Genomic DNA, 60,596 nt, shown 5'->3' on the forward strand with positions numbered 1-60,596 from the left:
TGAAAAAATCTCATAGTATAGTACGTCGTCAAAAACGATTACAAAAAACGTCATAGTATAGCACGTCGTCAGAAATCATATAAAATAGTCATAGTATAATACGTCATCAAGTACAGTATGTCATTCAAAGTCATGGAAAAATGTTAGTGTAGGATGTCATAAAAAGTGTTCAAGAAAGTCAGTATAGCACATCTCAAAAATTTCATCAAAATGGTCATAGCTAAGTAAATCATAAATGTCTTCAAAAAACACAGCATGTCATTTAAAAAACAAAGACAACTTAAACACAAAGAAACAGCCACACAAGATTTCACATTTTAATGATTCTATTATACAGACAAGCTTTTCATAAAAACAAAACCATTCTGCTTGCAAGGCATGCATGAAGATATATACATGTACTTTTCAGCTCATATCGAACTCCAACGGTGTCTCATACCAGCTTTATAGAGCAGTTCACAGTTCATACAGAGCTGCTCTGACCTTCATGTTTAAGTGCTGCACATTTATGGCTCATTGTTTTAAAGTAAAATAATACTTCACTCTGTAGAGGCAGACAGGATTCTTAAAGTCTCCATACTGTAATATTGTTCCAATGTTCTGTGCGAGTTGTTTCACCGCTTTATAAGACCGTTACAGTAAATGGTAAATATTCCGCCTCTATTTGCTACAAACATAGTCCATAAGATCAATACTGGCCGAAAAATTCCTTTTCTTTATGCAGTCTATGGAGCAAGCTTATTTTCCTTTACAGTGACTTCAAATCCAAGCATGTGAAAATGATTAACAAATTAAAAGTAAACATGACGTTGAAAAAAATAACGTTGACATTAATATCTTAGAAAAGAAACAAACTTGTGTATTTTGGTCAAACATGTTAAAACACTTTGAATCCAGGTCTGGTACTGAAACTGATCTAAAATGTTATTGATTTGATTTTTATTCAATCGAATTCTTCTCATGCATTTGGGACACAAAGTGCAATTTTGTGCATAAATATCCATTAATATGAATTCTCCTCTACGCTCCAGAGCAAACGTGATGAAAAAGAAAATTCTGGATCAACAGAAACAGCTCTTGAAGCGGCACTTTTCCAGTCCCAGGTGTGCATGCAGAAGGCTCACATCAGAAACAGAGGTGCATTCATGGGTACGGATATACAAAGACTTCTTTGAAGCGAATAAAACTAAACAGGCAGAATGTGTAAGGCAGAATTTTCCCTCGGTAGCACAAACAGGAGCAGGAGAAATCTTCACCTTCAGAAGCGGAGACCCTGAGAACACAAAATGGAAATGGTCAAATCGTTAAAACAAAAAATGAGGTTGAAAACATTTGGTCTCATTCATGAAATGTTCGTAAATCTGTGAACAGATCTGCACATAAAAAACCTTGAGTGCCGATCAATCGTACATTGACAGTGCTCTCCTGCTAGTCAGCAATTAGCATACATCCACATCCATGACTAGCCCGTGACCACCATATATGGAGGTGATAATTACTATGGACATCTGAGGTCTCTGTCCAGAAGAGTGCAGTCCTAGGAACAACTAAGATACTGCACAGAACCCTCAAAAGGGGGGTGAGGGGGGATGAGAGGGAGATTTTTAAATATATATTAGGTAACTGGTGCTGTTAACTCTGGACGCATTCACACTGGCGCTATTTGGTCCACTTTAAACGAACCCTGGTCTGCTTCCACGGATAGTTCGGTTTGTTTGGAGTGGTGTGAATGCTCATACGAACTCAGGTGCGGACCAAACAAGTGAACCCTGGTCCACTTGAAAACGGGGGTCTCGGTTCATTTGCAAGTGAACCTTGGTGCGGTTCGCTTACAGTGGGAAGTGCAAACAGACTATCCAGCGAACCAAAGAGAGGAAGTGACTCAGTGCATTTTGGGTAGAAAAAAACAAACGCCAACAGCGTGAACCGCTCGCTGCCTCGTCTGCTGCTCATACTGGGCAGCTTCTTGTGACAAAACAATTAGGTTTGAACACCAGAGTAAAAACAGAAACCCCAATTTTTGTGGTGACCAAGCCGGCTGAAGGGGATGGATTTCCGTTTTTGTTCCTGGCCAATCGATGAGCCAGGTTTTCTTCTTCCTCATGCTTTTTTTCTTCCTGGTCAGTGGTTGTTTCGGGCAATACCGCCCCCAAACAAGCAGCTGTTGTAACTGTGTGACGCTGTCCAGGCGGTTTGGTACACTTTAAAAACTGCAGTGTGAAAGTGAACCGAACCAAATGAAGGTGTGAAATTTTTCAGCATTCCCTGACCAATCGAACCGAGACCCCCGGACTATCCTGGTGTGAATGCGCCCTCTGTCGAAAGAACCATCCAACAAGTTAAACGAAAATGGTTCGATATGAAACTTGATGCAAAAAACAAACCCGCACACAAAAACACAACGGCTGTAGGAGGCTCCTCCCAGTCACAGCTCTAGACAAGTGCATTGCTTGCATCACCGGAGAGACCTCTCTGTCAGGGGAGACAGCGACATGTGTCCACTGGAGCAGTCAACAGTAAACTCAGAAGGTACGGTGATGTACGTGTTATATTAAGTGTTACATCACTGTACATTCTGACAGCCATCACTGATAGCTCAGTCTAAATTAAAACTGTAATTTCTAACAATGACAAGCAACATTCACGTCCATTCCTAATTTACACACAAACACTACGAGCAGTCAGAAGCAGGTATAGATTTTGTTGGTATCTCGAAAAGATTGGAGCTACTAACATACTGACGAATGCCGAAATACACGTAAATTTCCCTCTGCAAACAGTTTCCACACAAATTTGTTCTGCTCATGTTTCATGAATGAGAGTACACATGACACGCCACTTCATTGTGTTTACCTGTTAAGTTACCTGCTGTATGAGCCCTTTTTCTGGATCATGTTTATCATCCAGGTCCTCGTCAGAGTCTGAGCACGAGACAGGAACAAATCAGTGTGAAGAGAAAACAACTAATAATAACAACAGTTGAAAATGGAGTCTTAAAGGAACAGTTGCAACTCTTACAGCCTAGAGTTACAGCTACAGTTGGTAACTTTTATGGCAGTAACTTTTTGTCATATTTGCTGAAACTGTCACTATATTCTGAGAGAAGCACATGAGACAGTCTACGGAAATAAATCATGTCCCTCGTCTTCTAATGCTTCTCATGGCTAGAATCTACACACCAGGGGCAAATAAACAGCACGGAAAATGTGAAATATTCACTCGCATCAAAACTATTCGTACAGGCAATGATGCTAATTTGGGGAATTTAATTTGAAAGGACAGACACAGGAAGAGGCCACGCTCAGCAGTCAGACAGGAGTCACGTTACAAACCAATCACAGCTGACAGATATCTTTCCCTTCTTCTGTAAATATTCAGTCTGATAAATACGGAAAAGTTGATCATGTTTGTGCAGGTCTACCCAGAGCTTTACATCTGTCCCACGGACGATAGGCCTACACACTTATTCAGCACCTGGAAGAAGATCAGCTCTGCACTCATGGCATGTGTACGGCCCCTAATTTACAGGGCTGGTACCTGCGGTTATTCCACAGGCTAGTTAATAACATGTCGGGCAGGAAATCCAAAGTGTGGGATCATTTTGAGAAGGTGAAGGATGAACCCAAGGTGATATGTAAACTCATCTTCATTGGTCGACTACAAACATGACGTATCATCTGAAACATGGAAGTAGCTACATGCCCATTAGCCACTTAGCACAATCATTACTGCTTTGCCGACAGCGTCATTAACAGGCGGCTCGCTCAGTGTGTGACGTGCACTTGTAGATAAAATATAGGCCTATATTAATGAAGGTTCATTAGTACGGTTTTGTATTTCTCTGTAATGTAGCACAGTGTTAACAATGTTACTGATACTATTCTTCCTCACACCTTCAACTCAAACCATTGTGTTGCCCCGCCCAAATAAATAATTTAATAATTACATTAATATCGTAAACATGCAGGCAGCTAGTCGACTAATGGCCCTAAATGACGACTATTGGTCAACTAGGAAAATTCTTAGTCAGGCAGCCCTACTTACCATCTCCCTCTCTCAGATTATTCTTTCCGTCCCTCCTCCTCCTCCTCCTCCTTCTACCTCTTCCTCCCTTTCTCTACCTAATTCTCTGGACATCTGTAAGTTAGTTACATTCTCTACTAAAGAACCAACAACATCACACCTGGAACCTGTGTACATTTGGCAGCAAATACCTGAAGCATTAAGTATGAATTAGTTCATTTGTTACATTTGTCAGACCGTTACGTTACATTCAGCCTGTAGTCCATGACGAGAAATGACATACTTCATCCTAGTTGTTGTGGATGAAATTTACACTGAGGTGGGGACAGAAATCTTAAGACACATATCACAGAACCTTGAGAAATAAACCATCAGTCTGCATGACTTCATACCACCAGAGGTCACTGAGGACATTTAGCTGAGTCAAAACGATGCAGAAGTATTAATGTGTTTAAACAGGATCACACTCTCTACCATCACACTGTCTGAGGTAAAGGCTGAGGTCAGTGTGAGATATTCGGGGGGTTAACGTCAGTGCGGTCAACAGACCTGCCACAGACTCTGGTGGGGAGTAGAATTGTCCGTCAGATAAAGGACCCGGACCCATGAGAGGAGCTCGCTCTGCGGCATCCACGAAGGACTGATATCCTGAAACACACAGAGGAGGACACGTGACAGGAGCAGCAACTGTCACAGCAGCAGAAAGACTACATACTGTCGTGTTAACAGAGGTACCTATAGTAATAACGTCAGCAGGACTGTAGCAATACTAGTCACATAAACAGCAGTAACTGTTGTCATAATATTTATAATGATGGAACGTGCTGGTGGCCTAGAAGAGGTGGATGATGTAACAGCCATGATGCTAGTGGTCGTGGTGGTGGTAGCCCTGGTATTATCAATAGTAAAAGCCACAGTGTTATAGTAGTAGCAGTAATAGAAGTAGCCATGATTCTATATATACAGCAGTGCTGCAGTAGCATTAGCGACGTCATCAACAGCATTAACTCACTGTTTTCGTCTTCGGCCTCCTGAGGCAGGACCTTGAAGTCGAGCAGCCATGTTTCTATCCAGGCCAACACGAAGGAGATGATGGGCAGCAGGTACCCAAAGGCCCCCTGAGACAGCAGCTGCACGCACGCACGCACACACACACACACACACACACACACACACACACAGATAAAGAATACCTTTAGTTTTCAGTACACTTAAAAAAACCTCGGATCTGGCAACATTGAGATTGCGTTTTTGATGTTGTAATTTTGAATGCAACTGGACACCAAGAGGTTTGAATTATGCTGCAAAATAAGCTGGGATTTCACATTTGAGAGAACAGCGTGTAAAATTTATGGAGATTTAGTGGCATATAGTGGTGAGGACTGCAGAATGCAACCAGCTGAAACTTCCCCTAGTTAGAATTCCTTCAGTGTTCATTGTTCAGGAGGTCTTTCACCACTGCTGTTTGGCATGTCAGTGACTGATGGCTCACCCAGCACCTGCTAATCTGTGCTCAATTTTTTTCTTTGATAACTTAAGATCGGTTTATACATTATAGGATTAGTGCTTCAACAAATATGTATTCTTTTGGTTTATCAATGAGTCATACACAGAAAAAAAAAACTGTAATCACAAAAAAAATCCTTAGATTTATCTGTGATTTGGGAGGGGCGGTACCGTCAACACCAATCACAGATATCACTTAATAAAAATAATAGACCAAATATGTTTACATAAAAATGAATGAAAAGAACGTATACATATAACTGTGACATTTATAATAAAATAAGGATGAGATCAGTAAATTAAGACATTATAAAAATGAGCTATGAATTTGTTTAAAAAAAAAAAAGGAGGACATGGCATTAAAACACTTTAGGAGAAAGTCGTGTTAATGTTATATCACAATGTTTTACTGCTGAGGAAACAAAGAGAACTAATGCATCATTTTCTGTGACACATTTCAGAAACGTGCCCTCAGTTTAAAATGTTGATAATCAGTGAGAATAAATGTTTAAAAACCATAAAAGCGGATAAGTGTTTTTGTTGGTGTATCTGTTTTACTGTGTTACGTCAGTGTTGAGATGTTGTTCAGTGGTTACGGTAGTTCTGCTCGTGAGCAGCAGGTGGAGTAATGAGTAAGCACATTTTTCCTCACCATACTGATGCCATTGTTCTAAAACTAAACAGAAACATCTCTTTTTAATCATAACTAACCATGTGACTCTTACCTTTGATAAAATGACTTTAACAATCAGGAACGCACAGCTGACTGCAGTGGTGATCTGTGCAAACAGAGGAAACACTGATTAGAGGCACTCACACAGCAGAGGTGGTACATTAAAAGTGTTATTGTCAAAGGATTTCATGTGATGATAATTATTAGCCTTTGTTTAGCAGCAGTAGTTTCCCACCTTTTAACTTAAGGGACACCTTCTTATCACTGAGTAAACTAAAGACCCATGACTGACTGACTTTTTTGCATTGTTATGCATCTCATGTTTCTGCGCTCTAGGGCACCTGCTGTTTTTGCCAGAGCGATCGGAACTCCTCGGCTGTGTTTGAAACCACTGATTTACTACTCCATACTCACTATACAGTGACACTATACACTATACAGTGAGTAGTGAGTGGTGAATCATTTTAGACACAGCGGAATTTCGAATTGAAAAAACTTTAACTGAGAGCAGAAAGGCACCCCATGTCATCTCCGCTTCTCACCCCATTGTCCAATCAGATGATTTGAGAGGCGGGTGTTCTGTGGTGGTCAGGAAAACAAGTTTACAGTTTGTAAACAATGGAGGAGAAACTGGTGTTAGCGACTGCTGGATACCCAGAGCTATACGACTTTACAAACCACAGTTACCACCATCTCAAAAGAAAACAGCAGGCGAGGAAGCACATCAGTGCTCTACTTTATACGGCCATCATCGAGGAGAAGCTCCTGGACCAACTGGTGGTACTCCCCCTGATCCGCCCCTTTTTTAGGGTCTCGTGCCCACACAAATCTCTGTTTCCCTGTGCCCAACAAAGTGAGTGCTGACAGCCTCTCACCCTAAACCACAGCTAGAGGAAGTACCCTCTGCCTGAACATTTTAGGAACTAGATACTAAACACAGTCAAATAACTAAAAAACAATTAACCGGACGACTGATAATATGGGAAGGTTGGGATAAGGAGGTGATGGGGTAGTTGCCTGGCAACAATAAAAAGGTGCAGCAATCTATTTTTTACTAGTGGCATTCAATTAAAAAAAAAAAAAAGGCAGTGTGGTGCACCATGTGATTTGGGCCTACGTGATGTATTCTAGGGATATTTCATATCATATTCAATGCAGAAAAATAACAGTGCAGAACAACTGATGAACTGCACAATTAACCCAAACAGTGAGCGCGAAATGTGCAGGAGATTTGTGTAGAACAGGTGATTTGGATGAATTCTGAGCAGATTACTGCATCAGAGAGGAGTTTTCTTGTTATTTTAGGAACTTTTTATACAGTTATCCGTCTGTATCAGGGCATTTTTAGAAGAAATTTCAACAGTCATACATATTCAAAAGGATTTTTTTTACATTTACAAATTCAGCATCTTCTCCCTGAGGCTTGGTTTTTGTTTTATTAGCTCTTTGGTTGTTTTAGCAGAGACTGAAAGCTATGTGAATTTAGCTTGTGTCGATGTCTTCCCCCAACATGCTCTCATCCTACGAGATTTTTTAAAGATTATATCTTGAATAATATCTGAACTTTAAAAATAACAGTTTAGTTATCCTCACAGAAATGAATGAAATCCTAAGACAGAGGCCTACTGTATATTTTTTAACAAGTTTTCTTGCACCTTTTAAAATCAAGAGGGCATTTGACCCCCTACTGTGGGTCAGGACCCCACAGATTGGGAACCAGTGTTGTAAAACATAACAAAGATGATGTAATAATAATATGAATGATTTAATCTGATATCACCTGACTGAAAACTTGAAGAAAAAGGACAGATAGATAAACATTACAATAAAAACACACAGCAGTGAAATGAATCCCAGGACGACTACACAGAGAGACAGAAATTCCCTATTTCTCTATCATTGGTTTTTGGAGACAGGTTAAAACACAGGTGTGCAGCTATCATGTGTGATTATTATTATGTCTGAACATAGACTTTTTTAAATAAATTATTTAAGTATAGATGATTGTAAGGCCCGTGAAACATTTCTCAATGGAGACAGTACGTTTATCTTATTTTAATGGTAAGTGGTAGATGTACATGCGACCGACACAAACACCAACACAGAGAAATACACCTTGAGCACTCATTTACATGCTGGTAAATAACAACAAAAACAACACTGCTTGTTTATTCCATATAAACAATTACCTGCCCCTCTTAATAAATAAAGTCAAACTTAATTCATCAGACAAATGAGACAAATTTCAACCAGAGCTCATAACAAGTATGAGTTTGTTTAACTGGACAGCGCCCTCTGCTGGCACACATAAAGACATGCTGTCATTACAGTGTTGGGGAAAAAAAAAAGGAACTTACTGCGATGGCCCACCAGTGACGAAGCTTACAGACGGCGTATGCCAGGATGAGAGTGGCAAACCTGAAAACAGCCAGGAGCTGAGAGGAGGGAAGGAGAGGAGGAAGGATGAAGGACACATTTAGGAATGAAGAGAGACGGATTAAAAGGAAACAATGACAGAGACAAGACAAAATAAACGGAGAATGGTAGAAAGAAAAGAAGGAATAGAAAAAAGAGAGGGTAACAAATATAAGAAGAAAAATAAAAGACAATAAATCAATTAAATGTCATTTTGTTCTAGTAGGGACCCCCAAGTACAAGCACATTACCACATTTTCTTCTTTTTAATCTATGTATTTATTTACTTAGCAATATCATTATTATTTATTGACTTATTTAACAAAGGTTCCCACACATTTTCATGAACAAAATTTTCTTCAACGACCCATCCGTCTTTTTTTTTTTTTTTTGCCCCATTTGCCTGGTGTTTTTCAAACATATCAAATTCAAACTTTATTTACACATAATTTCAGCTACCTGGCGTACATGAAGGGAGAGACAAAACGTGTGGACAAAGTAAATAAATGTATGTGATGGTAGATAAAACGTCACACATAACGCATATTAGGGCTACGTTATGTGGACAGCTTCAGAAAATAAATTTGCCGTTATGTTACATTACAGGGACTTGTTTGACTTTTTCAAAACTTTTAATTATTTTTACTAATTCCATGACTTTTCCTGGTTTTCCATGACCGTGGAAACTGTTTCATTCTCTCCCCTCCTCCTCACATGTACCTGCACATTCCTCTGGTCACTGTTACGTATCTATTAATACATGACACTTTTATACATGCACATAAACACAAACGATCCCGTCTGGACCACATTCAAATCAAAACCTTTGTTTGATATGTCCTGTGTTAATGTCTGTTAACACCTTTGTCTGTCTAAATCTGTCACCTCTTTGTACGATGTCACTTTGAGAAAATAGAAAAGTAAAATACAATTGTCGAACTTACAAAAATGTCGAAGAAGGAGGCTCGGTAGTCGTAGTGCAGGACTTCTTTGTCCAGTTGCGTCGGAATGCCGCCCTTCGCCTGTCGGACACAAACGACTCATGTAAGCCTCCATTTAACATATCATTTCAGTCACTAAAAATAAGAAATGACAGTTTGCAAGTGTGCAGAAATTATTTGTAGTTGTAGAGAAAATAGTCTAAATGAAATTTTTATACAACCTGTCACCTTGGTTATGATTTCTGATACATGAATTAGCCTCATTGGATCAGTTCAAAGATTAAAAACATAGAAAACACAATGACTAAAAGTTGACTAAAATGTCATGAATGTTCGTCGACCAAAACTATTAAGGATAAAAATGACTAAAATGTGAATAAGCTGATAAGCATTTTTGTTTTAAGACTACGACTAAATCTAAAACGACTGTCAGAATTAACACTGGTTTTATGTTCTGTGATGCTTTGCTAGCGACTTTGAGAAACCCAGTCTACTGATCTCACTGCAGGCTGCTGTTGGAGTAACATTAACTGTTACACACAGATCTGGTACTAAAAGGTGGAGCTGTGAACACTGCAGTCTGCTGATTGGTCAATAGAGGACGGTCACTCTGCTCAGGGCTGAGCTGTGGCTGGTTTTGAGGCTCATGTAACCACTGTTTATAACTTGGAAAGTTTTACACATTAGTAAACTGTAACTTTAAAATGTAAGGATGTTTTGTTGCCTCTCGCAGCAGCTGGAGTTGGAGAAAAAATTATTTAATTCACTGTACTGACTGCCGGCAACTTTTAAAGGTGGAATGTTACCTTGTTGTTACTCACTGCATGAGGTGACAACGTGAATCCATCAGCACACATTAAATTCCAATATGACACTTTTGTGGATTTTGTGAACTGTGGCACGGTGGTGCAGTGTTTAGCATTGTCTCCTCACAGCAAGAGAGTTCCTGGTTTGAACCCAGGGTGGGGGAGCCCATTTGAGTTTGCATGTTCTCCCCATGTCAGCGTGGGTTTTCTCTAGGTACTCCGGCTTCCTCCCACAGTCCAAAGACATGCAGGTTAACTGGTGACTCTAAATTGCCCGTAGGTGTGAATGTGAGTGTGAATGGTTGTCTGTCTCTATGTGTCAGCCCTGTGATAGTCTGGGGTCCTGCCCACCTCTCGCCCGATGTCAGCTTGGATAGGCTCCAGCCCCAATCCACGCTTGGAGAAAAAAAAAGCATTGCAGAGCATGTGGGCTACAGCCACACTAAACCCCTGAGCTTGCCTGAGAAGGACTAAATGCACAAACCTGCTATTTTTAAATATCCCATGGAGAGAGACTCTCACTGCAGCCTATTGTATTTTGTTCTGTAAATGTCGGCGTGCAGCCTCGTTCTGAGGACGATAAACGAGGTGCAGACTTCCCTCTGTGTCACCGGTAATGAGGAAATACAGTGAGTGCTGGACGGAGCAGTGAGTGACAACAACCCCGCCCACATTTAAGAGGACTGTTTGCAGTGGAAATGCAAGAGTCTAGGTACCATGTTTGAGGGCTTATTGTTGGTTCCAAAGGTACCAAACCAAAAGTGTTTGGAGGAAACGGGGCTTTAAATATCTGAAACCTTCTCCAGATACACAGACGGATACAAAAAGGAACTTGGGATTGAAAATATAAGACACTACAAAGTACAGGCCTTTAGCTGCTCCATCAGCTCCACTGGTATCATCACTATGAGTGGAATGAAGTGTTTGGCAGGAAGTGCCACTTGTTGTTGAAACTGTTTTGGTGACTAAATTTGGCTCTGGAATGTCCCCGCCCAGCAATGACCTTATCTTAATTTTTAGTTAAATTCTTATCCAGATTCATTCTTATTCTCGGGCAAAAGTCAGACCAAAAGTATTTTCAATCACAGGCTTGGATCTGTTAGCACGAAGCTAATACTGGGTAAATCCTGGTAAATCCTTACATCTTTAAGAAGCCAAAATTAGCAAATGTTTGACAATGAAAAATTAGCTTTCTGTCAATAATCACCAGGTGCAGACATTTACGATTCCTGGAGGATGACTCCAGTTTTACAGTTCCAGTTAGATGGTAAACTGCATTTGTTCAGTGCCCGTACACTGCATAATAACAATAAAGTTTAATCTAATCTAATCATTTACTGTCGTCTTATACCAGATTTGAATTTATTGCATGCTTTCAAAGCCTGATCCTGCCCGGAACAAAGTAACATAACCAAAGTGCTCACATGTAGCGTTACAGCTAAAAGAGGAAGGTAGGCAAATTCACAAACTCTTGATCACACATCAGTTCCAGTCCAACAGGTTTGTGGTCACAAGTAAAACAAAAGTGTTATGAATGTGAGAAGAGTTACTGTTCACAGTGAGTCACTGGAATGTCCTTCAAGAAAAGTGTGTGCACACACATCTCTATCGGTACCCGAGGCTCACTTTGCTGAAACTGGAGCATTCTGGGAATGTGTGCCGCAGTAAAATCACTTCCTCATTGAGGGTACAAAGTTTTATAAGTCAGTGACCTGGATTTACTCCTACCGTATCACCTGACCCGTTTGTCTTCGGCTTTGACACAATTCAAACAAAAACATTCCACCATAAGGTCATTACGGTGTGTACAGTTGTAGATATGCTGGAGGGTAGTATGTGATTAAGTGTTGCATAAATACAATAACTCGTGATGGACAAGGAGAGCTGAAATTTTGTGATAGTACGTGAAAATGTGAGTCAGTGTTTGGTTAAATCACACTTTATGTCAAAGACAATCAAATACATTAAAGTCTCTAAATGAAAGGGTTACTATTTTCAGAACCCAAATGTTATTATGTTGTGCACACAAGATTTAAAATATCCCCTTCTGAGACTTCGGAGATGCCACAAATTTAAGTTCTTTCCACACGTACAGATTCTGTAATCATGAACCCAAACATCACCGTCTGTAAGAATGAAAAAAAATGGTACATCTCAACATGAAACATCCCATTCACTTCTGAACCAGGCATTTAGCGTCTGACACACAAACAAACATGTCTTACATTGAGCTCTATGATCCAGAGCAAGGTGATGAACAAGAGGTCAAAGGTGACGAAGAGGCAAAAGGTCCTCCTCACGTCCGAGATGCACTTCTTCTCCCCGGTTTCATACGGCTCCACCCTTGCAGAGATGGGCGTGGTGGTGATTGAGCCCACTCCCCTGCCGGTCAGCCGTGAATCGGCGCTGCTGCTGCACCGGCTGTCCATCCCAGGTCACGCCCCCTCCTCCGCCCTGAGCAGGGCCAGCCCCGCCTGCTGGTCAACAGAAGGTGGACTCAGGCAGAGTCAGGTCATTGGAAGTCAGGCTGCGTTAGTGGATGTGGACTCACTCTGTTGAGGTCGACTTCATCACTGCATCTGCAGAAAGGATGAAGCACAAGGTTTAAAAATTCAATTTCAGATTGAGATTTATTTTAAAGCTGCACTAATTATTTATTTTACGGATATTATCTGATACTAAATATCTGACCCACAGTACACTATCTATCCACCATCAATCTGCAGACTGGACAAAGTTGGGGACAAGCTGTTAGACAGTTGTGTGAAATTTTATCATCATTATCGTATGAATTTTGTCACAGTGACCTTGACCTTTGACCACCAAATTATAATCAGTTCATTTTTGAGTCCAAGTGGACGTCTGTACCAAATTTGTGGAAACTCCTTTGAGGCCTTCTTGAGATATTGTGTTCATGAGAATTAGATGGATGCAAGCTCACAGTGACCTTGACCTTTGCCCACTAAAATTGAATCAGTTCTTCGTTAAGCCCAAGTGAACGTTTGTGCCAAATTTGAATTTGGCATTGGGATGGACAGACAACTGAAAAACATAACGCCTCCGGCCACAGCTGTAATAATAGTGTGAAAATGTGTCAATACTGGGTTTACAATTTGCTTGTAATGATAAAAATGAAAATATATTTTCCTCACTGTTGTTAGCTTTTAAACAAAGTAGTTTAAAGACTGAATCTACAGAGAAATGTGTGGATTATTCATAGTAAAGGTGGCAGTTTCTGGTGAGACAAGAAGCTGTGTCTTTTTGTCACCTTGTGAGTACCACAAACAAAATGATTTTCTTCTGTGCTGGGTGCAGGCCGAAATCTGATATCTCAGAACTGAGACAAAGAAAAACCAAATCTATCTGCATAAATGGAAACCACCGGCAGCACCAGACAGCTACAAAGATGTTAGTAATCTGTGAAATGGCAAAAGTATGTTGACACCAGAACATTACACCCATTGGCATTTATCTGCTGCTATAACAGCCTCCACCCTTCTGCTTTCAATCTCTCCACCTCCTGAACCTCCATTGCTACATAATAATAATAATAATAATAATAATAATAATAATAAGGTCCAGATTTCACTTTAGTCAGTAGTTCAAGGTCAACACATTCTAATAAATTCAGCGCTATACTTGCATTTGGTCATGTCGTCGAGCTAGTTTGCCATCTCTGTCAAGCACCCGTCCGATAGTCACTCACTCAATAGCAGGAAACGGCACTTCAAACTAAAAGCCCTGTGCTGGAAATGCACTGTACTTCAAAATAAATGGTGTTCTTTACAAACTTGACATGTTTGCAAGTCACTTACGGTCCATTCAAAATGGACCCACTTTTGGACCGGGACCCACCGGTTGGGAACCACTGGTGTGGAGTGAACTAAGCATGTGTCACTCTAGCCACTTTTACACTGCACGTAAAGGCAGAAATACCACGCCGTTATGCCGCCATCTGTATATAAGGTTCAATCGCAGGAAGGGGAGATGGAGTGGTCTTGCCTCTGAGCTAAATAGTAACAGCCCTGAAACCAGGTCTGTGTGACAGACGTGAGCAGGGGTGGGGGAAGGTTTTGATTACATATTATGATGGTTAGCCAGCCCAAAGCAGCTGATAGCAGTTAGCAGCTATCTCAAAGTAGAGCAACAGCGGCCATAAATGTCCAAAAATTGGGAAACAATGAGTTTTGGCGCTCCTTACCCTCAGAGCAGAAGATCGGCTGCCACTTAACAGGGACGGTAAATGATTGTGATTGACGTGTTATGTCATTGTTATTGTTTAGAAAGTGCTGAGGACACATATGTTTTATGTCACACCACAGGCCGACGCTGTTGTGTTTTGTGTCAATCCGGTCACGCCACTTTTAATTGCAGGATGCCGGAATGCAGTGTGTAATCACACACTTGAGTAGAATAATGCCACCCTTGTTTGTTTCTGTGTAAAAATGCAAAGGAGGCACAAAAAAGTGACTTTGTAGCGGCTCTTTAGTGTAATCTCTGTGTAAAAAGGAATATAGACACAGAAAACTAAAGAGCCAGCTGACACGTTATTTCAGCAGTTTGGTTTCAGCAGATTTTCTCTCACCTCGTTATAAACCGGTCATGTGATTCCACGTGATCTCATGAGTTTCATATCTTATACTCGAGTGTGGGAAATCAGCTTCATCTCAGGATTACTTTTTGAATCCATAAAATGCATCAGCATTCAGTGACCTCAAATTAATTGCAAAACTTCTGCTAGAATCCGTTCAAAATACATATTTTTAAAATGTAAATTTAATGCATGAACAGCACAGGTTATTACAACCGAGGACCTTCCATTAGAGATGCATTTTGTAAACTATTTGTAAATCATACTGAGGTTTACTGGACAAGTGTCCATGAGATCTAATGGAAAAGAGTGAGCGACAGGGAGAGATTTAATGTCAATAAAGAAAGGAGATTAGCCAACATATTGTAACTCCTCTGAGTCACATCATTAACTGTAATTTCCCCTGAAAGTAAAACCCTTCACAGCTTCCTCTTCTCATGCCAGAGCGCTTTTATAGCTACACCAAAGGTTTCGTTTTAACTAAATTTGACCCTTAGCTTTTTGACAGTTTTTTAAGGGAAGTATTTCTATGAAAAATAATAATAATAATCAGCATGTTGTACTATTGGCATTACCCAAGCCAGTTCAGCTTCAAGAGAAACCACATATACAGACGCCAAAGTCCCACAGAAGAATAAGTGCCTCTAACTTAGATTTAGGTTGCAGCTCGTTCACAGTGAGTGCACAGCTCCGGAAACCAGTCTTCCCCAGTTCACAGTCTGTATGAGGAACTTTAAAAGCTAAAGATAAATCAGAAAACTGCACTATAAGTAGATTTTTTTTTTACTGTAAAATGTCCCTCTTAGTACATGCACATCACACATAAATTTGTGATCTCTTCGATGCTTTTAAGCCCAGACACACCAAACCGACTCCAGAGAACTAGCAGTGATGAAGGCCCCCTGCTGTGTTGCCTGCATCGCCATGTCTCTGACAGAAAGTCGCACATGAGCACACCGCAAAGACTACAGCCGACCACCAACCAGCATGTACGTTCTGCGCCTGTGTCAGAGGAAATAACTGTCAACACCAGCAGACAGTGGTAGTCTGTAATCATCTTTCAAAAAGGGAAATCTTAAGACTGTCATGACACTAATTAGCCAGTTAGCACATTAACAACACAACTGAATGTTGAAAGAACAGAGCATATCTACCGTGTGCCGGTGGACAATAACACAAACCATCAGGAAACTTTTCTGCTGCACGAAAATCACATAAACATATTTTTTGACCAAACATCTCCGTGTCGATATTACAACGATATTGCAGGATTGACCGTTGGTGCTTTCACAAAATATTTACTCAATGAGATTTTTTTTTTTAAAGATTTTTTTGGGGGGCTTTTTTAACAGAACAGCTAAAATGGTCTGGTCTATACTGTCAGAGCTGTGTGTTTAGATTCCTTTCAGACTGTTCTCAACTTAAATCGAAGTTGCCTGCTGGTCACAGGATTGCTGCGGTTTAGTGGACTTCACTGAAACATTTGTGAAACCATTTCTCCAGTGAAATCGTCCATCTGCAGATGAATGCAGTCATGCAGAAGAAGCTCTTTAAGTCTTGTGCTTATCTAAGACCAAAGCATATTTGCGGATATTACTGTGAAAACAGAGCTGTGACTAATGACTGCCAGCTCATTCCTCATAAAATACATTAAAATAACATCTAGTTAAATTGTGTAAATTTCTTAAAGCTGTATAAATCGATTAAATAATTAAACATTTTATTTTTGGCCGCTTAAAAGGAAAAGGAACAGCTGACAGAACATAGTTGTTCATCTCGAGCGCCCACATAATACGTGTGAGTCCAGTATTTACAGTGGTACGCAGAAGTCTGGGCACCCTGGGTCAAAATTTATTTTACTGTGAATAGTTAAATGAGTAGAAGATGAACTCATCTCCAAAAGGCATTAACTCAAAGCCTAGCCTAGCAATCTGAAAACTAAAATAACTGATGCCCACAAAGCAGGAGAAGACTATAAGAAGATAGCAAAGTGTTTTCAGGTGGCTGTTTCCTATGTTCGTAATGTCATTAAGAAATAGCAGGAAATGTGGAGGTCAAATTGAGGTCTGGACGACGAAGAAACCTTTCCAAGAGAGTTGCTCGTAGGATTGTTAGAAAGGCAAATCAAAAGACCTGCAGGAAGATTTATCAGACTCTGGAGTGGTGGTGCACCATTCTACTGTGCAGCAACACCTGTACAAATATGATCTTCTTTCCTGTGTCCTCATCACAAATTCAGGGCCACAAGTTTGCAAAGGAACATCAAAAAAAAAAACTGATGCTTTTTGGAAACAAGTCCTGTGGACTGATGAAGTTAAAATAGAACTTTTTTGACACAATGAGCAAAGCTATGTTTGGAGAAAAAACTGTTAAACACAGAGGTGGATGGATCATGCTTTGGGCTTGTGTTGCAGCCAGTGGCACAGGGAACATTTCACAGGTAAAACCAAATATGGAGCATGGACTGATAGCTGGAGAGGTGCCAGGTGCCCTTGAGCAAGGCACCGAACCCCCAGCTGCTCAGGGCGCTTGTCCAAGGCAGCCCCCTCACTCTGACATCGCTCCATTTAATGCATGTATAGGCACAGTTTGTGCATGTGTGTGTATTTTGGGCCTGTGTGTACATGACAACAGAGTAAACAATTTCCCCTCTAGGATTAATAAAGAATATCCTCTTGTTCTCAAGAGGCACAGGCTGCAACAGTCCCCTGACCTTAACATCATTAAAAATCTGTGGATAGGCCTCCAAGAACACCCTGAAATATTGTGACATCATTTTGGGGCCATATCGCCCACACACCTACTAATAAGTATTTTATGGTGGAGGGAGGGTCATGCATTATCCACCACTCATTCAGGAAGGCTCAAGGAAAAACGTGTAGCTTTGAGGAGCGTCAAAGCAAAAAACACAGACAAACAAAACAAACTCACACCCCAGCCTCCACTGAGAAGTAAAGAACAGTCCCTTAGGCATTTTCTATTTGAGTTCGTAAGTTAAATCTGTAAGGTAACTAAAGTTTAAAAATAAATGTTGTGGGAGAAAACTACAATATTCGCCTCTGGAGTAAAAGGTAGCATAAAATGGAAACTATAAATACTTCAACATGGTACAGAAAGACAGTACTTGAGTAATTAGTTACTTCTCACCTCTGGTTCATCAAATGTTAATGTCTCACTGGGTGAGCTAGCTACACAACAACGCTGCACTGGATGAGTCTTTTCCTGCATCACCTTGTTTACTGATTTAAAACTGCAGCAGGAAATGCAAAGTGCAGGAACAACACTGATTGTCTGAGGCGGAGAGGAGGCCAACAACACCACCACTGTGCATACTTTAGCTTACATTTGGGCAGCCTGCCCCCCATACAAGCAAATACTGAGCATTAAATGGTGAAATAAAAGGAAAGAAATAATCATGTTGCAGCTGTAACGCCGAGGATGCCAAAATAAAGCAGAGGTGTTTACCAGCAGTTCTCTTATCAACTAAGCTAACGTTAGCTGGCTAGCTTGAAGTGTCGTATTAAACCCGGCTTTTAAAAGTCTCCATTCGGGTCCTTACCTTTCAAAACTCGCTCCTTTAGAGAGTTTAATTTTCTGTATCAGCCTCGGAAGGTTTCAGTCAGCAGGTTTCTCCCTCAGCGCAGCAGAAGAGTCATCTGTTTCCTCTCCGTCTGCTCGGACAGGATAGATGCAGCCGGAATATGGGGAAAAAACTGACGCGAGGGATTCTGGGATATGAAGTATGTACCTGCATCAACGGCTTTCAGTTGCTGAAGTAGGCGCCCTGGCGGCCATGTTGGAGAACAGCAGCTTTTGTGGGAATTTTTATTTTATTTATTTATTTATTTATTTAATCGCTTCAACTTAGACACATGGCACATAGATGTAAGATAAAAATAAAAAAATATATATTTATTTGAATTTATGTAGAACAACCAGAAAACAATATGACAAAAAACTACTGGTATAAAAAAAATACCACAAAGCATGACAAAATAAACATATTGAATACAAATAAAAATAGAAATAAAAATAAGTTACTAATTTAACACCCTTGCTTCAGTGAACTTGGGGTCTGGGCCTGTTTTTCCTGGTTAGTTTTAGAATATAGAGTTTTAAACACCTTTTTAATTAAAAAATATCATTAAAATAAATGTACAATAATCAGGAATCAAAACATTAAAAAACAGTGAAAAAAAACAGTTTCATGACAAAATAAAATAAAAGATAGAATAAATAAATAAATTTAAAATCAAAATAAAATCGTATATTTGTTATTATAACAAGATTAAAAATACCACTGGAAAAACATCCCAGATGTCATGATATTGACATGAATGAATAAATGAGTAAATAAACTAACATAATAAAATAAATGTAATAATAATAATGATAATAATTCACTAATTTAAAAATAACTTTCGTGTGGACATCCTTGCTTTAGTGTACTTGGGGTCTGGGTCTGTTTTTCCTGTTAAGTTTTAGAATATAGAGTTTTAGACACCCTTTTTTGTATTAAAAATTATCATTAAAAGAAATGTAATAATAAGAAATCAAAGTATTAAAAAATACCAGTGAAAAAAACATCCAAGAAAAAACCCAATGGATGACAAACAAAAAAATAAATTGATTAATAAATAAATATTAAATTAAAATAAAATTGTATATTTATATAAAAGCTGTTTTTCCTGGTTAGTTCTATCACATAGATTTTTTTTAACGTAGGCCTGTTTTTAAAGAATAATAATTTAAAAAAAAAGTAACATAGACATTATTAAACATCATTAAAAATAACAAGATTAAAAACACAATTTGAAAAACATCCCAGATGACATGACATAAAAGATGAATGAATGAATGAATGAATGAATAAAAAGTAAACTAACATAATAAAATAAACATAATAACAATAATTATAATAATAAAAACCTTTATGTGGACACCATTGCTTTTTTGTACTTAGAGCCTGGGCCTGTTTTTTCCTGGTTAGTTTTTTAAATACTTTTTAATATATTTCAAAACAAGTGTAAAATAATCAAAAATTGAGACTTAAAATACCAGTGGAAAAATATCCAAGAAAAAATACAATGGATGACAAAAAATAAAATGAATTAATAGGTACATAAAAAGAAAATAAAAATATATGTTTATACACAGGCTCTGTTTTTCCTGGTTAGTTCTACCACCTTTTTCTTTTTAGATTAAAATTACCAGGGGAAAAAAACATCCCAGAAAAAAATAAGGCATAATGTACATAAATGAATGAATGAATAAATAAAAATTGAGCTACCATAATAATACTTTAAAAAAAAAAAAAAAAAAAAACTAATAATGATAACAAAAATGTGCAAGAATTTGACTGGTCTGCACATATTACTGAACTCAACCCTGTCCTACACTGACTGTGAACCAGATGCTTTCACCCAATAAACCTCACGCATAAAACGTTGTCCTCGTACTTTGATCTGGTGTCACTCCTCTGCTCTGAACATGAACACTGGACTTTGTGGTGTTTCAGGAGGAAAACTGCCTCAGTTATACTCTCATATCAGTGTCACAGTTTCTCCATCAGCTTTGTTTAATACCCTGGAATGAAGACTAGAAGAAAATACTTTGTTCATGTTTGTTTATTCATCATGTAAACCTTCAGTTTGTGTAAAAGACATTAATGAATGATCTCCTTATTGATTATGATCAGGATCATTACAGTTTCTAGTAGCTAACTAATCTGCCACACCAACACATTAAAAGCTAATTATACATTTCTGTACAAATTTACAAGCACAATATCTGAGATAAAGAAGGTCTGCTGATTTCTCTCTTCAGACTCATGCAGTGGGAGAGAAACAACAACGTACAAATACATCCACTGAAATGTTCATTAAACATTCAGAGCACAAAGAAGTTTACAACACATCATGATGAGCAGTGACAGCCTCCACGGCTAAACACACACAGGAAGGCGCGCCACCGCAAGAAATATTTACACAACAACTCAGGAGAAGACGTCAAAGTACCGCCCATAATGTTTGACTGACAGCTGATCTCAGTGCAGTGAAGAGACGCCACAACAATCAGCTCTCAGCGACAAACATGGAGACTGAATAAGAATTAATACACAGGATTTAACTCTTAAATGACTTCTGTCTATTTGAGTTTGCATAACTCCACAGTGTCTCCATAATCATAAAGCCGAAGTCCAGCATAGAGAGGCTGAGTGAATGTGGTCTGGACTCTGTGGAGGAGAGTCATGGTTTCAGAGACACTGTAGAAGGACAGAATACCTGCACTGTGATCCAGGTACACTCCTACTCTGGAGGACCGAGGACCTGAGACGGGAGTTTTAACTTTGTTGTACCAAAATTTATAACTGTTTGTGTGACAATCTAACGACCAAGATTTGTTATTCCATCCAAATCCACATTCATCCAAGCCCCACACTCTGCTGATGTTCTTGTATGCAACTACCACATCAACTCTTGTCCCTCTCTTCTTTACCTCCCAGTAACAACGTCCAGTCAGACTCTCTTTGCTCAGGACCTGCCAACATTCAGTGAATCTGTTTATATGACTGGGATAAGACTGTTGCTTTTTCATTAATGTTACTTTTCTGTTCCCTTCAGATAAAAACAGATGCGTGTGTGCTGTGTTTGGATCCAGTGTGATTTCACATGAATATCTTAAGAACTCAGCTCTGGTCTTGGGCTCTGGTTTTGAATCTGACAGTAAAACATCCATGTCAGTCACTGTCAGTGAGACGTTTGTCCATGTCTCCCTCAGAACGTCCTGTAGTTTATCTCTGACTTCTGACACAGCTGCTGTCACATCCTCAAAATAGCTCAGAGGACGGATGTTGAAGCTGGATGAGTGTGTGGATTCACTGAGTGCTGACAGTGAGGGGTAGTTGTGCAGAAACTGGGTGTGATCCTCTGTGTGTGAGAGCTGCTCCAGCTCAGCGTCTTTCCTCTTCAGCTCAGTGATCTCCTGCTCCAGCTTCTCTTGAAGCTCTTTGACTCGACTCACTTCAGTTTCCTGCTGTGATCTGACCTGCTGCTCCACATCAGAGCGTCTTTTCTCCATCAGACGGATCAGCTCAGTGAAGATCTTCTCACTGTCCTCCACTGCTTTATCAGCAGAGCGACTGATAGCCTCCACCTCCTGTTGGAGCAGCTTCACATCTTTCTCTCTGTCCTGGATTCTCTGCTGGATGCTTTGTCAACTCACCTCCAGCTCTCTCTGCCTCTCAGTCCTTTCTGCTGCAGCTGACACTGTGTCGTGGCCTTTACGTTCATCCATCGAGCAGAGATAACAGATACACTGCTGATCAGTGCGACTGAAAATCTTCATCACCTCATCATGACGAGAGCAGATGTTCTCCTGCAGCTTCTTGGAGGGCTCCACCAGCTTGTGTTTTTCAAAGGCAGAGGATTCATAATGAGGCTGGAGGTGTTTCTCACAGAAAGAGGCCACACACACCAAACAGGACTTGAGGGCTTTCAGTTTTCTCCCAGTGCAGACATCACAGGCCACATCTTCAGCTCCAGCATAGCAGTGATCAGCAGGAGCAGCTTGGAGTCCAGTCTTCTTCAGTTCCTCCACTACAACTGCTAACATGGTGCTTTTCACCAGGACAGGCCTCGGTGTGAAGCTCTGCCTACACTGAGGGCAGCTGTAGATTTTCTTCCCATCCTCTTCATCCCAGTGGGTTTTAATACAGTTCATGCAGTAGCTGTGTCCACAGGGAATAGTCACCGGATCCTTCAGTAGATCCAGACAGATGGAACAAGAGAAGGTTTCTCGGTCCAGCTCAACTCCTTTCTGCGCCATTTCACCTCTCAATGACAACGCCTGTCTGACTCTCACTTCCTGAACAGTGAAACTAGTTTGAGCTCTGAACTGAACATCATGTGTTCCTGCAGTGAATGGAGCCTGTCAGCTCTCTCACGTCACCACATGTTGGTTACACCCATCTTCAATCTGTAGATCTGAATGGTAGGAATCAAGGAAATGTGTGGATGGAGTGGAGCTCGCTGTGTGTGAGAGCAGGAGGAGGAGGGAGGGCTCATCCAGCTTTGCTTCATTCCAGGAAGAGAAGCAGTTTGAGACAGAGATACTGTGTGTTTCAGACTTGTTTAAAGTAAAGCTCCTTTCTCATTTAAAAACACTGATCACTTCAACTTTTAGGAGGTAAACTCTTAGAATCAGAGGGTTTGGAGACGGCTCCTCAGTCCTTAAAGGGAAATTTCGGTTTATTTCAACCCGTCTCCTATCGTCCTAAATTTGTTTCAAGTGACTAGTGACATAGAAATAATAGTTAGCATGTTAGCCGTTAGCCTAGATACAGCCGGGGCGTCAGACCTGTTAAAACTTAATTGAACGGGCATCCTTTCAAGTGCAAAGTTAGTCCACTAAACAAGCTTTTTCTCCACAAAGACCGCCTCATATTGTTAGGATAAATGTCAGAGAACATACAGAAAACGACATGTAAACGTGTTGTCTTACCTTACCGGTGTGCTGCCATGTTTGTTGTTTACCATTTAGCTAAGGCTGCAACCGGTCCCATTCCTTGCAACAGAGGTATTCCTCTTCTGTGGGCATTGGGGTACAGCATTCACAGGTAACGTTACACCACCAATCTCCAGAGCTAAAGCCTTCCAGCAGCCATTCCTCCTCTGTCGTCCTCTACCTGTTGCGCCTCTCTCTCTCTCCTCCTCCGTTCTTCAGTTTCATGAAGCTCTTCGTCAGTGTATTCTGGCTCAAATAAATAAGGGCGGCCATAAAACTCTGCAAAATCAATTCCTCCTCCACAAAGTCGAAGTCTGGCAAAAAGTCAGCCACTATTCTATAAATCTTTCATAAAATAAATGAATGAACCTTTCAGGCTACTGTCCGGTTCTGCCTTGCAGCTGCTGCAGCTTGTTCTCGCGAGATTTCGGCTGCGCTTTGGGAAGCAGAGGTAAATGGTAAACACACCGTAAGGTAAGACAACAACTCTGAAGACCATTTAAACGTGGAATGTTAGTATATAGGCTTTCCACATCGAGAGGCGATGGACGCCCTTATTTATTTGAGCCAGAATACACTGACGAAGAGCTTCGTGAAACTGAAGAATGGAGGAGGAGAGAGAGAGAGGCAACAGGTAATGTTAGAGGACGACAGAGGAGGAATGGCTGCTGGAAGGCTTTAGCTCGGGAGCTCGGTGGTGTAACGTTGCCTGTGAATGCTGTACCCCAATGCCCACAGAAGAGGAATACCTCTGTTGCAAGGAATGGGACCGGTTGCAGCCTTAGCTAAATGGTAAACAACAAACATGGCACCACACCGGTAAGGTAAGACAACACGTTTACATGTCGTTTTCTATATGTTCAATCAATCAATCAATCAATCAATCAATTTTATTTATAAAGCCCAATATCACAAATCACAATTTGCCTCACAGGGCTTTACAGCATACGACATCCCTCTGTCCTTATGACCCTCGCAGCGGATAAGGAAAAACTCCCCAAAAAACCCCTTTAACGGGGAAAAAAACGGTAGAAACCTCAGGAAGAGCAACTGAGGAGGGATCCCTCTTCCAGGATGGACAGACGTGCAATAGATGTCGTACAGAACAGATCAGCATAATAAATTAACAGTAATCCGCATGACACAATGAGACAGAGAGAGAGACAGAGAGAGAGAGAGAGAGAGAGAGCGAGAGAGAGAGATGCAGGTAATGACAGTAGGTTACAACAACATTATTGAAAGTAATAATATTATAGTTATAGTTCTGGCTACTGTGGTACAATATGTTGAAAGTATGTATTAATATCTGGCAGTATACATGTGTGACAATAGTCATATGTGTATAATAACAGTAGAAGTATGACTAATGACTAATGATGGCAGCAGCAGGAGGCATCTGGCAGGACCACGGCAGCAGCACAACCACACACGTCACGCTGTCCAGGCACTGCTGCGATATGAGTTAATCTGAGAGACAGTGGAGCACAAAGGCTCCGGAGAAGAAGCCGAGTTAGTGACATCCAGAATGGCCGAGTTAGCAAGATGCAGTAATAGAATACGAGAGAGAGAGAGAGAAGGAGAGAAGGTGCCCGGTGTATTATAGACATAGACTTATGACTTATAGACTTGTTTAGTGGACTAACCTTGCACTTGAAAGGATGCCCGTTCAATTATGTTTTAACAGGTCTGACGCTACGGCTGTATCTAGGCTAACAGCTAACATGCTAACTATTATTTCTATGTCACTAGTCACTTGAAACAAATTTAGAACGATAGGAGACGGGTTGAAATAAACCAAAATTTCCCTTTAAAATGGGCTCTTCTTATTTTCCAAAAAAACCCAAAACGGTTTGAATAAAGTTTTGGTTGGTGAAAGATTTTTGTTTTAAAGTCCAGCGTGTAAGATTTAGGGGGATTTAGTGGCATCTAGCTGTGACGACTGCACATTGCAACCAGCTGAAACTTCTCTGCAGTCACATCAGGGATTATTGTCACAAACAGAACAAAGGCCTCACACACCTAAAGTTCCCCAATGAACGTAGAAGTCATAGCTGGAGGATCCACCATGAGCATTTAGCACGTTAGACGGATCCAACATGCACCCGTCAGTCTGCACCATCTTGGGTGTGTTTGATTTGGGTCATGTAGCATGCTGGCAGGGTGGTGCATTAAATCACTGACAGTAAAGTTTCTCTAACTTTGTAATTTTTCAAATTTTGTAGGGTCCCCGCCCTGCTACAGGTCACGTTATGTATGTTGACTATCAGTAGTCATCGTTGTCCATTTTTCTTTGATCAAACAAACATAAATATCTTCACATGCCCCCCTAAGAACAAGCTGGCTGCAGTTCAATGTAAATAACAGGGTTGCCAGGTCTGCGCAGAGGTGTGACAGTCAGTCAGTTCAGTACCGTGCATCCATCTGGGGGCCCCCTAGTGGCCGCGGGGACTTAAGCAGCCGCTTAATTTGCTTAAAGGATGTCAGGTTCCACCCAGGATGGCAGTGCATAGGTCTGGTATAATATCACAGTTGAATACTTCTGAAAAGCACTTTAAAATGTTTGACCAGAACTTGCTCAGCTTAGGGCAAGACCAAAAGACGTGGCCCAAGGGGCCCTCTGCGGATTTATATTTTGGGCAAAGTGGAGAGATAGAGCGATAAAAGGAGTGAAGTTTAGCACAGGAGTAGTGTAGCCTGTGAGGCACTTTAAATTGAATAAGTTGGTGTTTGGAATTTATGGAACATTTGTGAATGTCTTTTAGGTAAGTTTCCCAGGATTCATCACCAATTGAGATGCCATGGTCTTTCTCCCAGGTTTCCTTTAAATAATGTGTGGACACCGGATTGTGACTTAAAATGTGGTATACTTGTGCGGATCTAATCTCTGATCTGAAGATAACGGAAGAAATGTGAATTTAGGAGTGAATACTTTTCTTTTAACTGATAAAAGGTGGAAAAAAGTGTTGTTGATATAAAGGTCTGCTTGTGTTGTAATGATGCCTTCATTTTTCCATAGCCTAAACGTGTTGTCAGTAAGAGAGGAAGGGAGGACATGATTGTGACTAACTAAAGTACAGGCTATGTCACAGTCTGCCTCTCTCCCTCACCTGCTCCTGGTAAATTTCCATTCACCTGCACCCTCCAAGCCAGCCACGCCCCGCTCATCAAGACAACTCCTCTCACCTGCCTCCACAGCTGCAGCTCATCAGCCAATCAGCCTGGTATAAAAGTATGGCAAGCCGTTTTAACATTTAATCACTAAGTCCGACTATCCGGAATTACCATTATAGATATCTATAACGTCATTTTGACTAGTAGTAATGTCATTGTGACTAGTATGAATTTTAATTTAAGATATCTGTAACGTCATTCTGACTAGTCAAAACTGAATTACAGATATCTATAACGTCATTTTGACTAGTCAAAACTGAATGACAGATATCTATGACGTCATTCTGACTAGTCAAAACTGAATTACAGATATCTATGACGTCATTCTCACTAGTCAAAACTACAGTTACAGATATCTGTAATTCAGTTTTGACTAGTAAGATTCAAACTATTTTTGCCATTCATGTGTATGAGGTTTGTCATTATAGATATCTACAATTACATTATGACTATCTATAATTCCAGTTTGAGATATCTACAACGTCATTTTGACTAGTCATAATTCAGTTGCGGATATCTACAACGTCATTTTGACTAGTCAAAATGATGTTGTAGATATCTACAACGTCATTTTGACTCGTCATAATTCAGTTGCGGATATCTACAACGTCATTATGACTAGTCAAAATGATGTTGTAGATATCTACAACGTCATTTTGACTAATCATTATTCGAATTCAAGATATCTACAACGTCATTCTGACTATCTGAAACTCAATTCAAGATATCTAGAAAGGACCATGTAGATATCTTCAATTGATGCTAATTAAAGATATCTTGAACTTGAATTATGACTAGTCAAAATTAAATTGTAGATATCTCAAACTGGAATTACAGATATCCACAATTCAGTTGCAGATATCCGAAATAACAATTGTAGATATCCGCAACTACATTGGAGATATCTATAATGACAAACCCCATACACATGAATGGCAAAAATAGTTTGAATCTTACTAGTCAAAACTAAAGAGTTTTGACTAGGCAAAATTATGTTGCAGATATCAGTAATGAATATCCAGTCTAGCGATTAAATGTTAAAACGGCTTGCCATAATAAAAGCCTCTCCAGCACACACACTCTCTGCCAGATTGTTCTCTGACTCTTTGTAAGGCTTTCCAGTATTCACCCTCAGCTTGATTCCCGGTTACCGACCCTGCCTGCCTCTGACACGTCTACGTCGTCTGTATCCCGGTAAATTCACCCGCCTTCTGTCCCTGACCACGAGTTCTGCCTCAGCGTCTCTCTGGTTTCTGTCTGCCTGTGTAGTGTTTTCCTGCCACAAAGTTTCAGCCAACTACTTCCCCAGCGCTAGAGTTGCCACCCGTCCCGTTTTTCCAAGAATTGTTCTCTTTTTTCATCAGCTGTCCCGGGAAAAAAAAACATCTCCCGGGACACAATTTGTCCCGTTTTTTGGGGAAAATGCAGCAGCAGCAGCAGCAGCAGGCCAAGGAGTCCATCCAGAATCAGTGCAACAGGCTCAAGAACATCTGTGTCAGAGAGACAGCAAAGAGGTAAGAGGAGCTGTGGGAAGTCCTAACAGTTCACTTAGTATATTTGCACATCCAATCATGTTTTAATTTGTATTTTTTCCATTTATATTTAACCCTATGGGCCCGAACGACGCATAGTGCGTCCAAATTCACACCTGTTCTTCTCTATGATTTTTCTCCGCGACCGTGCGTCTAGCGAGAAGCCACGCATATCACGTGAAACAGCGGAATAGTAGCTTTCCGAATGTTTTCACAGCGAAAAAAAATGATAAAGTTACACTAAAATGATGTATAACAGAGCTTTCATACAGCTTTGCACACACATTACTCTTGGATGGATTACTCGCGAACGCAACAGAAATGCCACGCATATCACATGAAAGCTTTCCAATGATACCACACACATTGTGCTGTCATCCCATCACGCTATAAATACAGATCAATTGTCTACCAAATAAAGTCCTGACGAATTTCTTTACGACCCATTATACAGATCTTGTTATCAGTCACTTCATATAGTGAGGAATATCGTATCTTACCACGTCTTAGGCTTGCGTGTGTTTCTCCCTGTCTATCCACATTTGTAGTCCGGCTTTCAAGATGCAAATATCTCCATATTGTCCAGTTGACACTCCATCAAACTTTGTATGACGAGACCAGCCACTTCATCTTTGCGCACCCAGACAACTGTAGCCTAATTATGCATGCTAACAGGGCCGTAGTCACCATATACATTGAGGGGGACACGTGCCCCCCCGAATGCCCAATTTTTTTTTTACTGCAATCAAAGTGGCAAATATTATCTTGGAGGACATCATTGCACTTGGTTGACTATTTTTCTATGATCTTAGATGTAAATATTGCATGTTTCTTTCAGATAAAATACATTTTTGACTTGTGAATGAGTCAATGGAATTTCTTGCAATAATGAAAAAATACTGTCAATCATGTCCACCTGGCACAAACCACATGTTTTGGACAACTGTGAAGTGACAGAATGTCCCAGCATCATGGTTCTTATATTGCCAGATTCCAGAGAGTCTCCCCTCTTCAGATATGGCAGAATATGTCAACTTCCAACTTGCTATGGTGAGATACATGTAAAAATGTAAGAATTTAGCAACACAGATTTGTTTTTTTCATTGATATAAAAATTAATATAAAATACAGGCACATAGAAGGACATGAAATGATGGCAACTCTGGTCTCCTATGTCCAAATTTCATGTTCATTGGTCAGTCTGAACTGGTAATAAGGGCCGAGCCCTCCGCCTCAAACATTTGGTCGAGTGTCCCTTTTTTTCACAAATCCAAGGTGGCAACCCTACCCAGCGCTCATCCCTCGTCAGCTCTGCTTCACTGGACTCCTAGCCGGATCCCTCCCCTTGCCAAACTACACTATCCGTAAGCCCCTCTTTATTACCACTGATTGCTAGCCCACTGAACTGCTCAGCCCGGTCCACTCCCTGGCCCCTGCACCTAGAGACTGTGTGTGGGCCCTGTGACCTGAAAAGTCACGCCAGCTCTAGTTTCTGGTTAATCTGTGCGTAAGGTCATTACCAACTGTCTGCCTGCCTCAGAGTGCTGCATTTGGGTACACGACGAAATATGGGTAAATTTTGAAAGAGGTAAAGAAAACTGAGGAGAGTCACCATTTTGATTGCATTGATGCACCCTATCATGGACAAAGGAAGCAATCTCCAGGTTTCAATGTCAGATTTAAATTTTTCCATTAAATTTAAGAAATTCAATTTGTAAATAAGCTTGGCATCTTTGGAGATAGATATAGATATAGATATTTCATTTTATCTGTGGCAATGTAAAAGGGCAAGTTTTTCAGAAAATTTGGGTCCGCGTCTCCTGTAAGAAATAAATTTGCGTTTCTCCCAATTTAAAGTTTAACCTGAGAATGCACCAAATGTTTTATTGAGTTCTAACAGGGGAGGCAAGGATTCTACGTGACGAGATAGAAACAAAACCATGTCATCCACATAAAGCGAGATGTGATGATTAATCTTTCCTAGGATTAATGGAGCAATAGCGTTATGAATTCTAACGCTAATGGCAAGGGGTTCCATAGCAATCGCAAATAGTAATGGGCTAGGAGGGTCGGGCCTCAGGCTTCCTTTTTTTCGGGCAGACAATTAGGCTAATGCTTGTGTGTCGGCTGCGTCGGGTCTGGGCTTAAAGACCCGCAGGGCCGGGTCGGGTCAGGTTGTAATTTTCAGGCCCATTTTTACCAGCTCAAGAAAAATAGATTAAAGTGAGTAATTCATTTTGTGTGTGTGTGTTAGTGTGTGTGTGTGTGTGTGTGCCACTTTTGTTCTGTTGATTTTTGTATTGTATTTGTGTTCTAACACTGTGAATTCTTTGCTATAACGTTAATCGTTGTTGCTGTTATTGTTATTATTAGCTGACAAGGCCAGTGTCAGTCGAGGAGTTGATGCAGAGGGACAGGATAATGCCAGTCATAGGAGTGAGGAGGAGAAAGAGACAGATGAGGAGGGACAGGAGAAGGAGGAGGAGGAGGAGATGGAAGAGGAGGAGGTGGAGGAGAAGAAGGAGGAAGAGGAGGAGGAGGAGGAGGAGAAGGAGGAAAGTGGAGCAGGAACCACCAAAAAAACAGTGCCAGGTGCATGTGCAGGATTGGGTTGGCAATAGGTCTTTGCATAGAATTATATTATATTCAATACACTCTACTGACTGACTAATCTGTGTGTGTTGCGTTTAATATCATTAGATTGTTTTATACTGCAAATAAAGTATTTGTGTTAAAATTGGTTCCGCTTGCGTCCGTCGTGCGATCGGAAAAAAGGCCTCTCCAAATCAAGCTCCCAAGCTGAATTTCAACCCCAGCCCGTCCCTGGTAATGACAGAGGCCACTGGGGAGGCATACAGCATTTCATATCAGCATATCTGGAGAACATAATATTCATCAGACGTTTAATACTGAAAAAGGAGAATCTTCCTGGAATAAATCCAGTTTGGTCATGATGGATTATACTTGCTATACATTTATTAAGTCTGTTTGTGAGTATTTCAGTAAACTCCTTAACATCACAGCCGAGAAGGGCAATAGGGTGATATGAGGCTGGGTTGGTCTCAGTTGAATTTATTTATTTAATAGGGACAATGCAGTTAAGATAGTTTCATTACAAAGCATGAACCTGATGTGCTGCATATGGAGTTACAGCTACAGCTAATCATTATCTTTTTGCAGTATCAGAGAGATGTAAGCCAAGTGTAAAGATTCAGGGTGTTGATGAATTGTCATAGAATGATGAAACATTCTGAGCATGATGGGGGCAATCTTGTCTGAATATACTTTGTAAAACTCTGTTAAACCCAGCAGCTTTCCCATTGTGGAAAGAACGTATTGCTTATGTGACTTCCTCTAATGTTATGTTGGTGGTCAAGTCTTTTTATGCTGAGGAGCTCAGTTTGGGTTGAGGGAAAGTGCAAAGGAATTGGGGAAATTTCTTCAGTGTCAGCAGTGGTCTCATTAATTTCTTTTGGATGCGTAGTAATAATTCCCAATTTGGTTTTAATTTTATGAATTGTTCAATTAGCCTGCGTGCCTCTAAGCTGGCTTGTCAGCCAGATCAAAATGTTTTAAAAGCATCATACTCACTTGTTTGGAAAGAATAGAATGATATTTTTATTTCAATTTAAGTATATCATTCAGCTTAGAAGGTGAAGCAGATGTTTTATAGTCAGCTTCATGCATTGAAAGCTGCGCAGTGATTTCTGATAACTCCTTATGTCTGTCCTCCTTCAGTCTTGTCTCATAGGCAATAATATGTCCTCAAATGACAGCCTTAAAGGCCAACTAATATCAGTTTGACAGCTTTTACCATGATGTATGACACAATGCACTTTTACTATAAAGGTTTTTATCAGCCTAAAAACATGTTCTGAACTAAAACTGTGGACACACTGAGTTGAGGTGCTTTAACCTCCACTACATCCCTGGTTAGCAGGATGAAGGCGCCCTCTTGTGTTGTGCATCAGTTTCCACATTTCACTTGTTAACCTGCTGTGATGTTCACTGCAGGAAGACATGTCCAAACTTCACTGAGCCTTTGGCAGCTTCAAACAACATCAGTGAAGACAGATTTAAATATATGTAATATCACACTGTGTCAGTTTGGTCACAGGAGTCACACCCTGTAACACTGATGATGCATTCAGGTCACGTGGGAAAGATGGGAGAGGAGAGTTTCCACTTTGCAAATGTTATTCACATCAGCTCTCAGGTTGTAAAAAGTATTTTGCATCATATCTGTTGTCTCTTGTGTGTTTCAAATATCTCTCTGTAATAAATCCTCTTTCTTGACTCAGTGCACAAAGAAAATGTTCCTCGTAAAAAGCAACACATGATAGAAAACTCTGCTCATTTCTCTGTGACAAAACTGTTTGAGTGAGGAAAGTTAAAGGACAGAGACTGACTGACAAACGCTCCTCTGCTCTGAACATGAACACTGGACTTTGTGGTGTTTCAGGAGGAAAATTGCCTCAGTTATACTCTCATATCAGTGTCACAGTTTCTCCATCAGCTTTGTTTGATACCTTGGAATGAAGACAAGAAGAAAATACTTTGTTCATGTTTGTTTATTCATCATGTAAACCTTCAGTTTGTGTAAAAGACATTAATGAATGATCTCCTTATTGATTATGATCAGGATCATTACAGTTTCTAGTAGCTAACTAATCTGCCACACCAACACATTAAAAGCTAATTATACATTTCTGTACAAATTTACAAGCACAATATCTGAGATAAAGGAGGTCTGCTGATTTCTCTCTTCAGACTCATGCAGTGGGAGAGAAACAACAACGTACAAATACATCCACTGAAATGTTCATTAAACATTCAGAGCACAAAGAAGTTTACAACACATCATGATGAGCAGTGACAGCCTCCACGGCTAAACACACACAGGAAGGAGCGCCACCGCAAGAAATATTTACACAACAACTCAGGAGAAGACATCAAAGTACCGCCCATAATGTTTGACTGACAGCTGATCTCAGTGCAGTGAAGAGACGCCACAACAATCAGCTCTCAGTAACAAACATGGAGACTGAATAAGAATTAATACACAGGATTTAACTCTTAAATGACTTCTGTCTATTTGAGCTCACACAACTCAGCAGTGTCTCCATATTTATAATAAAACCTAAGTCCAGCATAGAGAGGCTGAGTGAATGTGGTCTGGACTCTGTGGAGGAGAGTCATGGTTTCAGAGACGCTGTAGAAGGACAGAATACCTGCTCTGTGATCCAGGTACACTCCTACTCTGGAGGACTGAGGACCTGAGACAGGAGTTCCAACATTGTTGTACCAAAATGTGTTTGACTCACAATCTAACGCCCAAGATTTGCTATTTAGGCCATATTGACATTCATTCGACCCCTCAGGTACTCTACTGATATTCTTGTAGGCGACTGCTACATAAACTCCTCTCCCGCTCCACTCCACCTCCCAGTAACAACGTCCAGTCAGACTCTCTCTACTCAGGACCTGAAACTTCACGCTAAATCTGTTTATATGACTGGGATAAAACTGTTCTTCAGTCAATAATGTTGCTCTTCTGTTCCCTTCAGATAAAAACAAACGTGTGTGTGCTGTGTTTGGATCCAGTGTGATTTCACATGAATATTTTAAGAACCCAGCTCTGGTCTTGGGCTCTGGGTCTGACAGTAAAACATCCACGTCAGTCACTGTCAGTGAGACGTTTGTCCATGTCTCCCTCAGAACGTCCTGTAGTTTATCTCTGACTTCTGACACAGCTGCTGTCACGTCCTCAAAGTAGCTCAGAGGGCGGATGTTGAAGCTGGATGAGTGTGTGGATTCACTGAGTGCTGACAGTGAGGGGTAGTTGTGCAGAAACTGGTTGTGATCCTCTGTGTGTGAGAGCTCCTCCAGCTCAGCGTCTTTCCTCTTCAGCTCAGTGATCTCCTGCTCCAGCTTCTCCTGAAGCTCTTTGACTCGACTCACTTCAGTTTCCTGCTGTGATCTGACCTGCTGCTCCACATCAGAGCGTCTTTCCTCCATGAGACGGATCAGCTCAGTGAAGATCTTCTCACTGTCCTCCACTGCTTTATCAGCAGAGCGACTGATAGCCTCCACCTCCTGTTGGAGCAGCTTCACATCTTTCTCTCTGTCCTGGATTCTCTGCTGGATGTTTTGTCGACTCACCTCCAGCTCTCTCTGCCTCTCAGTCCTTGCTGCTGCAGCTGACACTGTGTCGTGGCCTTTATGTTCATCCATCGAGCAGAGATAACAGATACACTGCTGATCAGTGCGACAGAAAATCTTCATCACCTCATCATGACGAGAGCAGATGTTCTCCTGCAGCTTCTTGGAGGGCTCCACCAGCTTGTGTTTCCTGAATTGCGCCAAATCATAATGAAATTGAAGGTGTTTCTCACAGAAAGAAGCCACACACACCAAACAGGACTTGAGGGCTTTCAGTTTTCTCCCAGTGCAGACATCACAGGCCACATCTTCAGCTCCAGCATAGCAGTGATCAGCAGGAGCAGCTTGGAGTCCAGTCTTCTTCAGTTCCTCCACTACAACTGCTAACATGGTGCTTTTCACCAGGACAGGCCTCGGTGTGAAGCTCTGCCTACACTGAGGGCAGCTGTAGATTTTCTTCCCATCCTCTTCATCCCAGTGGGTTTTAATACAGTTCATGCAGTAGCTGTGTCCACAGGGAATAGTCACCGGATCCTTCAGTAGATCCAGACAGATGGAACAAGAGAAGGTTTCTCGGTCCAGCTCAACTCCTTTCTGCGCCATTTCACCTCTCAGTGACAACGCCTGTCTGACTCTCACTTCCTTAAAAGTGAAACTAGTTTGAGCTCTGAACTGAACATGTGTTCCTGCAGTGAATGGAGCCTGTCAGCTCTCTCACGTCACCACATGTTGGTTACACCCATCTTCAATCTGTAGATCTGAAGGGGAGGGAACAAGGAAATGTGTGGATAGAGTGGAGCTTGCTGTGTGTGAGAGCAGGAGGAGGAGGGAGGGCTCATAAAACTCTGAGTCATTCCAGGAAGAGGAGCGGCACTTTGAATCTGAACTTTGTAGTTTCCACATTTAAAATGAAGCCTCAGTTAAAACCTGCTCCCTGCGTGAAAGAAAAAATCAGTTCCTAGTTATAAAATACGTCTTTCTTCTTCAGGTTTAGTTGATGGCTCCACATTTCTGTGACTCTCCCTCAGATTCTGTTCAGTTAAATAAAAACAGTTGACTGACGACAGAATTCACCTGAAAAGAGACAAAACTCAGACGATCAATCACAAATGTCAGGAAATGAATCAGAAGTCTACGTGGACAGCATGGTGGGTGCAACAAGCATTATTAAGTCACATAAATGAAATAACCTGTCAGTTCTTACAGAAGTAACAGTAGAATAAAAACTCACTACATCAGAAAACATGGAGCAGTTACGGGAACGTTAAGGTGTGCGCCCTGTGTTGCTCATTGGGACGCGGGCACCATCTTGTGAGGAACACGCTCTGTTACCTGTTCTTTGTACAGTGGGTACCTGTTTATCTTTTGTTTTGTTTGGCTAAATAGTTGCTTACATTGGTCCAATCAGGTGGAGAAATGAAAATACAAAATTTAACTGCAGTGCCAAACAACAGCATCGGGACAAACTGATAAATAATGTACAGTACTGTGCAAAAGTTTTAGGCAGTTTCAGGCAGGTGTGAAAAAATAATTATGTATGAAGTTTAATTGTTTATTTCTCTTGATTTACAAAAGGCAAAGTGAGCCGACAGAGGAAAAATCTAAATCAAATCAATATTTGGTGTGACCACCCTTTGCCTTCAAAACAGCATCAGCTCTTCTAGGTACACATGCACACAGACAGTCAGGGATTTTGTAGGATCATAGTCAGGTGTCTGATTAACCAATTATACCAAACAGTGCTGATGATCTTCAATTTCATATGTAGGCTGAAACACAGTCATTAACTGAAACAGAAACAGCTGTGTAGGAGGCTTAAAACTAGGTGAGGAACAGACAAACTCTGCTACCAAGGTGAGGTTGTGGAGGTCAGTATCATGTCACAGGTTGTACACCATGACAAGACTGAGCACAGCAACAAGACACAAGGTTGTTACACTGCATCAGCAAGGTCTCTTCCAGGCAAAGATGTCAAAGCAGACTGGGGTTTCAAGATGTGCTGTTCAAGCTCTTTTGATGAAGCACAAAGAAACGGACAATGTTGAGGACCGTAGACGCAGTGGTCAGCCAAGGAAACTTAGCACAGCAGATGAAAGACACATTATGACACAGACGATGTCCAGCAGTGTCATCAGCTCAGAGCGAGCAGAAACCGATGGGATCCAGGTACACCCATCCACTGTCCCGAGAAGTGTGGCCAGAAGTGGTCTTCATGGAAGAATGCCAAAAAGCCAAACCTCTGATGTGGAAAGAAGACCAAGTGACTCAACTATGCACCAAAACATAGGAACTGGGGTGCAGAAAAATGACTGCAGGTGTTCTGGACTGATGAGTCAAAATATGAAATGTTTGGCTATAGCAGAAGGCAGTTTGATCGCTGAGGGGCTGGAGAGCGGTACAATAATGAGTGACTGCAGGCAACAGTGATGCACGGTGGAGGTTCCTTGCGAGTTTGGGGCTGCATTTCTGCAAATAGAGTTGGGGATTTGGTCAGGATTAATGGTGTCCTCAATGTAGAGAAATACAGGGAGATATTTATCCATCATGCAGTGCCATCAGGGAGGCATCTGATTGGCCCTAAAGTTATTCTGCAGCAGGACAACGACCCCAAACATACAGCCAATGTCATTAGGAACTATCTTCAGCGTAAAGAAAAACAAGGAGTCCTGGAAGTGATGGTATGGCCCCAACAGAGCCTTGATCTCAACATCATCGAGTCTGTCTGGGATTACATGAAGAGACAGAAGGATTTGAGGCAGTCTGCATCCACAGAAGATCTGTGGTTAGTTCTCCAAGTTGTTTGGAACAACCTACCTGCTGAGTTCCTTTAAAAACTAAGAACAAGTGTACCTAGACGAATTGATGCTGCTTTGGAGACAAAGGGTGGTCACACCAAATATTGATTTGATTTAAATGTTTCCTCGGTTTGTTCACTTGACATTTTGTAAATCGCAGCATTTTTCACACCTGCCTAAAACTTTTGCACAGTACTGTAGATCCATGTGACTCAGCAGCTCAAGCCTGGATTACAGACCCTGATGCACGACATCCACTCACAAACCCAGACACTGTAAACTATCACATTTTTGGACTGAGTGGGTACACTTTACATGATTTTAAAAGTTGCACCCGTCGGTCTGCAACATCTTGGGTGTGTTTGATTTGGGTCACGTAGCGTGCTGGCAGGGTGGTGCATTAAATCACTGACAGTAAAGTTTCTCTAACTGATGAACTAATATCAGTTTGACAGCTTTTACCATGATGTATGACACAATGCACTTTTACTATAAAGGTTTTTATCAGCCTAAAAACATGTTCTGAACTAAAACTGTGGACACACTGAGTTGAGGTGCTTTAACCTCCACTACATCCCTGGTTAGCAGGATGAAGGCGCCCTCTTGTGTTGTGCATCAGTTTCTACATTTCACTTGTTAACCTGCTGTGATGTTCACTGCAGGAAGACATGCCCAAACTTCACTGAGCCTTTGGCAGCTTCAAACAACATCAGTAAAGACAGATTTAAATATATGTAATATCACACTGTGTCAGTTTGGTCACAGGAGTCACACCCTGTAACACTGATGATGCATTCAGGTCACGTGGGAAAGATGGGAGAGGAGAGTTTCCACTTTGCAAATGTTATTCACATCAGCTCTCAGGTTGTAAAAAAGTATTTTGCATCATATCTGTTGTCTCTTGTGTGTTTTGGGACAAAAAAAACCCTCTTCACACCTGAACTTAACCAAATCAACTCCAAATATCTCTCTGTAATAAATCCTCTTTCTTGACTCAGTGCACAAAGAAAATGTTCCTTGTAAAAAGCAACACATGATAGAAAACTCTGCTCATTTCTCTGTGACAAAACTGTTTGAGTGAGGAAAGTTAAAGGACAGAGACTGACTGACAAACGCTCTTCTGCTCTGAACATGAACACTGGACTGTGATGGAAAATTATGGGTGCCTGACAAGTTATGGGCATCTGACCCTCTTTTCACCCCTTAGGGTGTCCTGCAAGACTTACTTTATTGAAGCTTACAAATCATTCCATGCTCTGTAATCCCTCACTTGATAACATCAGATATATGGCAGAGGCCTGGTCGCAAACAGGCCTGGTCGCAAAACAGGCCGAAGGTGAACCTTCAGAGAGGCCTTCAGAGTTATGACCCTGTTATTGTGTCAGGATACAGCTTAGGACAACAGGTTCTCTGGCGCCATGTGTTGTGACTATTGATGAGCATGTGTTTGGGTAACTATAAAAATAGAGAGCTGGAGGACACTTGCCAGTTCTCACTCTGACTGACTGTTCATGCGGTTTGTACTGTTTGTGAGACTCCATTCATGAATGCTTATTAAAACTCAAGAAAGACAGCTGACGTGTAAAGACTTTTCTTTGAATTGTTTATTGAATAATAATTTTGCCACCACAGGACTTTGTGGTGTTTCAGGAGGAAAACTGCCTCAGTTATACTCTCATATCAGTGTCACAGTTTCTCCATCAGCTTTGTTTGATACCTTGGAATGAAGACAAGAAGAAAATACTTTGTTCATGTGTGTTTATTCATTATGTAAACCTTCAGTTTGTGTAAAAGACATTAATGAATGATCTCCTTATTGATTATGATCAGGATCATTACAGTTTCTAGTAGCTAACTAATCTGCCACACCAACACATTAAAAGCTAATTATACGTTTCTGTACAAATTTACAAGCACAATATCTGAGATAAAGGAGGTCTGCTGATTTCTCTCTTCAGACTCATGCAGTGGGAGAGAAACAACAACGTACAAATACATCCACTGAAATGTTCGTTAAACATTCAGAGCACAAAGAAGTTTACAACACATCATGATGAGCAGTGACAGCCTCCACGGCTAAACACACACAGGAAGGAGCGCCACCGCAAGAAATATTTACACAACAGCTCAGGAGAAGACGTCAAAGTACCGCCCATAATGTTTGACTGACAGCTGATCTCAGTGCAGTGAAGAGACGCCACAACAATCAGCTCTCAGCAACAAACATGGAGAGTGAATAAGAATTAATACACAGGATTTAACCCTTAAATGACTTCTGTCTATTTGAGTTTGCATAACTCCACAGTGTCTCCATAATCATGTAATAAAACTCCAGCATAGAGAGGCTGAGTGAATGTGGTCTGGACTCTGTGGAGGAGAGTCATGGTTTCAGAGACGCTGTAGAAGGACAGAATACCTGCACTGTGATCCAGGTACACTCCTACTCTGGAGGACCGAGGACCTGAGATGAGAGTTTTAACACTGTTGTACCAAAATTTATAACTGTTTGAGTCACAATCTAATGACCAAGATTTGTCATTGCATCCAAAACCACATTCATCCAAGCCCCACGCTCTGATGATGTTCTTGTATGCGACTGCCACATCAACTCCTCTCCCCCTCCACTCCACCTCCCAGTAACAACGTCCAGTCAGACTCTCTTTACTCAGGACCTGAAAACATTCAGTGAATCTGTTTATATGACTGGGATAAGACTGTTGCTTTTTCATTACTATTACTTCTCTGTTCCCTTCAGATAATAACAGCTCTCTATGTGCTGTGTTTGGATCCAGTGTGATTTCACGTGAATATTTTAAGAACTCAGCTCTGGTCTTGGGCTCTGGGTCTGACAGTAAAACATCCATGTCAGTCACTGTCAGTGAGATGTTTGTCCATGTCTCCCTCAGAACATCCTGTAGTTTATCTCTGACTTCTGACACAGCTGCTGTCACGTCCTCAAAGCTCAGAGGACAGATGTTGATGCTGGATGAGTGTGTGGATTCACTGAGTGCTGACAGTGAGGGGTAGTTGTGTAGAAACTGGGTGTGATCCTCTGTGTGTGAGAGCTCCTCCAGCTCAGCGTCTTTCCTCTTCAGCTCAGTGATCTCCTGCTCCAGCTTCTCCTGAAGCTCTTTGACTCGACTCACTTCAGTTTCCTGCTGTGATCTGACCTGTTGCTCCACATCAGAGCGTCTTTCCTCCATGAGACGGATCAGCTCAGTGAAGATCTTCTCACTGTCCTCCACTGCTTTATCTGCAGAGCGACTGATAGCCTCCACCTCCTGTTGGAGCAGCTTCACATCTTTCTCTCTGTCCTGGATTATCTGCTGGATGTTTTGTTGACTCACCTCCAGCTCTCTCTGCCTCTCAGTCCTTTCTGCTGCAGCTGACACTGTGTCGTGGCCTTTATGTTCATCCATCGAGCAGAGATAACAGATACTCTGCTGATCAGTGCGACAGAAAATCTTCATCACCTCATCATGACGAGAGCAGATGTTCTCCTGCAGCTTCTTGGAGGGCTCCACCAGCTTGTGTTTCCTGAACGGAACTGAGTCATAATGAAATTGAAGGTGTTTCTCACAGAAAGAGGCCACACACACCAAACAGGACTTGAGGGCTTTCAGTTTTCTCCCAGTGCAGACATCACAGGCCACATCTTCAGCTCCAGCATAGCAGTGATCAGCAGGAGCAGCTTGGAGTCCAGTCTTCTTCAGTTCCTCCACTAAAACTGCTAACATGGTGTTTCTCACCAGGACAGGCCTCGGTGTGAAGCTCTGCCTACACTGAGGGCAGCTGTAGATTTTCTTCTCATCCTCTTCATCCCAGTGGGTTTTAATACAGTTCATGCAGTAGCTGTGTCCACAGGGAATAGCCACCGGATCCTTCAGTAGGTCCAGACAGATGGAACAAGAGAAGGTTTCTCGGTCCAGCTCAATTTTTCTCTGCGCCATTTCACCTCTCAGTGACAACGCCTGTCTGACTCTCACTTCCTTTAAAGTGAAACTAGTTTGAGCTCTGAACTGAACATCATGTGTTCCTGCAGTGAATGGAGCCTGTCAGCTCTGTCATGTCACCACATGTTAGTTACACCCATCTTCAAACTGTAGATCTGAAGGGGAGGGAACAAGGAAATTTGTGGACAGAGTGGAGCTCGCTGTGTGTGAGAGCAGGAGGAGGAGGGAGGGCTCATGCAGCTTTGCAGGAAGAGGATCAGTTTGAGACAGAGATACTGTGTGTTTCACACTTGTTTAAAGTAAAGCTCCTTTCTCATTTAAAAACACTGATCACTTCAACTTTTAGGAGGTAAACTCTTAGAATCAGAGGGTTTGGAGACGGCTCTTCAGTCCTTAAAATGGGCTCTTCTCATTTTCCAAAAATACAGTTTGAATAAAGTTTTGGTTGGTAAAAGATTTTTTCTTAAAAGTCCAGTGTGTAAGATTTTGGGGGATTTAGTGGCATCTAGCTGTGACGACTGCACATTGCAACCAGCTGAAACTTCTCTGCAGTCACATCAGGGATTATTGTCACAAACAGAACAAAGGCCTCACACACCTAAAGTTCCCCATTGAACGTAGAAGTCACAGCTGGAGGATCCACCATGAGCATTTAGCAAGTTTGCCAGATCCAACATGCACCCGTCAGTCTGCACCATCTTGGGTGTGTTTGATTTGGGTCACGTAGCGTGCTGGCAGGGTGGTGCGTTAAATCACTGACAGTAAAGTTTCTCTAACTGATGAACTAATATCAGTTTGACAGCTTTTACCATGATGTATGACACAATGCACTTTTACTATAAAGGTTTTTATCAGCCTAAAAACATGGTCTGAACTAAAACTGTGGACACTGAGTTGAGGTGCTTTAACCTCCTCTACATCCCTGGTTAGCAGGATGAAGGCACCCTCTTGTGTTGTGCATCAGTTTCCACATTTCACTTGTTAACCTGCTGTGATGTTCACTGCAGGAAGACATGCCCAAACTTCACTGAGCCTTTGGCAGCTTCAAACAACATCAGTAAAGACAGATTTAAATATATGTAATATCACACTGTGTCAGTTTGGTCACAGGAGTCACACCCTGTAACACTGATGACGCATTCAGGTAACGTGGGAAAAATGGGAGAGGAGAGTTTCCACTGAGATTTTAAGGTTATAGGTTAAGATTTCTTTTATTTCTTGAATTCTGTTTTATTTTTAACTGAAGATGCTTCTAACCAAATGTAAAGAATCAATGACACAATTACTGTTTTCCTACATGTGTCATTATTTATCCAGTTCATCAAGGTCTCTGTGATAAATCCTCTTTCTTGTCTAAGTGCACAAAGAAAATGTTCCTTGTAAAAAGCAACACATGATAGAAAACTCTGCTCATGTCTCTGTGACAAAACTGTTTGAGTGAGGAAAGTTAAAGGACAGAGACTGACTGACAAACGCTCTTCTGCTCTGAACATGAACACTGGACTTTGTGGTGTTTCAGGAGGAAAACTGCCTCAGTTATACTCTCCCAAGAAGAAAATTAAGCAGGATTTATACTTGTGCGACAGACCCTACGTTGTAGCCTACGCTATTGTTAGCATTTATACTTGTGCAGTGGTGTGTCTGTGTCACTCTGCAGTTACACCAACAAAACACTAGTTGGCTTTTGGATCAAAAATGGCTTCATGGTAGTAAACGTTGCCGGCCCCTGATCTATACTGTCAGCACAGTTTCAAGACAGGAGTTATCAATTTAGAATCTGATTAAATTTCTCCCCTTTGGTTTCTGAGTAATGACGATGGTTGCCCCTTGAAAGCTGGAGATTCGAATCATCAGTCGGAGACCCCTCAGTCAACTGAGATTGCTCCATGTTGAGCGGTTTTGGTTGTTTTTTTGCTCGTCAGTGTGCTGTGTGCAGTGTACTTCTGGGGATGTTTTGGTCCGCAGCTTTTGCTGTGGAATGAGCGCTCTTGAATTTCATGCTGCTCTTTGGTACAGACAGCTGCAGGAGTGATGCAGCGGCACAGAGGAGGAGAAACTTTCCATCGTACGGCTCTGAGATAACATTATCTTTTCCCTTTTGCTTAGAAGTGATGAATTTACAGTTCACGCATGCTTAATATGACACATTCTCTGTTTTTTGTTTGATATTTAGAGTCAGCAAAAAATGTTGCACATTTCTGATCTGTCGTTAGGATAGTTAGCTTGTTTACTGAACGTCCTGCCTTGTCTGCTGTGAGACATTTTTGTGAAGTTTTGTCATAATTCAATTCGATTCAATTTTATTTATCAAGCACATTATGTCAAATCACAATTTGCCTAAGAGGGCTTTACAGCATATGACATCCCTCTGACAGCACATAAGGACCTCCCCCCCCATAATGAATGCGAATTCTGGCCAAAAGCATGGTTTGTGAGGTCTTAGTCTTTCACATTTGACGACCAAGCTCCAATCAATTCATTCCTCAGTCCAAGTGGACATTTGTGCCAAATTTGAAGAAATTCCCTCAAGTTGTTGTTGAGGGGAGAGACACAAGATCACAGTGATCTTGACCTATGAGCATCAATATCTAATCAGTTCATTTTTGAGTCCAAGTGGATGTTTGTGCCAAATCTGAAGAAGTTCCCTCAAGGCATTGTGGTGATATTGTGTTCACGAGAATCGGATAGATGCAAGGTAAAAGTGACCTTGACCTATAACCACCAAAATCTAATCAGTTCATCGCTGAGTCCAAGTGGATGTTTGTACCAAATTTAATGAAATTCCTTCAAAGTGTTCTGAAGATATCATGTTCACGAGAATGAGACGGACAAGGTCACAGTGATCTTGACCTTTGACCTTCGACCACCAAAATCTAATCAGTTCATTCTTGAGTCCAAGTGGACTTTTGTGCCAAATTTGAAGAGGTTCTCTCAAGGTGGTCTTGAGATATCACATTCATGAGAATGAGACGGACAAGGTCACAGTGATTTTGGCCTTTGACCTGTGAGCATCAAAATATAATGAATTCATTCTTGAGTCCAAGTCCAAATTTGTACAAAATTTGAAGAAATTCCGTCAAGATGTTCTTGAGATATCCCATTCATGAGAATGAGACGGACAAGGTCACAGTGATTTTGACCTTTGAACTGTGACTGCCAACATCTAATCAATTCATTGTTGAGTTTAAGTGGACGTTTGTGCCAAATTTGAAGAAGTTCCTTCAAGGTATTCTTGAGGTTACAGATGGATGAACGGACAACTCAGAAACCGATGCCTCCAGCTATAGCTATCGCTGCATAAAAAAAAATGATGTCACACGCCAGCAGTCCCTCCTCTGATAAATAAAGAACAGTCCCTTATACAGTCCAAACATGTTGACGATTTCCGTCAATTTAAACAAAATGAAACTGTTAAATGTTTAAATGCAGACAAGCAAACAGCAACACCTCCATTTTAGCAACAAAACATATCGGCAAACATTGTGACAATTTTGAATGAAACAAAAACTTTATTTCAATTCAAACGTTTGAAACGAACACTTCTGAGTAAAAACCCTGCAGTGAGAAACATTTCCTCCCTGCCTGCTGCACTGAAGACAGACAGACAGACAGGCAGCAGGTTTTGTTGACAGGCGGGATAAGAGTGACCCATATTCCCTTCCGGGCGTATCGCCTTTCATGGCGAGCAGCGGGGCCTGGATCATGTAAAAGAGAGTGGACAGATATGCTGAAATGTCACAGCTACAGTAATCTGCAGTAAAGCTGTCGTTCTCCGGACAGTTGAGCTACATTCGATTTCCCATACATTCACCATCAACTTTAAAATAGACTCCTGTGTTTTTGCTTAGTGACAGTAGAACAAATATACATCACAATCAGCTGCAAGCTATGTGGAAACCCTCCACAGCACCCTTTGTTTATTTTCATCATTGCGCTCCGTACGTGGCACCCTGATTTCAAGTCTTTTGACTTCAGTGTGATTAAACATGTGATGATTAATCTAAAGTAAAATTAAGACACCATCCAACTAAAAATCAAAAATAAACACAGGACACAACCACACAGAGCGAAGTAGTTGTTCCTTTACAATACTGTATTAGGTGTAGCTTCATTCATTCATTTCCTATACAATCTTGTCTTGTTCTTGTAAAATACAAATACAAAATGCACCATCAGTGGGTTTGTGCCAAAGGACATGGTGATTATCTACAGCAAGTGCACTTGAGGATATTTCACAGTTCAAAACATTGCCTTGCTTCTGACAAAACAAAAGCAAAACAAAAAAAAAAAAAAAAACACAGGCTTGTGAACAATACAGGTGCTGACTGGCTGTTACAGTCTGGTTAGGTTCAGTTCTCAAGGCCGAGGACAGAACAACGTGAGGGGGCTGCTGACCGTGAAGTCTGTGACAGTCCGATTCTCTTTTTCTGTCTGTTTATTCTGCTTTCTCTTTGACGTCATCCACCGGCTTCACCGGCTCGGGGTCGTCCAGCAGGGCCTGTTGTCTCTCCCGTTCCTTCACCAGCTGCACGCCACAGTAGGTCACAAATAACACTGAGAGGGTGGACAGAGGGAAACCTGGGAGAAGAGGAAGTGAAGGAAAGGAGAAAGGAGAAGAAAATATGACTTTAAAATGAATGCAGCTGTCTTTGTGATGGTCAGCTGGAGATAATCCTGCTGACAACCTCTACATTTGCCTCTGTTGTTAACATTCTTTTATTCTACGTGAAAGGAAGCAACAAAGAGGATGTTAAGTCGTGTGTATCAGGAGGAAGGCATCCCTTGAGGTTCTGTCGCTTTTTGATGTCTGAGTTTTTCTCTCTTTGATTACACCTGAAAGAAAAGATATCGTTTGATTTTATGTAGCAGGGAAGGGCAACAGGCCCAGCACTGGGACCCAGACAAGTGGGACACACTGAGACACACACCTGAGAGGAGAGCTGAGGCCTGCAATTGGATACTGCGTAATTTGGGTCGGTCTGTTTGAAGTAAAACCTTGGGGTGTTTCTCAAAGTCAAGGATCCTTCCTTGGGAGGACGGGTCCTGCTGCTTTCATTGAAGAGGCCCCGCCCTCACTTCCAGCAAATCGTGTGCAAAGTATTGTGGGGATTTTATACCCACGGAGGATCCACACATGCATCCTTGGAATTTCTCTGAAAGAAGGACTCAGTCCTCGGTAAAATCTGGAAGGATCCTTGACATTGGAACAGTCCTTTGGCGGAGGTCGATGACATAGTGTCCTTCAAATTTGGCCATTTGAGGATCCTTCCTTGACTTTGAGAAACACCCTTGGAGTGGTTGTTGAAGCATACCAGCCAAGAGGTAAGAATCCAATCACCTGCAAGCCTCTGACTGAGACCAACACCAAAAACCAACACCTAAATAGAGGAGCCAACCACTGTTTTTCCCACAGTTAGCTGATTTTGTTGCACCTTTAATTTATTAATTAAGTGGGCCATTTATTTTGTTCTGTTATGCGAGGCCTTGCCGCATTAAAGGGGCAGACTGTTTAGTACATTCCTTGCCCCCATGACACCTTGTGTGAATTATGGGCACAACTTCCGGCGCTGAACCAAAACCAGCAATTTTTCCAATGGTAATAGTTTGTTTACAGTACTCTATTCTTCTTTCCAAGAGCATTTTGACTTTTCAACCGAGCACGCTAACAGTTAGCTTGCTTTGCTATTTTATGCTATGCATTAAAAAGGGAATCCTAACTATTTTTGGTATAACATCTCTGGTTTGAGTCCATTGCAGTCTTAAATAATCTACCTGATTCAGTCACATTTATGTAATACAATCCCTACCTTTGAAAATTAATCGTCTTCCCACCAGTTTGGCAAACTCCAAACTGTTCAGGGAGAGAACATTGTAGAGGACAATGGCCCAGAAGTTGGCAGCGTTGAACACACCCCGGATCCTACGTGACATGGCTTCACCCATTGCACCCTGGATGCAGTAAACACAAACACATTAAATGGTCAGCAGGTAAAAATAACCCTTCACTGTCACTACATCCTGACAGTAGTACATGAGACGGATAATTGGTGAAAAAAAATCATGTTCCTCTAGTGTTTCCTAGTGATCCTAATGGTATTTGGAAGAATCAGCCTCACCTGAATAAAAACAACAGATTGGAGCCAGTTTTTTGTCGTTGGTCTTCTGTTTACTTGACTTGGCAGTGTCAATACACGATGTGAGTTGTGGGTCGATGTGAGTCAAGCATGCGTGAAGAGGTCAGTTGTCTTGAACAACTACCTATGGCTACACCCCTTGGACAACCCACATACGCTAACAGACGCAAAAACACAAAAATGCAAAACAATAACTTTTGACTGCTTTATTGCTACTACAACTGAAGGTTTGTTAAAATATTGTTAAAATACGGTCAATTCAAAAACCAACCATGCAGCCAGATTTAACTGTCACACATCCAAACACACTTTATTTCTACATGTCATTTTGTGGACATGATATCTCAAGAAAGCCTTGAGGGATTTTTTCCAAAATTTGGCACAAACGTCCATTTCAACTAAAGGATGAACTGATTAGATTTCTGTGGTCAAAGGTCAAGGTCACTGTGACATTGCATTGCCTCATTTCGTATGCAGTGCCTCAAGAGAGCCTTGAGGTGTGACAATGCTAACCACTGTACCACCATGCCGCCCATCGGCCATTATTCAACATCATAATTCCAATTATTCCATATATTGATTGTGCATTAAAAGAGTTGATTTTTATTTTGATGTTTCTCACCTCTATGGTAGAAAATGGTGGAATGGAGAAGAACTTGGCCACCCACAGCTCAAAGTTGAGACCAAAGCAGTTGAAAAAGGACCAGAGGTAAACCAGCTCACACGGGCCAAGCCACAGGGTGGTGATGGAGAAGGTACAGAAGGTTGCCAGGAGCTCCTTGAAGATTTTATCGTGATTCCCACCAATATAGTCATAAACATACCTGCAAAATTACAACTCAAATTTAATTTGATGACGACTCAGAAATGTCCGGTGTATACTGAGTAGATTCTGTCATTTAAACCCAGAATTTTAAACACTTACTTGCACAGCCAGTCATTGATGCCTCTGTCAAAGTGCCTAAAAAAGACAGACATTTTCCACGTAAACATTTTTTACACCTTTTCAAGATTTAACACAGTCAACAAAGAAACTACACAATGATTTCTTAAGATGACACACAACTAGTGCAGGTCACACGTACGTCTCAGCGAAGACGTAGAGCATGGTGATACATTTGGGAGGCTGAGGCGGGTCCAAGTGGTCCAGTGTAGACACAGTGTTGATGACACCAAACATCATGGCTGCTTTCACCCAGTCGTACACCAGGTTGAAATACGCCAGACCAGCTGTAAAGGTACACATGGAAACAAAGCAAGTATGAGTCTCACTCAACAATATTCTTAAATTTGTTCTTGAGAAAAGTCCTCAGAAAAGTCTACGTCAGATTTGTTACCTATTTTTATAACAATAAATCCCCTTGTCCTTGTAAACTGAAAGTGTGTGCCAGTTTAATCCAAATTAAGTGCGATTTATACTTGTGCGGCAGACCCTACACACGTTGCCTACACCGTTGTGAGCATTTTTTTACTTGTACAGTGGTGTGTCTGTGTCACTCTGCAGTTACACCTCCAAAACGCTAGTCAGTGTCAAAGGTTTCTGTGAAGTGCTGTAAAGTTTATTTGATTCAAAACACACATTAAACATGGCTTAATAGCGACAATTTCAAACACGAGTACATAAATCAGTTTCACTATAACTCCCGGCATTCACAGACAAAGCACTTGTCTTTTGTTGGTAGTTCTTACGTGGAGACACTTCTGTAGGAAGTGAGCTCCAAATGAGCTGTTTATTAGTGTTAGTCATGCATATAAATACAAAAAATTATGCATGGGACGCTGTTACTCATTCAGGGAATGTTGTATTTGGAGAAAGGCGTACAACTGATGAAGTTAAAAAAAAAAAGGTTAGATCTCAAACCTGAGGCCCCTAAAATATTGCTAAACACAGAAGAGAGACATTGACCACTGGAGGGGACAGGTTTTCCCTCATCAGTCTGTGTAAACAGATGTACATGATATAGGCCTACTTTGGGACTATAAATAGTGTGATCAGTCACTAATTATTGGAAGGCACTGATATGAGATGAAATGTTAATGTAGTGTTTGTTTTTGAGTGTGCGTAGATTCTGTTTTTACATAAGAACTGATCCCAAATTGAGCACAGCGTTAGTTCAGGTAGGACACAATGTCAAGCTCAGCTCACATCCCAGCTACATCAGCTGATCTCAAACAGCCCAATCAACTGATGGAGCAGCTGATCGATGGAAGGGAGTCAGCTGATAGATTACATGATTCCTTTCTATGCAACCAATTGGTGAATCTCATTCAGGGCGCCCTATTTAAACTGCTCTGGCCTGCCTACTGTTGCTGCTTCCTCTGTAAGCCACTTTGCAACCTGCCTCCACCCCAGCTCCTCCTTTTCAGGCTGTGTCTGACTTATCAATGTCATTTCTGTTTGTCATTGATGCTGCTCTGCTCTGTTCCCTGGGGGGTCTTTGCTGCTGCTCTCCCTGCCTTAGGCTTTCCATGTAGGTGCATGGAAGGGCAGGAAGGTTTGCTCTCTCTGCCTCAGGCTATACTCACATGCACGTGGAAGGGCAGAGAGGTGTGCTCTCTCTAAGCCCATAATTATTAGTTGTTGCGAAAAATTAATGTACAAACTTCTCCTAGAGGTGTAGATTTTAATGTTTGATAAAGCACTTGGAGTAAATGTGATGCATAGATAGAATATAAGATATTAGCCCTTTGGTAAATATTGGATGTGTCATATATATACTGTTTCTGTCTCACCCAGACACCAGTCAGAAAGCTTGGTGACCAGCCTCATGTCACTGGGGATTGTCAAGATGTAGAGGTAGTGGAAGATGACATCCACCATCAGAATAATTCCCAGATGCAACAAGGCCTTAGTGGTTATGTTCCACATCTCCCTGTCTTTACGGGTCAGCTGGGTGTTGTTCACCTGTGGAGTTAAAAACAAGCCATCATTGTTTTGTTAAAAAAATATGACCATCCCATTTTTAAATAAAATTTGTTTTACTTAAAAATGATTTACAGTGGACACAGACAGCATTTAGAGTATAAAACTCAAATGTGTGGACAGTCATTTCAATCAAAGTGTGCATACGCCCCAAAAGCTTTGTTTTCTGTCTCTACCCATGGCTTTAAATGGAGTTATGTAACTACATGGCATTATGTGGGGGTATTACATGTGCGCTCATGAGTGATGGCTAAATAACTGCTGTCAAATTTCAGATATGCAGCTCATTTTTCACTTAAACTAATTTCTCAGCACTTTCAGTTAATGATAAATCCTCACCTGGATGTGAAACCTGTCGAAAGTCATGATGGGTCCAAAGAAGAAGAAGGGGAGGTAGAAGTTGTATCTCAGCAGGTCAGAGAATGTGTAGTTGCCGTCCTTCTTCTCACAGTTCTCTAAAGCGAAGCTCATACCGCGAATGATGCTGAAGCCGCAGCCTCCATAGAACAGGATGTCTTGCAAGTCAAAAGAGCCGGTCACCAAGGCTTCCTGAAAAAGGGCTCAGAGTTATTCTTATTCCTCAGACATCATCATTTTGCATATGGACATTTTCTTTAGGTTATTCAATATTTGGCTCAAATGCTGTACACCGAAACAAGCATTTTGCAGCAATATATCTGCACCTCGTTCTCAGTTATATATCACTATTGTCATCATTATTATTACAAGGGGAGTGGTAGATGTAGAGGAACACACATATATCATACTATGATACTCTTTATATTATAATTACTATTACAAGTCTTATTATTAAAAATAATCTTTAAAAAAAAAAAAAAAGAAAGAAATACAAGCAGTAGCATAGGATCCACTAAAAATAAATGCATTAACTTTGTTAGAATGACTTCAGACTCCTTTAAAGCTGGGGTAGGCAGTTTGACTTTGTCTTAAGTTGTCTGAGAGAAAACGAGACTTCTGCACCTCCTCTTGGTTCTGTTTTCAGGCTTTAGAAAATCTATCTGTGATGGGAGACTTTGCCCAATCACAGGTCATTTAAGAGAGAGGGCTTTCCTATTGGCTGTTCTACAAGTGCAGATGCACTTGTATGTTCCTTCAGATGCTGAAAGTCTGATTCAGTGGCAAAGAATACTGCAGAGAAAGTTGCTATTCCAGCATTGGCAACAACTACCTACACTGCAAAGCAAAAAAGGAGGATGGACTTATGGAGTCTATAAAAGAGACTGACAATACACGAAAACAAAACATGTGCCAGTATCAGTGAAGTGTTGCAAAGATGGAGAGAAAATGTTGCTAATAGTTAGGCTCTCTGCAAACTGGAGCTAAAGGCTCATTGCTGTGGCTTTAAGTTAACTTTTATGTAGGTAATGTTAGCTAGAGCCTCAAATCTCAGCGTGTCCTCTGCTTCACTTCCTGCCACTACAGACCACCTCACTGGAAGGACAGCAGCTCCAGAGACAAACTGCCAGTCAGCAGCCACAGCAACACAAATCCAGTCAGTGCAAACCCCAGCTCAGAGGGACGGAACAGCCCCAACTCCTCAGCAAACTTTCTGTTGCTGCCATTACACAGGACCAAACAACGGCAGCATCATGGCTCATCACAGTATGATTTCAGACAGCATGCCAGCATCAGGACTGTATAAACAATAACAATAGCACAACATGGCAATGACAATCATTTCTCGTCACTGTTATATGGCAGCTGATCTCATCCTCTGCTTGGAGGGTAAGGAGCTCATTGTTTCTGCAGTTTGCAGACATTTTAGCTGTGTTCTTCTTTCTTTGAGTTAGCCACTAACTGCTATTAAAAGTAAAAGTAGTAAAAGTGGCTATTATTACTATATGAAGTGCATCCATATGCCTGTGGTGGTGGTCTGGTGGGAGGGGCTTCGGACAGAGGGAAAGAAATGCAGGAGGAGGGTGCATCTTCAAATCTTGCAATTTACAGATTTTTGCCTACCCCAACTTTAATGGAAGATACATGTTTCCTCCAAATTCCTATAGTTCAATAGGCAATAGAGTATTCAGTGTTTGTTTATCTGAGGCATCGGATCAGCCTGTCTGCTGATCCGATGTTTGAGCCACTCACCTGCCAGGAGTTATAGGGCTCCAGCTTGATGGAGGCCAGCGTGGTAAGGCCGGCCACAAAGCACAACCATTTCATCTTGACCAGGGCGACGCTGTAGAGTATGATGCAGTGAGACAGAACCAGAGCCATGAAGGTCCAGCCCATCGTGATCAGGACTGCCAAACCACCGTACACAGCAAAGATCAAGGATCTGTGCTGTGGGTAAAGAGGGACCAACGTCAGTGTGATGTCATGAACGGATTTATTTAACTCTTCATGATTTAATGCAACACACATGATGAATGGTGTTAGTACAAGAACACTGTTGCATCTACAACAATGGATGTACTTTAGGATGAAAGGAGTAAACTGTGGGGTGAAACAACAAATCTATTGTCCATGCATGAATGGTTGAAATGAAACACGTGACAAATGTTATAAAATTCACAAGTTTATTAATGTTACCTTACATCCATCTATACCAATCTTCATTGTAAGCATGGAACAAGACAGAAAACGTTACAAACATATTTAACGGTTGTAAATATGTCAAAATTTTTGAAGGACATAACCATTGGTAGACTCAGCAGACAGCATCACAGTCAAACTCATGCTCATGCATCGAGTCAATAATGTGTTGGAACTTTGGGTACAAATATGTAGTATGAAAAATTATATTTAGCTAAATAGAATATTATTTAATTACTTGTACAACCCAAGGCCTGCTGTTTACATCATGCAGCTTAGCATTTAATGTTTTTATACCACATATGAATTTTAATCTGGTGTATGGTCTTGATTAGGGCAAAGCTTGTGTTCAACCTCAATCAAACACACATATATGCATTATATACATATGCATAAAAACAGACATGCCATTATACCTGAATGCAATCAGATTACAGTGCTGTAGTTTAAGGACATTCACACACATGCACGCACCTTTGGCGCTAGCAGGGTGAATATCTTGGCAAAGATAACGTGACCAGTGAGAGCAAAAAGGATATGATTGCGGAATGTAGTGAACCACATTATCCATTCGAAGTCCGCAACATCCTGTGGCAAAGGAAGATGCATTATTAAACATGACTCTCTTCAGTCCAATCATAAAACACAATGAGATGGTCAAGGGGATTATTATGGAAACCTTAAGAGGCAAGTGAGAAAGAAAACTCTGCTGATCCATTTTCTAATTCTGATCGAAATTGTTTTCTGTCTTGTGTTTCCGCCTTAAGAACAGGTGGAAAAAAAGTTTTGCCAGGATTATCTTATCAAATTACTTTTTTCATCTGTGAAAACAGGTGACAATAAAGTCTTGGCATGTGATTTTTTTTTGTTTTTGTCAGGATCATATTTTAAGTGTTTGCTGTTGTTGTTGTTGTAATACTTATTTTGGCCACAAGAGGCTGAAGTGGACCACTACCCTAAATGCTATAGAGTGGTGCAGGAAGGAGACTTAAAAGCTTCAAGCATTTTAGCACTCGTCTTCCCTTGTCTTAAAGTCAATGGGTTTTTGGTTAAATGCCTGAAAATAAAGTCTGTTGTTAACACAAGCTGAAGAGACTTGAATTTTTTGTTCTTTAACATAAAAAACATCAATTTCAAAACCCATGCCATTGGCTTTTTGAAGAGGGAATCAGGCCAACGCTAACTTCTGCATCTACCTACAAAAAAACATCATCCCTGCAGCACTCTATTGCACAACTTAATTAAGACAATGAGTTTAAGGGTCTCTTTTTTTTCTCCGCCATGTTTTTCAGATTTTTTTAAATTATTTTTAGGATTAGGATTAGGGCCATATTGAAATTTTTGTTAGAATAAAGTCATAATATTACGAGAATAAAGTAGTAATTTTGAGGGAAAATAATAATATTACAAGAATAAAGTCGTAAATTTAGGAGAATAACGTTGTAATACTATGAGAATATACTTGTACATTTACATGAAGTTTACTCAAAACTTTAGGAGAAAAACATGTAATATTACAACTTCTGTTCATAAATTACAAGTATAATCTTGTAATATTACGACTTTATTCTCAAAATCTAAGTTTGTTTTATTTATTTGTCTCTGTAATATGGCCCCAATCCTCCCTCATATATTTCACCCTTTCTTAACTCAAAACCACAGGAAAGAAAACAGATAAGATCAGATTTAGAAAATGGATCACCATATTTTTTTCGCATTTGCCTCTCAGGGCTTCCGTAGTCAACCTACCATTTTCCGTCCAAAGTAATGCCATCCTGGTTTCACACTTTCTTTGAAGGCCTTTCTGTTTACATTGTCTGAATAAAGAAGAACAGAGGATATTCACCAAACAAATGCAGTGTTAAATTATTTAATCAGTAGTGTATGAAACGCTCAACTGATGGCAATATAAGGAGAAATCCATACTTTATTTTGGGGTCTATGTAACACTGAGCATTTTTAAGTAATCATTTTAAGGAAAGGGTCCTGCAGGAACTCACAATTTAAACAGCTTTGGTGTTATTGTTGGATTATTCACAGTGAATTTAAGGTGTGAGAGCACATTCAGTCCATTTGATAACATCAAATATTACATAATGTACCCAATGAAAGCTTTCTATTTTTGAAGCTGACACTCATTCGGTCATAATCTTGTTGAAGGATAAACAGCAGTTCTCTTCATAACCTGAGTGAAACGCTAACACAATAAGGATAAAAATAACAATAAAAAAACAAGTGTCATAATAATCCGAATCATGGCAGTAATGTTGACATGTTCAGTACATGGCAGAAAATGCGGCTGGCACGCGCCCCCACAGCAGCTCCTCCAGCTCTGCCTGATTACACTAATGGACATGAAAAAGGATATCAAAATGTGAGGGTCAGGCAGGGAAAGCCTCTTACTTCTGGGAACACGGCCAAGCTTCTATTACGGGCGTACAGTGCTACTGTAGCATGCAGACCTGAGCAGTAAATGCACACAGACTGAGCAGCCCAAAAATGACCATTTCAAGACAACCAGGAAGAAAAAGAACCTAGGCAACATGACTGTGCCGTGGCCAATCTGACTGCACAGACTGTGACAGACAGTACCATTCACCGGATCACACTCAGTCCATTCAGACCAGTGTGTGAAGAAGATAGCATTTTACTGTCTGAATACATGCAAATATTTGTCACTATTTCAGGATGAAAAGTTTGGGATAAGTTGACTCAGTGTAATCGAGTCATAGTCTAAAATATCTCCATCACGAAAATAATTAGAAAGCAAGTGGAGCATCTTTAAATTGTCATCATATTAATAGAAGCATGCAGGAATTCCTTAAGGGAGGAGAGTGGGTCTCTTTTGGACAGCTAAATTAACCTTACTCTCTGCAGTTTTACATAGGGGGCTTTTTTTAAAGCACATTTTCATAACAAAGTCCCTTTATTACACAGTAAGTGCTTTTTCAAAGTGAGTGTTTTTTACTCATAAAGTCAGAATGGCATTGGAACAGCTGTTCACAGAGTGTCCACTTGCCCTGACTCCAAAAAATATGAATGGACTTTAGTGAACTTCAGTGAACTCATCTCATCTTGACACGTCTTGTTGTGCACTCACCACTTGAAGCTTCAAATATCCAACTGCCTGCCCATATCAAGGCCCCGCCGAGTACAGCTGTGTAGAGATACAGCTCATATCTGGGGAGGGCAGCCTTGATCCCCATGGTGACTCTGTGCACTGGAAGCCTAGTGGGTTGAAAAGAAACCAGCCACACAGTTTTAGACGAGTGGAGGAAAAAGATATGAAGAAAGTCAACAGATGCATCTGAAACCAGCAATGAATGATGGTGGAAGTGTGAGCAAAGGGTTAACAGGGCTCCTACAGCATGGCATAAAATGTAAGACCAATTCTGCAATAACCAAAATTGAAGTAAAAAGACACCAGGTATTGAGGATTGGTGACAAATATGAACAAATGTGTAGCAAAGACAAGAGTAGAGCAGAAGTGGGAAATATCCTCCATTTGTTGGCAGGTTTTTGTGTTTCTCTGCATGTGGGATTCGTCTGTCTTGATTCCCAATCATGCCAAATTTGACAAACTTTTGCATAAAATACACTCAGCCTCGTCTGCATTGCCTTGTACCGGTTACATCCCCACTGTGAAATCTTTGTTAAACAGCCAATTTTTATTGTATTTGCACTTTCCCACGTCGTCCAGGGTATAGAAACAGCCAAAGATGTAGGTTTTGCTTTAATATTTGGGGGATACTTATGAAACAGGGAATTTTGGGGTCCTAATGCCAGAAAATTTTGAGCATCAAGAACTTCATTTCCTCCATTCTGCCTTTTCTGCATCAATTTACCCAGCTGGCACCGAACATCAAAATGATGTCAGAAAGACATACAGATGTTAAATCTTGGTTGAAATGTGAATGTGAACGTAAATGTGAATTGATATTAGAATTTAAAGTTTTGCAGACATTTGGTTTTGTTCTTCATACGTTATGACTAAATGTGTTATTCTACATCAAGGTGATGCTGGCATGTTTGGAAGACGCTGGAGATTGGTTCCTTCACAACACAGCTTCAAAACCAACAAATTATCAACGTCATCTTTTGTCAGTGCTCTACATCAAATTGGCTTTTTTTGAATTTTTTTGACATTTTGAATTTCGGTCACCTGACATCACAACTTAACTTCAACAAGATATCAGCAGAATTAAGGCCTTAATTGGTTTTAAAAGGTCTTAAATCAATATTTTAAAAATCCTAAAAATGCTCAGACATGGCAAGTTGGATTTTTTAAACTGTTTGGGGTTTTTTTTCAGATCAGGATAGCAGAACCAACAACTCTTACATTTGTTTCCAGAGCAGAAGATCTGCTGTCTTGCTAGCTAACTGTCACCACAGGTGTGGATTTTTTTTGGGGGGGGGGGGGGGTTACAGGGGATACGCCTCTCTCAATGATTTACACTTTACTAAATGCAACAGAAACAAACTTGTTGTGTAAAAAAAAAACCACAGGCAGTCTCTGGTTATCATGGAGACAACTGAAACCTTTCGCTGTAGCATAAATTAAAAACGTTGCACTGCTGTTTAATTTCCCGCGAGCAAAACTCTTCAGAAGTGTTGTGCGTCATAAATCAGCCTCAATGACGTTGGTGGCCCGCTGTGTGGGGTGCAAAAGTCTTTCATTTTGTCCACCTTTGCTACTTTAATGTTTTAATCAGAGGGGGACAAATGCACATCTTCTAGCAACTGAGAGAGATGTGTCCCCTGCGCCCCCCCGAAATCTACGCCTGTGGTGACAGCTAAACAAATTAAAGTGTTGCTGGTTCTGCTATCCTGATCTGTGTGACGTTAATACAAGATGCATTCTGTACTTTTTTTTTTTTAAATCATATATGTTACCAATTACTTTGAGATTTTAAAATGTAAAGTTTTAAGATTTTTAAAATATATATTTAAGACCTTTTGGGACCAATTAAGGCCTTAATTGTAGATTAATATTAATTTTAAGAAGGATCTGGGAACCCTGGTTAACCAAGGTTTAATGAACCAGATGTCATTGATTATTCTGGGGGAAATCTGTAAGTGTTATTTAGGGCTGAGACGTCAGCATGAAAGCATGCACCTTAGTTATTTTAGAAATACTGGTTGGGCTGAACACTAACAATTTGACTAATAATGGAGCAGAACACACAAGGTTTTGAGGTATACACCACTACTGCATTACTGACTGTTCACATGGTCATCAGCACCATTCATATAGATTCCCCTTTGCAATATAGCCCTGTGGAAAACAGTCAATACCTGTACTTAAATAAAATGTAATAACCTGTGCCAACACACATCAACACAGGTCCTTCATGACAGATACAGACCGAGGTGTTTTAAGGAGATGACATTTTACTAATAAGATTTCAGGATCGACAGGGCAGTGACTTAAATAGTACTGCAGAGCTCTGGCTCCTCGGAATCAGCATCGTCAGCTGCGCAACCCTACCTCTCCTTCCTATTATAGCTCTTGCAGTTGGTGTGCTGTACGGCGGGGCAGCTGCAGTGCTATGTGATCTGAGAGGCGCTGGGGACTCACTTCACAGAATAATTAGCACTGACTGGAATGACCAAGAATGGTGCATCGGAGTGGGAAAACACACAGACAGTTACTTTCCAGCGGAGAATTACGCACTAATACCTGGTTGGGTGTGTGGGTGTGTGTGCGCGCCAGGCTCGTGTCGCGCACTTTGAGTTGAAGTTAAAGGAGTCGAACTAAGAAGTCCTGCCCATGCCAAGATGTTACCATGGCTGAGGCAGGACCCCAGCAAAGCGTCCTGCATACAAATACAGCTTTACTGTTTCACTGCTCCATGCGCAACACACAGGCCTTTTGCATTGATTTTTTTTTTTTTTTTGCTTTCTCTTATCTTTAACGTTATGTACAAAAAAACACTTGTTTTTACTAACCTTGTATCCGCTTCACCCTGTCAAGGTGAGGGCAGCAGTGTTTACAGCCCGACTCTTCAGTAAAAGAAGAATGAATAAAAGAAAAGGGGGTGGCGGTGGTTACAGCAGGTTTTCTAATTCATCCGTCTTGTGGGGGCTTGCCGCTGCCGCTGCCTGCGATCACCAGCCTCGGCCAGTCAGGATGTTGCGGACTCAACGAAAGGAGGAGGAGAGGGGGGGGGGGGGGGGGGGATATATTTAACCTTCACTACTGCACCGCAGTGAGGGGTGGTCCACAGCGAGCCCATCAGACCTTACTGGAGCGCAGAAGCACTGTAAGACATGAAATGAGGAGGAAAGCAGTTTGCATGAGTCAATAGCAGCACCTAGGGGAGACCGGGGCTGGCTTGCACACTCTTCCTTCTCTACTGTATTTCTCTGGCAATAATTAATGTTACACCCAGGAGCAAATTAAAGGTTAAGGTCTCAACTATGAATCAATATGTCTTAATGAACACAGGTGTTTTCTAAAATTCTGTAATTTGCTATTAAAACCAGGTTGTGCATTTGTGCCAAGTGTTAAAATAACATATAGAAACAATTAGCACATTTAATACAAACAAGAACCATAAAACAAACATTTAATGGAATATCTTCCCATTTTCAAAACCAAACAACATTTTTTAGCAATTCATCAGAAAGAATGTTAAATTACTTTTGCCACTGACCATTCAAAATATTTAAAACTAGTTTTAAGCCCTCAAAATACACTTGCAGTTACAACTGTTGATTTTACAATTGGTTTGCACGTGTCAGCCGATTGTAAAATCAATGCGCAACCAACTCTGCTCACATTTGATCCAACTTTGTGATGAAATTATGTTAGCCAGCTACAATCTGTCACCTTAAATCAAAATGTAGCTGAATCCTTTTTATAATAACTGGAAGTAACACACTGGGCCATTATCAAAAATAACCTGGCCCAGCATCAGCCCAAATTTGGCACAATGGAGGAAATAAGTCAGGCTGCATCCTGTTGCCCAACTTGGCTTGGACTTGGAATGAATGATGCCCCAGAATCTGGCCAAAAAAACTTGCCCAATCTGGCTGCAATCATTGCCATCAAAAATTACCTGGCTAAGCATCAGCCCAAACTTGGCATGCCGGAAGAAATATGTTGGGCCACGTCCAGTTGCCCAGCTCCACAGAGTTATAATAAATGGCGCCCCAGAATCGGGCTAAATAAACTGGGCCCATTCCAGCTGTCGACACTGGCATCACTGGGCTGTTAGTAAAAACGACCTGGCCCACTGTCAGCCCAAACTTGGCATGGCAGGAAAAATAAGTCAAGCCGCAACCGGTTGCCCGACTTGGCGGAGACTTGGAATAACTGACGCCCCAGAATCAGGCCAAATTAACTGGCCCAATCATTGTCATCACTGGGACAGTTTTATGTTTCCTCCATAGACCACGTTTTTACTTTTGATACTACCCAAAAAAGTTAGAAGATGAGTGCAGGGGAAGACATTTTTTTTCTTTCTGTGAATTTTAGAGGGCCAGGAAAAAGCTGTGTGCCAACCAAGCAGCCACTTCTGAGGCTGAAAAATGAAGCCAATGCGGAAGTACCAAAAACTGCAGTTCATCAAATAGCCTGGCTCCACTTTTGAAAATGTTGTCCCCTTGCATAACGGCTGGCCTGATCATGGCTAATACAAATCACATACAGCAAACTTATGTGATTGAATATACACTCACCGGCCACTTTATACACTTGTTTCAACTGCTCGTTAACGCAGATAGCTAATCAGCCAATCATGTGGCAGAAACTCAATGAATCTAGGCATGTAGACATGGTCAAGACGACCTGCTGAAATTCAAACTGAGCATCAGAATGGATAAGAAATGTGATTTAAGTGACTTTGAACGTGGCATGGTTGTTGGTGCCAGACAGGCTGGTATTTCAGAAACTGCTGATCTACTGG

General features: G+C 41.0%; 4 protein-coding genes and 1 pseudogene across 7 annotated transcripts; all 5 read right to left on the reverse strand.

Annotated features, from left to right (window-relative positions):
* Window positions 1–303: 303 nt before the first annotated feature.
* stard3nl (STARD3 N-terminal like) lies at window positions 304–18,654 on the reverse strand. Of its 2 annotated transcripts, XM_033650462.2 has the most exons (9): window positions 18,515–18,654; window positions 12,590–12,943; window positions 9,562–9,639; window positions 8,560–8,637; window positions 6,255–6,308; window positions 5,036–5,153; window positions 4,573–4,671; window positions 2,854–2,921; window positions 304–1,273 (listed from the first exon to the last, which is right to left on the reverse strand). In XM_033650462.2, exons 2-8 carry the CDS (start codon window positions 12,791–12,793, stop codon window positions 2,857–2,859), a joined length of 696 nt encoding a protein of 231 aa, XP_033506353.2. In that variant the 5' UTR covers window positions 12,794–12,943; window positions 18,515–18,654; the 3' UTR covers window positions 304–1,273; window positions 2,854–2,856. The 2 variants fall into 2 exon arrangements, with proteins under 2 accessions (XP_033506353.2, XP_033506352.2); XM_033650461.2 differs by lacking the exon at window positions 18,515–18,654 and having other exon boundaries at window positions 2,866–2,921; window positions 12,590–12,937.
* A 1,910-nt stretch (window positions 18,655–20,564) lies between these two features.
* On the reverse strand, window positions 20,565–22,904 carry LOC117271907 (tripartite motif-containing protein 16-like; annotated as a pseudogene). Its single transcript, XR_013492438.1, has one exon. The product of XR_013492438.1 is annotated as a tripartite motif-containing protein 16-like (transcript).
* A 9,812-nt stretch (window positions 22,905–32,716) lies between these two features.
* Window positions 32,717–35,017, reverse strand: LOC117271910 (tripartite motif-containing protein 16-like). Its single transcript, XM_033650451.2, has one exon. It carries the CDS (start codon window positions 34,926–34,928, stop codon window positions 33,255–33,257), a length of 1,674 nt encoding a protein of 557 aa, XP_033506342.2. The 5' UTR covers window positions 34,929–35,017; the 3' UTR covers window positions 32,717–33,254.
* A 3,844-nt stretch (window positions 35,018–38,861) lies between these two features.
* Window positions 38,862–41,158, reverse strand: LOC144465089 (tripartite motif-containing protein 16-like). Its single transcript, XM_078173113.1, has one exon. It carries the CDS (start codon window positions 41,068–41,070, stop codon window positions 39,400–39,402), a length of 1,671 nt encoding a protein of 556 aa, XP_078029239.1. The 5' UTR covers window positions 41,071–41,158; the 3' UTR covers window positions 38,862–39,399.
* Window positions 41,159–44,562: 3,404 nt separating this feature from the next.
* Window positions 44,563–58,809, reverse strand: LOC117272427 (protein-cysteine N-palmitoyltransferase HHAT-like protein). 2 transcript variants are annotated; one of them, XM_033651355.2, is made up of 12 exons: window positions 58,636–58,809; window positions 55,787–55,914; window positions 54,436–54,503; window positions 53,161–53,274; window positions 52,240–52,434; window positions 50,470–50,679; window positions 49,941–50,112; window positions 48,293–48,437; window positions 48,133–48,168; window positions 47,830–48,031; window positions 46,881–47,022; window positions 44,563–45,651 (listed from the first exon to the last, which is right to left on the reverse strand). In XM_033651355.2, exons 2-12 carry the CDS (start codon window positions 55,890–55,892, stop codon window positions 45,509–45,511), a joined length of 1,533 nt encoding a protein of 510 aa, XP_033507246.1. In that variant the 5' UTR covers window positions 55,893–55,914; window positions 58,636–58,809; the 3' UTR covers window positions 44,563–45,508. The 2 variants fall into 2 exon arrangements, with proteins under 2 accessions (XP_033507246.1, XP_078029238.1); XM_078173112.1 differs by lacking the exons at window positions 53,161–53,274; window positions 54,436–54,503; window positions 55,787–55,914; window positions 58,636–58,809 and adding an exon at window positions 52,684–52,810.
* Window positions 58,810–60,596: the final 1,787 nt, after the last annotated feature.

Source organism: Epinephelus lanceolatus, chromosome 12 (assembly GCF_041903045.1).
Source record: "Epinephelus lanceolatus isolate andai-2023 chromosome 12, ASM4190304v1, whole genome shotgun sequence".
NCBI lineage: Eukaryota > Metazoa > Chordata > Actinopteri > Perciformes > Serranidae > Epinephelus > Epinephelus lanceolatus.

Bases quoted from the DNA above. Each gene is read 5' to 3' on its own strand.
- stard3nl (XM_033650461.2), bottom strand. From the start codon at position 12,793: ATGGACAGCCGGTGCAGCAGCAGCGCCGATTCACGGCTGACCGGCAGG. The intron at 5,154-6,254 runs GTAAGAGTCACA...GCGTGCGTGCAG, and splicing joins TTAAAGTCATTTTATCAAAG to CTGCTGTCTCAGGGGGCCTT. The intron at 4,672-5,035 runs GTGAGTTAATGC...TGTGTGTTTCAG, and splicing joins GGAGGCCGAAGACGAAAACA to GATATCAGTCCTTCGTGGAT.
- LOC117271910 (XM_033650451.2), bottom strand. From the start codon at position 34,928: ATGGCGCAGAAAGGAGTTGAGCTGGACCGAGAAACCTTCTCTTGTTCC.
- LOC144465089 (XM_078173113.1), bottom strand. From the start codon at position 41,070: ATGGCGCAGAGAAAAATTGAGCTGGACCGAGAAACCTTCTCTTGTTCC.
- LOC117272427 (XM_033651355.2), bottom strand. From the start codon at position 55,892: ATGGGGATCAAGGCTGCCCTCCCCAGATATGAGCTGTATCTCTACACA. The intron at 48,169-48,292 runs GTACGTGTGACC...TGTCTTTTTTAG, and splicing joins CTCTACGTCTTCGCTGAGAC to GCACTTTGACAGAGGCATCA. The intron at 48,032-48,132 runs GTAAGTGTTTAA...GTAATTTTGCAG, and splicing joins ATCAATGACTGGCTGTGCAA to GTATGTTTATGACTATATTG.